The sequence below is a fragment of the Chrysemys picta genome, chromosome 6 (assembly GCF_011386835.1).
Source record: "Chrysemys picta bellii isolate R12L10 chromosome 6, ASM1138683v2, whole genome shotgun sequence".
NCBI lineage: Eukaryota > Metazoa > Chordata > Testudines > Emydidae > Chrysemys > Chrysemys picta.
Genome location: NC_088796.1, coordinates 248023 through 317510, shown reverse-complemented (window position 1 = coordinate 317510; position 69488 = coordinate 248023). Strand labels below are relative to the sequence as shown.

General features: G+C 56.3%; 2 protein-coding genes and 2 long non-coding RNA genes across 4 annotated transcripts; 2 read left to right on the top strand and 2 right to left on the bottom strand.

The window, feature by feature from the left end:
* Nucleotides 1-11352: 11352 nt before the first annotated feature.
* Nucleotides 11353-22607, top strand: LOC135984171 (uncharacterized). Its single transcript, XR_010602067.1, has 2 exons — nt 11353-12665; nt 21308-22607. It is a non-coding gene; the product is annotated as an uncharacterized LOC135984171 (long non-coding RNA).
* Nucleotides 22608-29572: 6965 nt separating this feature from the next.
* Nucleotides 29573-36318, top strand: LOC135984169 (uncharacterized). Its single transcript, XR_010602065.1, has 2 exons — nt 29573-32755; nt 33720-36318. It is a non-coding gene; the product is annotated as an uncharacterized LOC135984169 (long non-coding RNA).
* Nucleotides 36319-39456: 3138 nt separating this feature from the next.
* On the bottom strand, nt 39457-43927 carry LOC101953894 (uncharacterized HIT-like protein Synpcc7942_1390). Its single transcript, XM_024114390.2, has 5 exons — nt 43786-43927; nt 42391-42546; nt 40680-40784; nt 40206-40278; nt 39457-39620 (listed from the first exon to the last, which is right to left on the bottom strand). Exons 1-5 carry the CDS (start codon nt 43873-43875, stop codon nt 39529-39531), a joined length of 516 nt encoding a protein of 171 aa, XP_023970158.2. The 5' UTR covers nt 43876-43927; the 3' UTR covers nt 39457-39528.
* A 2723-nt stretch (nt 43928-46650) lies between these two features.
* TAF1C (TATA-box binding protein associated factor, RNA polymerase I subunit C) lies at nt 46651-56473 on the bottom strand. The gene is made up of 12 exons (XM_065598581.1): nt 56370-56473; nt 54728-54823; nt 53973-54043; nt 53110-53360; nt 52484-52609; nt 52134-52251; nt 51537-51608; nt 49967-50102; nt 49732-49860; nt 49186-49363; nt 48361-48498; nt 46651-48020 (listed from the first exon to the last, which is right to left on the bottom strand). Exons 2-12 carry the CDS (start codon nt 54776-54778, stop codon nt 46780-46782), a joined length of 2511 nt encoding a protein of 836 aa, XP_065454653.1. The 5' UTR covers nt 54779-54823; nt 56370-56473; the 3' UTR covers nt 46651-46779.
* Between the last annotated feature and the right edge of the window lie 13015 nt (nt 56474-69488).

The following is a 69488-nucleotide window of genomic DNA, read 5'->3' as shown; positions in this document are numbered from 1 at the left end:
GGGAGGGTTCGCTCGGTGAATGTTCCAATCAAGGGCTGTAACCTCGTTAGGAAGGATCGAGTGGGCAGAAGGGGGAGGGGAGAGGGTGCCACTCTAATCAAAGTTGGCGTTCCCTGTTTCCGAGTCGCTGAGTGCTGGGGAGCAAAGGGGCGTGCATGCTGACGGATCAATGGCGGAGAACAGCACCAGTTGCTGTCTGCTCCAGAGCCCAGCTCACACGAGGGACCAGGCTGAGAGGCTCCTTACGCACGTGTCTCCCACGGGGGACGTCAACCCAAGGGCCGTGCTGCTGGCAGAACTAAAACATCCTTGGAATTTCTCACCATCGCAGACGGCAACCTCCGGACGCCGCACGTGCTGCGCCAAAAGTGGGGAATTCTGGGCTGGACTCTGTCTACACTGGCCCTGTGTCGCGGCTGCCGCGCTGCTGTCAGGGCGCCCGGGTAGCCGCTCCCTGCCGATGGGAGACGCTCTCCTGCTGGCAATGAGCAGCGGTAGCTGTGGCCCCGGAGAGCGTCTCCCGCCAGCATAGCACTGTCCACACCGGCGCTTCTGGCGGTGAACGTTTCGTCGGTCAGGAGGGTGTGTTTTTCACACCCCTGACCGACAAAAGTGCTTGTGTAGACAAAGCCTCAGGGGTTCTCAAACTGGGGATCGGGACCCCTCAGGGGGTCGCGAGGTTATTACATGGGGGGTTGGAAGCTGTCAGCCTCCAGCCCAAACCCCACTTTACCTCCAGCATTTATAATGGTGTTAAATATATAAAAAGTGTTTTTAATTTATAAGGGGGGGTCGCACTCAGAGGCGTGCTGTGTGAACGGGGTCACCCGTACAAACGTTTGAGAGCCCCTGTGATAGACCTCGACCTACCAGATAAAGGGGAACTGATCACAGAACTGATAGTGAACAATGGCTTAAGAGCAAGTCATCGTGACTTGATCACAGTTATAATGTGTGAGCAGAATGACGTCCAGACCCATAACACGAATACTTGGTGCTTTAACAGGGACAGCGTCACAAAGCCGAAAACTATTCTGAGCCAGCTCAGCTGGGAGGAAGAATTTAATCAGAAAAGTGTGAATGACAATTGGGAATTGTTTAAGAACATCTTCCGAGGTGCCCCAAAAGCCGCAATGGAGGGAGAAGGCCAGGCTGGTTAGAACACGCACCTGGGTTAGAGGGCAAGTGAAGGCAACTATAAAAAATAGAAAAAGAATATGCAACAAATGGAAGAAAGAGAAGGTGACGGTAATTCATATAAATCAGAAGCTATGGATTGTAAAAAATTGGTAAGGGAAGCAAAAGGACACATGGAGACTGCTATGGCCAACAGCTCTAAGGAGGCTAAGGAGGAGGTTTTTAAGCATATTAAATCCTAGCAATGGTATTCGGCCATAACCCGGTGGCAATGGCAGAATGAGCGATAACAATGCGGAGGTAGACGGGTGACAGTTCTCCGAAAAGGGCCATGTGTTTGCAGTTTAATGTACCCACCCTACACACGCCCACATCACCGGTCATTTGAGAGCTTTCGTTAGGTGTGGTGAGGCTGTGTGCTGGAGCTGTCAAGTGGTGCCAGGCGCCTGTAGGCGAGGGGGAACAACCGTCTGCAGAATGAGAACGTGCCATTTTCTGCACAGTTCCAGAACCACTGCAACATGGCTGTGACTGCAGTCTGTACTGGGCACGTTCATTTCAACAGCTGAGTGCGGGGTTTACTGGCCAAAGCTACCGAACAGCCAGGTGTGAAAAGCTTTGTATTGGTTTGGCCGTGGGTTTTGTCCAGAAATGCAGAAGCTGTTTAGCATGTGACAAAAGGGGGAATATCAACATTTTGCAATGTGCTAACATGAAATGGTTTCATGGCTCATATGCTTCATTTTCAGAGTATCTCATAAGTGATGATTTTTTCTCTAGTTTCAATTGACATTTGCTGGCCAGCTCAGCGTCACGCTGCAGGTTGTGCACCAGTAGCACCAGATCGTGTGCCCGTAGCTTGCACTGCGCAGTGGGGAGATGTGAATTCCTAATGGAACACTTCTACATTTGTAAACTTTTGCACAATGTAGCCAGTGTGCTTGTTAGAAGGTTTTACTCTGTAATTACCTATGCATGCAGTACTAGTCTTTAAAACGGGGGGGGGGGGACTTTTTGGCCCGAGGGCCACATTGGCGTTGCAAAACTGTATGGAGGGCGGGGTAGGGAAGGCTGTGCCTCCCCAAACAGCCGGGCCCTTGCCCCCTATCCTCCCCCTCCCACTTCCCACCCCCTGACTGCCCCCCTCAGAACCCCCGACCCATCCAACCCCCCCGCTCCTTGTCCCCTGACTGCCCCGACCCCTATCCACACCCCCGCTCCCTGACAGGCCCCCTGGGACTCCCACACCTATCCAACCGCCCCCTGCTCCCTGTCTCCTGACTGCCCCCGGGACCCCCTGCCCCTTATCCCCCCCCATTCCCCACCCTCTTACTGGCTGGAGCCAGCCACGCCGCCGCGCTGCCTGGCAGGAGCTCGCAGCCCCACTGCCCAGAGCGCTGGTGACGCGGTGAGCTGAGGCTGCAAGGAAGGGGGGACAGTCTCCCTGGCCAGGAGCTCAGGGGCCGGACAGGACAGTCCTGCAGGCCAGATGTGGCCCACGAGCCGTAGTTTGCCCACCTCTGCTTTAAAATATTCTAGTGTAACCCCTCTGCAAAGTGGTATCATAAGAACATAAGAACATGAGACTGGTGCTACTGGGTCAGACCAAAGGTCCATCCAGCCCAGAATCCTGTCTTCTGACAGTGGCCAATGCCAGGCGCCCCAGAGGCAATGAACAGAACAGGGAATCATCCAGTGATCCATCCCCTGTCGCCCATTCCCAGCTTCCATACCCAGTTATGGTCTTGGCCTTCACAACATCCTCTGGCAAGGAGTCCCACAGGTTGACTGTGCGTTGTGTGAAGAAATACTTCCTTTTGTTTGTTTTAAACCTGCTGCCTATTAATTTCATTGGGTGACCCCAGTTCTTGTGTTATGATAAGGAGTAAGCAACACTTCCTTCTCTACTTTCTCTGCACCTGACATGATTTTCTCAGCAGCAGCAAGGGCCGGGTTCGATGTCTAGAGGTTCCTCTTAACAACACAGCACAGAACTAGCTTGAGCCCCCATCCAGTAATCTGGGAAAATTACACCCCACGCCTGGGCGCCTCTCAGAGGCAATGCTTCCCCTCTCCCAAGTCCTGAGTCTGAGTACAATAAAAGAAAACTTCTATTAGAAGGGAAGGGAACCCAGCATTAATCTGGGAAAACACCACCACAATCATTCAAAAACATGTGACCACAAGCAAACACCCACCCCCCCAGTGTGTTGGACAGTGTCCTTTGCCTCAGTTTCCTACCTCATGGTGTGAAAGTCTGACAAAGGAACGTCCCTTTAACGAGCCCCTCTCCCTCCGCCGTGTACTTGGGGAATTTTATCTCTACAGGGATGTTGCAGTGTATGAAGACATGGACGAGACAAGCCCTTTAAAGACTCGCCACAAACTTTGAAAAACTTGTTATTTGTCAAGAAAACCACCCTCTGCCCAGGCCCCAGTGCAGGACTGAACTCTGTGCTTCTGGCCACAGAAGCAGGAGAGATGAATTGTAGCTACTGGACGAGGTTTCTCATTTTGATGATGTGCTATCAATCCTCTAGCACAGGGGTTGTTTTCAGAAATACACAAGCAAGTCGATTTGGCACATGTCAGAGTTGTACTGGACCCAGGAAAGAAAACAGACTCTGAGTCTGATCAGAAAGCATCACGTTCACCAGTTCTGTAGCCACCAGAGCAAGCACGTCCTCCAGCAACTGGTCCTTTTGCGTTGGTTGCTTGAGAAAAACACACAGGACAGACAAGAAACTTCATAAAATAGAAACATCTGAGAGCACAACCAATCTAAGTGAGGGAGCACTTCAAAGAGAAGCTGCTGCTGCTGTGCAGAAGATCTGTGGAAGACTTGATTGCTAACGATGCAGTTTGTGACGGGATCCCCGGGGTGCAGCCTGGGACTGTGGGACCGCTGTGCCCCCTGAACTCTCTCCAGCCTGGGCTGTCTCTCTCAATGCCTTGCTAGTGACCAGCAGCAAACCCCTCCAGGTGCTGTGATCACTCAGCACAACCGCACGTGGAGCCCCACACCCCGCTGGATTGCATGAATGCTCCCAGAGCCACTCATGAATTGCACAGAGAAAGGCACCAGCCGAATCCCCCCGCAGCTCCCAGCACTGTACCCCAGGAATATACCGCCTTGCACTGCTCAAGATGAGCGGCGCAAATTATTAATTGGTTCAGCACTTGATCAATGGAAAGTGGATGTACACCAGCCTTTGCAACCCTGAGCAGATTTACCAACCACTTCAGGCAAACTCACTGGCAAAGATAAACAATTAAACAAATGTATTGACTACAAAAGATAGATTTTAAATAATATTAAGTGACAGGCAAAAAGTCAGCGTTAGTTACCAAAATAAAGTAAAATATAAGCACGCAGTCTAAACTCTCAACCCTATTAGACTGGGCAACATCTAGATTAAGCAGTTTTTCCCACCCCACTGGGTATTGCAGTTCATAGTACGCAGGTTTCCCCCTTGAAACCTGGGCCAGTCTCCTCTGTTGGAGTCTTCAGTCTTCTGATTGCCCTTGTTGCTTGCAGCATAGATGGGGGCAGGAGAAAGGCAAAGCATGGGGCCCCCGTGTCCTGTTTTATACCCTCAGTCCATGTGCTTGGAGAACACAAGTCCAGGCACGTCTGGGGCATTGCTGAGTCCCCAGATGAGGTTGAGCAAGTCCCCTGGTGTGGCCTCATGCAGGTGAGTCATTGCATTGTAGCTCCCTTGCTGGACAATGGCTGGTGATGATTATTTTGACACCCGCCCAGGTGTCGGTCACTTTCCTGGCTGTTGCCTCTGGGGAGCTAATGTCTGGCTGATTCCCCAACTTACAGCATGTTTTAGTGACAACCATACAACACAATTCTCACAACTTCATATGCACTAATGATGTACATATTTAGATTGAACAGTGGGTTTCAGCAGATCATAACTTTTCCCATGATATCGTACAAGGCCTGCTTTAGATGCAATAGCACAATTATATACAGATGAGGAATATGGGGGTTACAGGGCACTCCCCCGAGGTACAAAGTGTCACACAGTTATCACTCCACATGCCTTCCTTCTTTGCTGATGCAATCCAAGCTGCTGGTAATCAGAAGCAGGAACTTGAATCATCCACATGTTTTGTGGACGTTCTTCTGGCGAGTGAGGCTGACGAACAGCTTTCAAACGAGCAAGCGGGTTCGTATAACCCGGCTCCAATCCTAGCCAGAGTGAAAGCCTCCGAACATTAGCCAAGGTGACTGTAGCCTACAGAGCTCAGCGAGGCGTGAGCCCCAACAGAGACAGAGGTTGGCCTTTGGTTGATAGATAAAGAACGGATAATTCAGCAGCATTGAGTACCAGCCTTCAGAAGACACTCAAGATGGTGCCTCTCAACTGCAGAGCGCCTAGCATTCAACAGTTCCAGAGTGTTCACCCCACTGCACACAAGGCTGCCTGCACGGCTACCCCACGAGTTTGGGGCTCACACTTTCATTGGCAGACTGTATCCTCATGGATTCTGCATCCGGTACGCGGAGCCGAGGCCGTCCATCACTAGTGCGGCAAACACGGAAGTGGAAAGACTCCAGGGAAGCGTGTTCATTCTAAATGGAATCGTGCCATGTCATGCTGGTGGAATCTCATCCAGGAAGGAGGGAATCATATAGACATCAGCACAGAGCCGACTGATGGGAAGCACACCTTCCATCAATGGCTAGAGTGGGATTTCAAGAACAGCCTGCAGAGAGCCAGCACCGCAAGAGATAACACTGACGGGTGGGAAAGAAAAGGCACTTACTCTCCCCTGTCAATCAGAGTCTCATAAGAACAAAAGAACGGCCAGACTGGGTCACACCAAAGGTCCATCCAGCCCAGTATCCTGTCTGCCGACAGTGGCCAGTGCCAGGTGCCCCAGAGGGAATGAACAGAACAGGGAATCATCAAGTGATCCATCCCGTCGCCCATCCCCAGCTTCCTGGACCTTCCTCCATGAACGTTCCTAGTTCTTTTCTGAACCCTGTTATAGTCTCTTATGCAATGCGCAGCATTCGCAAAACCTAGCCCACGTCCAGAACCAATCTGCCATGGCAAAGTACTCGAGAATATCAACGGTGTCTGTAGTCAGAACAATCTGCCTTGCACTGAACTGTGTCCCTGCCAAGGCAACGGAGACTGTGGTAAGCCGCACACTCAGCAGAGATCAGAACGATGAACAAGACGAAGATAATGATGTCAACTAGAAATGTCACCCGCGCTATCACATTGCAGCGATGCCGGCACAGACTGATTATTGGTAAGGCCCTACTTCATTTGCGATATGGCGGATCCTGCAGTATTAGGCTTCCAGTGCAATTTTGTCAGTCAGACAGGCTGACGGCAGGAACCCCTCATGCACCCCAGGCAATTGCCTTGCTCACCCCTCCAGAGCTGGTCCTGGAGGGAAGGGGCGGTGTGGAGAGGCAACTCTTGATTTAGTCCTAAGTGGAGCACAGGATCTGGTCCAAGAGGTAGACAGAACTAAACCGCTCATTAATAGCGACTATAATGTAATTAAATTGAACGTCTTTGGGGGTGGGGCGCATAGAAGCCCACCACAGTAGCATTTAACTTCAGAAAGGGGAACTTCACAAGAATGAGGAAGATAGTTAAGCAGAAATTAAAAGGTACAGTCTCCAAAGTGAAATGCCTGCAAGCTGCATGGAAGCTTTCTAAAAACACCTTAATAGGGGTTCAAATTAAATGTATAACTCAAATTAAAAAACATAGTGAGAGGACCAAAAAAGTGCCACTGTGGCTAAACAAAAAAGTAAAAGCAGCTAGAGGGTAAAATAGGCATCCTTTAATAACTGGAAGTCAAAGCCTACTGAGGAAAAGAGAAACGAGGATAAACTCTGGCAAGTCAAGTGTAAAAATATAATTAGGAAGGCCAAGAAAGAAATTGAAGAGCAACTAGCAAAAGACTCAAAAACTAACAGCAAAAACGTCTTTAAATACATCAGAAGCAGGAAGGCTGCCTAGCAACCAGTGGGACCACTGGAAGATCAAGGTGCTAAAGGAGCACTCAGGGAAGACAAAGCCATTGTGGAAATGCTAAATGAATTATTTCCATTGGTCTTCACTGGAGAAGACAGGAGGGAGATTCCCACACCTGAACCATTCTTTTGAGGTGACAAATCTGATGAACGGTCCCAGATTGAGGTGTCATTAGAGGAGGTTTTGGAACAAATTGATAAATTAAACAGCAACAAGTCACCAGATGGTATGACCCAAGAGTTCTGAAGGAACTCAAATGTGAAATTGCAGAACTACTAACTGTCGTCTGTAACTTATCATTTAAATCAGCTTATGACGAGGATAGCTAATGTAATACCCATTTTTTTTAAAGGCTCCAGAGGGGATCTTGGCAATTACAGGCTGTAAGCCTGACTTCAGTACCAGGCAAATTGATTGAAACTGGTCTATGCTGGTTATGTGATATGTATGTATCTCGTGATCCTTGTAACCGATACCTGTAATCCCTCATAACTCAAGCCGGACCCCAGATGTACAGTACCTTCCCTCTTAACTTGTGTCTATTTAATTTTAAACATTAACTTTAATAAAAATTTTAAATCTGTTCTTAAAAAAAACCAAAACGGAATTGTCATACACGTAGATCAACATGATTTGTTGTGCAAGAGTCAACATGGCTTTGTAAAAGGAAATCATGCCTCACCAATCTACTAGAATTCTTTGAGGGTGTCAACAAACATGCAGAAAAGGGGGATCCAGGGGATATAGTGTACTTGGACTTTCAGAAAGCCTTTGACAAGGTCCCTCATCAAAGGCTCTTAAGCAAAGTAAACTGTCATGGGATAAAAGGGAAGGTCCTCTCATGGATTGGTAACTGGTTAAAAGACAGGAAACAAAGGATAGGAGTAAATGGTCAGTTTTCAGAATGGAGAGAGGCAAATAGTGATGTCCCCCAGGGGTCTGTATTGGGACCAGGGCTGTTTAATGTATTCACAAATGATCTGGAAAAAGGGGTAAACAGTGAGGTGGCAAAATTTGCAGACAATAAAAATTACTCAAGATAGTTACGTCCCAGGCAGACTGCGAAGAGCTACAAACGGATCTTACTAAACTGTGTGACTGGGAAACAAAAGGCAGATGAAATTCAGAGTTGATAAATACAAAGTAATGCACATCGGAAAACATAATCCCAACTATCCTTATAAAATGATAGGGTCTAGATTAGCTGTTAACACTCAAGAAAGATCTTGGAGTCCTTGTGGATAGTTCTCTGAAAACATCCACTCAATGTGCAGCGACAGTCAAAAAAGTGAACAGAATGCTGGGAATCATTAAGAAAGGGAGAGATAATAAGACGGAAAATATATTGCCTCTATATAAATCCATGGTACGCCCACATCTTGAATACTGCATGCAGTTCTCATCACCCCATCTCAGAAAAGATATATTAGAATTGGAAAAGGTTCAGAGAAAGGCAACAAAATTATTAGGGGTTTGGAATAGCTTCCATATGAGGAGAGATGAATAAATCTGGGAATGTTTAGCTTGGAAAAGAGACGACTAAGGGGGGATATGATAGAGGTCTAAAAAAGCATGACTGGTGTGGAGAAACTGAATAAATGTTATTTACCCCTTCATGTAACACAAGAACTGGGGTCACCCAATGAACTTAATAGGCAGCAGGTGTAAAACAAACATAAGGAAGTATTTCTTCACACAATGCACAGTCAACCTGTGGAACTCCTTGCCAGGGGATGTTGTGAAGGCCAAAAGTATAAGAGGGTTCAGAAAAGAATTAGATCAATTCATGGAGCACAGGTCCATCAATGGCTATTAGCCAAGATGGTCAGGGACACAACGCCATGGTCTGGGTGTCCCTAAACCTCTGACTGCCAGGAGCTGGGACTGGAGGACAGAGGATGGATCTCTTGATAAAGTGTCCTGTTCTGTTCATTCCCTCTGGGGCACCTGGCACCGGCCCCTATCAGCAGACAGGACACTGGGCTGGACGGACCATTGGTCTGACCCAGTCTGGCCGTGTCACAGGTTCACAGGCCCCGTGCTCTCTCGGCTTCGTGCAGACCCTGGGAGGACCCCGCTTCAGTGCGACAGCCCTTCTTGGGAGTCCCACTCTGTCTCTCCTGGGCTCCAGCACCTCCTGGAGCCGCACCTCTCTGAGCCTTTGCGGCCTGTCTCTGCCGTGGGCCCCCTCAGGGAGTCTCCTCGCTCTGGCCCCCTGGGGCCTCCACCCCCAGGCAGCGGGAGCAATGCCCCCCACTCTCTAGCCTGCAGTGACTCTCAGCAGGGTTTATTGGGCTCAGGCTGCTCTTTGACCCCAGTCCCGAAGCAACCTCCTCCCAGCGGCCCCCACTGAATCGCCTCCCAGCCCCTCCTCCGTCCTTTGTCTTCCTTCCAGCAAACACATCACCTGGGGTCTCTCTTCATCCTTGGTTCTCCTGCGGGTCACAAGCAGCGTTGGGGCATCAGTCGCTAAGTTACAGTGTCCAGGCTGTCTGTACCCAGGCCACTAGGTGAGGTCACACCTGGTACTCCGCAACCACAAACACCCTCTCCCACCACCTCGTTATACACACCGCACATAGGGGAAACTGAGGCATACACAGCATTCATACAAAATGTTAAGAAAATTTCCCACTTTGTCACAGGCCATTCTTGTGTTCTTATGAGAGCAAAGGCCGGGATGGAGGGTTGGAGTGGGGGGTGGTGTGGGGAGCACACGCCAGGAGGGAGATCGGGGGAGGGGACAGTGTGAGAGGCGCAGGCCAGGATGAGGGACTGGGGAGGTGGACAGTGTGGGAGGCAAGGGCCAGGTGGGAGGATGGGGGAGGGGACAGTGTGGGGAGCGCAGGCCAGGGGAGGGGATCAGGGGAAGGGGTGGTATGGGGAGCACAGGCAGAGGGAGATGGTCGAGGGGGGCGGTGTGAGGAGTGCAGGCCTAAGGAGGGGGTCAGGTGGTTGGTGTGAGGAGTGCAGGCCAGGAGAGGGGGGCAGGGGAGTGGGCGGTGTGGGGTGCGCAGGCCGGGGGAAGGGATCGGGGTGGTGGTGTGGGGACCGCAGGCCGGGGGAGGAGATCGGGGGAGGGGGCGGTGTGAGAGGCGCAGGCCAGGATGAGGGACTGGGGAGGTGGACAGTGTGGGAGACATGGGCCAGGCGGGAGGATCGGGGGAGGAGGCAGTGTGGGGAGCGCAGGCCAGGGGAGGGGATCAGGGGAAGGGGTGGTATGGGGAGCACAGGCCAAGGGAGACAGTCGAGGGGGGCGGTGTGGGGAGTGCAGGCCAAAGGAGGGGGTCAGGTGGTTGGTGTGAAGAGTGCAGGCCAGGGGAAGGGATCAGGAGAAGGGGCGGTGTGGGGAGCGCAGGCCGGGGGAGGAGATCGGGGGAAGGGGCAGTGTGGGGTGCGCAGGCTGGAGGAGGAGATCGGGGGAGGGGGCGGTGTGGGGAGCACAGGCCGGGGGAGGCGGTTGAGGGGGGCACTGTGGGGAGCGCAGGCCAAAGGAGGGGGGTCTGGTGGTCGGTGTGGGGTGCACAGGCCGGGGGAGGGGGTCGAGGTGGTGGTGTGGGGAGCGCAGGCCGGGGGAGGGGATTGGGGCAGGGGGCGGTGTGGGGAGCACAGGCTGGGAGAGGGAATCGGGGCAGGGGGCGGTGTGGGGAGCACAGGCCGGGGGAGGGGATCGGGGCAGGGGGCGGTGTGGGGAGCACAGGCTGGGAGAGGGAATCGGGGAGGGGGCACTCAGACCGTGGGGGCGGGGAGAGCCTGATGGACAGGGGCACTGTCTCCGGGCCCTCACCAGCCTCCCAGGGCAGAGCTGCGCCTCTGTGGGGAGAAGCCCTTAATGGGAGGTTGCCAACCCTCCAGGATTGTCCTGGAGTCTCCAGGAATCAATTCATCATTAATTAAAGATTGTGTCATGGGATGAAACCTCCGGGGATACGTCCAGCTCAAGTTGGCAGCCCTAGCTGAGGCCCCGCACGCCCCCTCCCAGGCACACTGCGGGGGCTGGGCTGCCACGCTGGATGAGCAGTGCCAGGCGGGTGCGTGGGAGCGGGGACCCCCCCCAGGGTTACCCCAACCCCCCCGCAGGAGGGGGCGGGCGCTGGGTGGCTGCATGGCCCCGGGGGGCCTGGAGCGGGGGGGTTGGATGCAATTCCCTCGGCGTCACTGCTGCAGGCCTGGGCTATTCTTAGCAGTGGGGCCGTGGGGCCGGGGAGGCAGGTGCTGAGCCGGCCGCAGCAGGGCCTGGAACCGGCCCCTCCCCACCGCCTGGCCACAGCTGCCAGACTAATTGCTGGGCCTCCTGCAGCAGAGCCCGTTAATTGGGCGCTAACTGGCCGCGGGGGCCCTGCTGCTGCACGTCTGAGCCGGAGCCGCGGGGCCTGGCGGGGGCAGGGCAGGCCCGGAGTGCTCGGCCGGGCACCGTGGGATTCTCCTCCGCACGGCCGGCTGCAGCTCCTCCCCCCTGTGCGGGGCTCTCAGCCCTGTGCCCCCAAGCTGCACCTGCCCCCCACCCCGGCCCTCTCACCCCACAGCCCTGCCTGGGGCCGGGCCCCTCCCACGCTCACCCACTTGGGCGGTTCTAGGCCTGCTGCGCAGCATTGTCATCACGGAGCGGGCAGTAAATACAAGACCCAGCGGCGTGAGCTTGCGGCCGACACGCAGCCTGGCGCAGACCGATGGAGACGGGCCTGGCACACAGAGCGAGCGGGATCACTTGGTAAGCTGGGCCCAGGCAAACAGCGGCAGAGCCCTCCCCTTGGGGAGCAGGACTGCAGCCGGCGGGCAAAGCGGGGACCGTAGCGGCTCGATAGAGGATGATCTAGGCGTGTCACGGAGCCACAGGGTCGGTGTTACACCCCCAGCTTTGCAACGGGCTCTAGGAGGAACCCGTCAGTGGGCCGGACCTCCTATGGGCTTCACTCTTCCTCCAGGGTCAGCCATGTGGCCTCTTCGTCTCCTCAGACTGGACCTCTGGGCCTGCAGCCCCCCTGCGTCACCCCGTGAGCTCTGCCCAGCGAGTCCCACTGAGACTGACCCTGATGGAGACCTGTCCACCTGGGGAGCAACGTCTGTATCTCTACAGCTGCATGGTCCATGCGGCAGGTGCAGCCCCTGCCCGTCTCTGTTCCCCGCTTGCCTCTGTGTTGACTGCGCGCCCCACGGCCGGTGGCAAAGGGGGAGCAATAGAGGGTCATTCACTTCAAGTGTCGGAGTTGGAGGACAGAAGGGCCCCCCCCCAGATCTCCCCGTCTGACTCCTGTGTAGCGCAGGCCACCAACACCCACTAGCCCCAGGGCACCGCAGGCCCCGGAGACCCATCGTCGTGTGCCCAGGCAGAGACTAGTCGGGCCCGCAGGGCACCAGTGCCGGAGGCACCTTCGCTCTAGACACGCCTGGCTCCCAGCCGGAACGGGTTTGCCAGGGGAGAGGCTGTTTGGCCACACACTCAGCTGGTGGGTCCGGGGTCTGCTGGGGAGCAGCATACTGGCAGAGTGTGAAGGGCAGGCACAGCTCGAGGTGAGGGGCACTAGCTGGGTGAACTGGGGGAGACCTGCCGCCCTGATCCCCACTCGCCCTAGGGGAGGGGAGATGAGATGCAGGCCGGGGCGGCGATGGGCACAGCCGGGAGGGAGGCGTTGGCCGGGGATGGGGATGGTGTAACGAAGCTGCCTTTAGTGGGACACTTCTGAGAGCATCAATTCAAGACAAATTGCTCAGAGCAGGGCATTTTTAAATGCAAAAATGATTCATGCATACAGCCAGCATAATCCTAACCGGCAAACCATAACCTTGTGATAGACACCTTACTTGACCTCCTTTGTACAAGATTGGGTGCCACTACAGGACCTTGGTTGTAACAATGGTCTATACGGTCCCAGTTTGTGTCAATAACGTCACACCCCCAACAGAAAAGTGATGCAGGAAGGGATGACACAAACATCACTGACTGCATCCTAAGGACTCCTCATTCTGGACAATGTGTCAGCCACAATATTTTCCTTCCCCCTTATGTGGACTATATCCATTTCATACTCTTGAAGGGCTAAACTCCAACGCAGCAACCTGGAGTTGGTGCCCTTGGCCTTGTGCAGCCAGACCAGAGGGACATGATCACTCAATACAGTGAATTTTTTGTTGTACAAATAGGGCTTAAGTTGCTTGGCAGCCCAGACAATGGCGTAACATTCCTTCTCAATGGGAGCGTCATTTTGCTCAGTGGGAGACAACTTTTTGCATAAGTACGCCACAGGATGTCTCTTACCCCCCGCCCCCTCTTGCATGAGCACGGCCCCCAGCCCAATATTGGAAGCGTCCGTACACAGCAAAAAAGGCTTTTCAAAATCAGGGCTGGCCAAAACAGGCTCTTTGGCCAAAGCGCTCTTTATGCTTTGAAATCCCTGCTCACAGGCCTCCGTCCACAGCACCCAGTCTGGTTTTTCCTTTTTCGTCAGGTCTGTGATGGGAGCAACAATGTCGCTGAATCCCTGTACAAATCTCCTGTAATAGTTGGCCAGCCCAATGAATGACTGGACCTGCTTTTTAGTTCTAGAGGTTGGCCAGTTTTTAATGGCCTCCACCTTTAAAGGCTCTGGGCGCAGTTGCCCATTGCCCACCCTGTGCCCCAGGTAGGTCACCTCAGCAGCTCCCATTCTGCATTTAGAAACCTTAACCGTTAGATTGGCCTCCCTGAGCCGGTGCAGCACAACCCCTATGTGGTTCAGGTGATCTTGCCACGAACTGCTGAATACGGCTAGGTCGTCTATATAGGCCCTCGCAAAAGATTCTAATCCCAGTAGGACCTCGTTTATAAGTCTCATGAACGCAGCCCCTGAATTTCGCATCCCAAAAGGCAGCACTTTGAACTCATATAGGCCCGATTCCACTATGAAAGTGGACATTTCTCAGGCATCAGCATCTAGGGGTACTTGCCAGTACCCCTTAGTCAGGTCCAGGGTGCTTATAAACCTTGCCCCTCCCAGTGTATCCAGTAGATCCTCTATTCTGGGGGTAGGGTAAGGGTCAGTCTGAGTGATAGCATTTAGCTTCCTGTAATCCACACAAAACCTCATGGTCTTATCCTTTTTGGGCCCCATCACAATGGGAGAGGCCCAGGGGCTCTGGGATCTGGTGATTATTCCCATTGTCAGTTGCTTTCCACCTCTTCCTGGATCTGTCTTTGCATCTCTCCCTTGGCCCTGTAAGCTCTGCTAGGGGCTGGGCGGGGACCCACCGTCTGAATGGAGTGTGTCATCCTATCTGTGCGCCCTGGCCTGTTGGAGAATGTTCGCTTGTGGTGTTTTAACAACATCAGCAGTTCCTTTCTTTGGGGTGGTGTAGCACAGCGCAGACTCACCCCTGCAGCGCCTCCTGCTGGTCGTCCTTGGGAATTAGCTCTTCAACACAGGAGCGCCTTCTGCAGGCCGGTGATCCACTTGCCATTGGCCCCCGTGTCCCTCCCAGGACCCCGGTGCCCTTGTCTCGGGTACTGCCCCCCTGGCAGTACTCCACTTTCTCTGGGTTTCCCCACCCACTATCCCACTTTGCCTCAGTTTTGGCTACTGCCCAGTCTCCATCTAGCCCCCGTTCACTGGGGCAGACTGCAGTATCAGCCACTCATCATAGGCAAAGGGGTTTGGACTGGCTGCTTTTACCCACCCTCAGGCTGCCCCTCTGCAAGCCCAATCCCTAGGTGGGCCTAGGACCAGGGCCTGCAGCCTGGGGAGTTGCTGGCCTAGGGCTTCCCAGCTCCTAAGGCCTTTCCCCAGCCCTGCCTCCCTCTAGGTCCCCTGGGTGAGTTCCCCGGCAGCCAGGCCTGTCTCCCTCTCCAGTCAGAGAGAGACTCCGAGCTCCTGGCTCCCAGCCTTTATACACAGGCCAGCTGTGGCCTGATTGGGGCGTGGTGTTCGCTTGTGGTGTTTTAACAACATCAGCAGTTCCTTCCTTTGAGGGGGGGGTCAAACCCTCCCCCATCTCAATGCTCTGGAGAGGCGTCTCCTCCTGGCTTTCCGCAACCATGTCAATCAAAGGGACGGACCCTGCCTCTTCCTCAGCACAACAGATCATGTTCACATTTACCTCCCTTGCATGGGTAGGCCTTCATTCTGTTCACATGCACTGTCTGCACACTTCCCTGGACCTGGGGCTTCCTCACATCATAGGTAACCTCATTAATCCTTTCCACTACCTCCATGGGTCCAGACCAAACATCTTTCATTTTGTTCTTCCTGACAGGATCTAGCACCAACACCAGGTCCCCTATTTCAAACGCTCTCTCTTTAGCATCTCTGTCATACCAGGCTTTCTGAGTATCCTGGCTCTCTTTCAGATTCTGCTCAACCAACTTCATCATCTCCTGCAAGCTCTCCTTGAATTGAGCCACATACTCGGCCACCGGCTGCTCTGCCTCCTCCACATTACCTTCCCACGAGTCACGAACCAAATCTAGGGGCCCCCGGACCTGCCTCCCATAGAGCAGTTCAAAGGGAGCAAACCCTGTAGACTCTTGGGGCACACTCCTGTACGCATACAATAGATACGGCAGCATAACATCCCAGTCATTCTGGCGTCTATCCACATACATCTTCAACATCGACTTCACGGTTCCATTGAACCTCTCCACCAGACCGTTAGTCTGGGGGTGGTAGGGAGCGGCTTTCAGGTGCTTCAGCCATTGCAACTGCTCTTTAGCCAACCAAACTCTCAATACCAAAATTCCAATGTGGATAGCGCGGGGTTCTGACCCAAAGCTTCATTGACCTGGTTCTGTGTATCCTGCCGACTACACCTCTGTAACCATGCTGCCTTCGGTGGGGCACTTCTAAGAGTGTCAATTCAGGACAAATTGCTCAGAGCAGGGCAGTTACAGCGCAAGGCTGGGGTTTCTCCACTTCTAAAGCACCAAACCAGCCAGACAGAGAAGACTTTGGTCTCACCCCACTGGCTAACCAGAAGTCACACAAGCAATTCCCTCAGACACTCCAGTTTCCCAGTATCATCACTAGTGCCACTCGTTATGGGGACAAATGATTATGAAAACTAATACCCCAATAAAATAAAAAAGGTTCTCCTGATCCCAAAGGACCAAGCCCCAGACCCAGGTCAATATACAACTCAGATCTTACCCACAAATCACGCTGTTGCCAATCCTTTAGAATCTAAAATCTAAAGATTTATTTATAAAAGGAAAAAGATAGAGATGAGAGCTAGAATTGGTTAAGGACCATCAGCTGATACAATTGTTGAGAGACGGCAGATACACCTTGTGACTCAGCAAGGCAGGGACAGGCCTATGGACAGAACTCTGAGGCTTCCAAGCCATGTGCTGGGCAGCTTGTGTTTGAAACAAAGGAAGCAGAGGCCACATGGCAAGAGACTATAAAAGGCTGCTGCATCTCCTCCATCTTGTCTTCAATCCTGCTTCTTACCTCTGGAGGGACTTTGCTACAAACAGAAGCTCTGAACAAAGGACTGAATGACCCATCCCAGCTGGGGATGTTCCAGAGACTTGGTTTGTGCCTGGTTATGATTATGCTGTCTGGATGCATGTATCATGTTTGTATTTAAAGTTATAAGTATTGGCTCTATACTGTCTGTATTTCCAAACTTGTGCTGTGCTTCTGGGTGACACCGCAGACAGTTTGGCATCAGCACTGTTTGAAATACAGTTTGAAATACAGACTGGAGAGAGCCAATACTTATAACTTTAAATACAAAAATGATACATGCACCCCAACAGCATAATCATAACCAGCAAATGATAACCTCCTCATAGACACCTTACTTGACTTTCTTTGTACACGATTTGGTGCTACTATGGGACCTTGGTTGCAACAATGATCTATACGGTCACAGTTCACGTCAATAACATCACAGATGGACACAGACAGGAGGGAGGCGTTGGCCAGGGGTGGGGATGGGCACAGCCGAGATGGAGGCATTGGCCGGGGGTGGGGATGGGCACAACCGGGAGGGAGGCATTGCCCGGGGTGGGGATGGGCACGGCCGTGATGCAGACGTTGGCCCGGGGTAGTGTTGGTTGGGGTGCCGATGGGCACAGCTACGCTGGGGTGTGTGGGAGTGGGTGAATTTGGGGGGATGGCAGTGCCAAGGTGAGGATGGGCACAGCTGGGGCTGAGTGGTGGAGACAGGCACAGCTGTAGAGTGGGGATGGGCACATTTGGGGTGAGAGTTTGGGGTGGGTGGATGGGCACAGCTGGGGGCAGGGGCGGCAGGTGACTCCAGTCCTGGTAGAAGTGGCCGATCACCTCCTAGTACGTTTTCATCACCACCGGGCACTTCAGCTTCACCGTGGGATATGCCGGGGAGGGAGGGCAAAGGGGCAGGGCTGGCAGGTGTGAGGGCAGAGGGGCAGGTGTGAGGGAAGAGAGGCAGGACTGGGCAGGTGGGAGGGAAGAGGGGCAGGGCTGGGCAGGCGGGAGGGCAGCATGTCAGCACGGGGCGGGCACTCCTAGCCTGCCTGGTCACTGCACAGGCCACAATTCTGGGCTTCGCAAGCTGCAGGAGCACGAAACAGAGGGGCCATGAGTGACTAATAACTGCTGGTGCCTTGTGGCCCCCAACAATTCAAAAAGCTCCTCCCCCCCCCCGGCCCCGATACCCCCAACCCAGGATCCCCTTCGGAAGAAAAGCCAGTAAGAAAACATTCACATCCCGGGAGACACTTTGTCTAAGGCCCCACAGTTCCACTCCCCCATATCAGAAATGAAAATGGCTAAATGAGATTATTGCCAACAGCCTGAGCAAGAATCTACCTTAATCTGAATATGGATAAAATGTCTTTCTCCCTCCACCCTGGCTAAAAGACTCCACGGGTACCAAGGATGGGTCACGCCCGGCTTTCCCCCGCACGCTGCCTCTCTGCGCGGGGATCAAGAGATAGGTGGCAAGCTACACATGAAGCAAACCAGAAATGTGACACCAAAGAGGGCGTAATGCCTGTTACCCCAAGAAATCTAAGAGCAAATGATAACCTATCCCTTGCGTTCCTCGTACATCACATATCCCAGGGATAATCGGTCTTTCACCCATGCCAGAATCTGAACATTTGTTTGCCTTATGAGTCAGATCTACGTCCTTCTGTAACTGGGAAGTGTCTCGCTATATTGTAAGTTGAAACACTTGCGTACAATCAGAGAATGTCCAGAGCGTGTTCTCCAAATGGAGATTAGAAGGATTTGGTTCGCTGTCACTGTAAATAATTGCTGCACTCTAGAAGTAATAGGAATTGTCTGGCACAAGGAAGCAGAAATGTTAAAAGATTAAAGCCAGGATGTAACTTTGAGATATCAAGAGAATTGCTTAAAATCATAAAAACAACAAGGAGTCTGGTGGCACCTTAAAGACTAACAGATTTATTTGGGCATAAACTTTCGTGGGTAAAAAACCCACTTCTTCAGATGCATGGAGTGAAAGTTACAGATGCAGGCGATCCCTCACTCTCACAGACCTTGAGAGGCAGGCCAGGCCTCGCTTACAGACAACCCCCCAACCTGAAGCAAATACTCACCAGCAACTACACACCACACCACAGAAACACCAACCCAGGAACCAATCCCCGTAACAAACCCCATTGCCAACTCTGTCCTCATATCTTCTCTAGTGACACCATCAGAGGACCCAACCACATCAGCCACACCATCAAGGGCTCATTCACCTGCATGTCTACTAGTGTTATATATGCCATCATGTGCCAGCAATGCCCCTCTGCCATGTACATTGGCCAAACCGGACAGTCTCTACGTAAAAGAATAAATGGACACAAATCAGACATCAGGAATGGTAACATACAAAAGCCAGTAGGAGAACACTGCAATCTCCCTGGACACTCAATAACAGATTTAAAAGTAACTATTCTTGAACAAAAAAACTTCAGAAACAGACTTCAAAGAGAAACAGCAGAACGAAAATTCATTTGCAAATTTAACACCATTAATTTGGGCTTGAATAGGGACTGGGAGTGGCTGACTCACTACAGAAGCAATTTTCCCTCTCTTGGTGTTGACACCTCCTCATCTATTATTGGGAGTGGACCACATCCACCCTGATCGAATTGACCCTGTCAACACTGGTTCTCCACTTGTGAGGTAACTCCCTGCTCTCCATGTGTCAGTATATAATGCCTGCATCTGTAATTTTCACTCTATGCATCCGAAGAAGTGAGGTTTTTACCCACAAAAGCTTGTGCCCAAATAAATCTGTTAGTCTTTAAGGTGCCACCAGACTCCTTGTTGTTTTTGTGGATACAGACTAATACGACTACCCCCGATACTTAAAATCATAGAATCATAGAATCTAAGGACTGGAAGGGATCTCAAGAGGTCATCTAGTCCAGTCCCCTGCACTCAGGGCAGGACTAAGTATTATCTAGACCAGGGGTGGGCAACTTATGGCACGTGTGCCAAAGGTGGCACACGAGCTGATTTTCAGTGGCACTCACACTGCCCGGGTCCTGGCTACCGGTCTGGGGCGCTCTGCATTTTAATTTAATTTTAAATGAAGTTTCTTAAACATTTTAAAAACCTTATTTACTTTACATACAACAATAGTTTAGTTATATATTATAGACATATAGAAAGAGATCTTCTAAAAACGTTAAAATGTCTGACTGGCACATGAAACCTTAAATCAGAGTGAATAAATGAAGACTCGGCACAGCACTTCTGAAAGGTTGCCAACGCCTGATCTAGACCATCCCTGACAGGTGCTTGTCCAACCTGCTCTTAAAAATCTCCAATGATGGAGATTCTACAACCTCCCTAGGCAATTTATTCCAGTGTTTAACCACCCTGACAGTTAGGAAGTTTTTCCTAATGTCCAACCTAAACTGCCCTTGCTGCAGTTTAAGCCCATTGCTTCTTGTCCTAGCCTCAGAGGTTAAGAAGAACAATTTTTCTCCCTCCTCCTTGTAACAACCTTTTATGTACTTGAAAACTGTTATCATGTCCTCTCTCAGTCTTCTCTTCTCCAGACTAAACAAACCCAATTTTTTCACTCTTCCCGCATAGGTCATGTTTTCTAGACCTTTAATCAGTTTTGTTGCTATTCTCTGGACTCTCTCCAATTTGTTCACATCCTTCCAGAAATGTGGCACCCAGAACTGGACACAATACTCCAGTTGAGGCTTAATCAGTGTGGAGTAGAGCAGAAGAATTACTTCTCACGTCTTGCTTACAACAATCCTGCGGATACATCCCAGAATGATGTTTGCTTTTTTTGCAACTCATATTTAGCTTGTGTTCCACTATGACCCTTTCCGCAGTACTCCTTCCTAGGCAGTCATTTCCCATTTTGTATGTGTGTAACTGATTGTTCCTTCCTAGAGTGGAGTACTTTGAATTTGTCCTTATTGAATTTCATCCTATTTACTTCAGACCATTTCTCCAGTTTGTCCAGATCACTTTGAATTTTAATCCTGTCCTCCAAAGCACTTGCAACCCCTCCCAGTTTGGAATCGTCCGTAAACTTTATAAGTGTACTCCCTATGCCATTATCTAAATCATTGATGAAGATATTGAACAGAACCGGACCCAGAACTGATCCCTGCGGGACTCCACTCATTATGCCTTTCCAGCATGACTGTGAACCACTGATAACTACTCTCTGGGAACCATTTTCCAACCAGTTTTGCGCCCACCTTATAGTAGCTCCATCTAGGTTGTATTTCTCTAGTTTGTTTATGAGAAGGTCACACGAGACAGTATCAAAAACCTTACTAAAGTCAAGATATACCATGTCTACTGCGTCCCACCTATCCACAAGGCTGGTTACCCTGTCACAGAAAGCTATCAGGTTGGTTTGACATGATTTGTTATTGACAAATCCATGCTGACTGTTACTTATCACCTTATTATCTTCTAGGTGTTTGCAAATTGACTGCTTAATTATTTGATCCATTACGTTTCTGGGTGCAGAATTGAAGCTGACTGGTCTGTAATTCCCCGGGTTGTCCTTATTTCCCTTTTTATAGATGGACACTAGATTTGCCCTTTTCCAGTCTTCTGGAATCTCTCCCGTCTCCCATGACTTTATCTCCTCAGTCAGCTCCTTGAGTGTTCTAGGATGCATTTCATCAGGCCCTGGTGACTTGAAGACATCTAACTTGTCTAAGTAATTTTTAACTTGTTCTTTCCCTATTTTAGACTCTGATCCTACCTCATTTTCACTGGCATTCACCGTGTTAGACGTCCAACCGCTACTAACCTTTGTGGTGAAAACCGAAACAAAAAAGTCATTTAACATCTCTGCCATCTCCCCATCTTCCGTTATTGTTTTCCCCCCTCACTGAGTAACGGGCCTGCCCTGTCCTTGGTCTTCCTCGTGGGGGATCCCAGCTGACAGTTAGGGGCTAATATTGAAATACAATCCTTGAAATGACAAAACTTAAAAAGCTTCCAGGAGGAGGATTGAAGGAATTGGTTACACACCATCGCCATCGTCTGGAGACTGACAGGAGCAGCAAAGAAACCGAGAGAGATAAAACCAGAGCAGTCACTTGGGTGACCCCCCCACCCCCCAAGGAGCCCAGAAACGAGGGTGTATAAACGGGTCTCCAGGGGCTACAGAGAGCTGACTGCACCCAAGAGCGGGAGCTGCAGAACTGTACGTGCGACCCAATGCCCGGCCCAGCCATGCGGCCAGCGCTCTCCCCCAGCCCAGGGATAACGGGAGAAGTGGTGAGATTTCATTCCAAAGTTTGTATTTCCCCTGCTGGTCTTTAACATCAATGGCTGTGGGTTCTCTTGGTGAGTCTGCGCTCTGTAGCGAGACCTCACGTAACCGTATTTTAGATTTTAACTGCTTTATAAGTCCAAGAAAATTGACCTAAGAGAGCTTGGAAAGAATTGTTTGAAGCAATTGCTTTTAATATTCTAAACACGTCCCTTTCAGACCAGTCTGGTGAAAGAGACGTAACCAGCCTTTTCCAAGTGCCTTCAAGTCAAGTGCACCGTGGGAAGTGGGACCCATGTGTGACGGACTAAGGAACTCAGAACTGATGAGCATAAGTAAACGCAAGAAGCAATCTTGGTGGTTTGCACTGTTCCTCAGTACAGCCTCAGCCCTAGCTGTGATAATTGCTTGCAGAACTGGATTGTGCACGTAGTGCACACAACCGGCCGTGTCTCCGTTTGAGTGGGGAACTGCTGATTGCATAGTAACGTGGGGCTGGGGGAATTTATAAATTGTAGGTTGGTTAAGAACACGCCATGTCCTGACATGAGAAATATTGGTCACGTTAAAAGCTGCCCTGAAAAGAATCCAGTGGAAAGGATGCAGATCAGGCCAAGTAAATCAGCGGGGCCGGATGCTATTCACCACCGGGTACTGACCGAATTAGCTGAAGAACTCTCGGAGCCACTGGCAACGATATTTACAAGCTCATGGCTGACAGGAGAGGTCCCGGAAGCCTGGAGAAGGCTAACGTAGGGCCCATCTTTAAAAGAAGGGGAACAGGAGGAGCCGGGAACAATCGATCAGTCAGCCTGACCTCGAGAAGCGACTAGAGCCATGCATAGAACATTCAATTTGCAAATACTGGGAGGACGGAGGGTGATCACTAGCAGCCAGCATGGATTTACCTACAACACATCATGCCAAACCAGCTTGATTTCTTTCTCTGACAGGGTAACTGCTTTGGTGGCTGGGGGAATGCAGTGGACATAGTATAACTGGACTTCAGCAAGTCTTTTGACACCGTCCCAGGTGACATTCTGATAGCTAAGCTGGAGAAATGCGGGCTCGACAGAACTACTACTAAGTAGATACATAATTGGTTAAACAACCACAAACAAAGATTAGCTATTAATGGAATGATGTCAGGAGGTCTCAAGTGGGATTCCACAGGGATCTGTTCCGGGTCCAGGGTTGTTTAACATAGAAACATAGGAGTAGAAGAGACCTCGAGGGGTCTCTCGTCCAGTCCCCCGCCTCAGGGCGGGACTAAGTATTATCTAGACCAGGCGTGTCAAATTCAAATGACCGCGAGGGCCACATGAGGAATAGTACATTGGCCCGAGGGCCGCATCACTGACACACACCCCCACGCTGCCCCCGGCCCCACTCCACCCCTTCCATGAGGCCCAGCCCCTGCCCCCGCCTCTTCACACCCCTGCCCCGCCCCCATTCCAACCCCTTCCCTGAAGTCCTCACCCCAACTCTGCCCCCTCCCCGCCCCCATTCCAACCCCTTCCCCAAATCCCCACCCCTGCCCCGCCTCTTCCCCGCCTCCTCCCCCTCCCTCCTGGAAACCGCTAAGCACCGCCAAACAGCGGGCAGCGCCTGGAGGTGGGCAGAGGAGTGGGGACGCGGCACGCTGGGGGGAGGGGGGGCGGCGGGGGAGGGTCGCGTGTTTGAGACCCCTGATCTAGACCATCCCTGACAGGCAGAGGCGCTGACTTTCTGGTTTCCCCGGGGTCCCTTTCTGACCCACGCTCCACCTCAGGCCCCGCCCCCACTCCATCCCTTCCCCCAAGGCCCCACCCCGCCCCACCTCTTACCACCCCGCCAGCCGGCCCCAGCATTTCACTGCCCCGGCATACAAATAGGAGGAATAGATTCAGTAGATCATAACCTTTACAGAGGTATGTTACATGGCACATGTAGCATAAAACATATTCCAGTTATGTCATAGATACCTTCATAAGCATATTCCCATAAAGCCTTATGGGGTGCAACGTCACACACACGTCTGCCACTTCCGCCCCCTCCACAGGGCTTGTTACCCTGTCAAAGAAAGCTATCAGGTATGGGCGGCGGGTGAACTACTGGCTCGGGGAGACTAGCCCCCCAGTCCCGCCCCTTCCACCCGAGGCCCCGCCCCTTCTTCCCCTCCCCTGCCTGAGCCCCCCCCCACTGTGGCTGCTGGTCCCCACCCCAGGCTAGTGCCTCCAGCCCCGGAGCGCCAGGAGACCAGGCAGTGCAGACCCAGCCCCAGAGTGTCTGGAGGGCAGGTGGCGCAGCCCCAGCCCACCCAGCCCCGGAGTGCAGGGAGACCAGGCAGTGCAGACCCAGCCCCGGAGTGCAGGGAGGCCGGGCAGTGCAGACGCAGACCCAGCCCCGGAGCGCCAGGAGGCCGGGCAGTGCAGATGCAGACCCAGCACCGGAGCGCCAGGAGGCCGGGCAGTGCAGACACAGACCCAGCCCCGGAGCGCCAGGAGGCCGGGCAGTGCAGACGCAGACCCAGCCCCAGCTGGGGCCATGGCACAGGGGAAGAGCCGCTCACAGAGCGGGAAGGAGGAGGAGGACTGGGGGTGAGGCTGCACCTGGCTGTTTGCGGAGGCTCAGCCTCTCCCAGCCTGTGATACCCGCTGCTCGTACTATTCGGTTGGTTTGACACAATTTGTTCTTGACAAATCCGTGCTGACTGTTACTTATCCTCTCATTATCGTCTAGGTGTTTGCAAATCGACTGCTTAATTATTTGATCCATTATCTTTCCGGGTGCAGAATTTAAGCTGACTGGTCTGTAATTCCCTGGATTGTCCTTATTTCCCTTTTTATAGATGGGCACTAGATTTGCCCTTTTCCAGTCTTCTGGAATCTCTCCCGTCTCCCATGACTTTTCAAAGATAATCGCTAATGACTCAGATATCTCCTCAGCTCCTTGAGTATTCTAGGATGCATTTCATCAGGCCCTGGTGACTTGTCTAAGTAATTTTTAACTTGTCCTTTCCCTATTTTAGCCTCTGATGCTACCTCCTTTTCACTGGCATTCACTGTGAGATGTCCAACTGCTACTAAACTTTTTGGTGAAAACCAAAACAAAGAAGTCATTTTGCACGTCTGCCATTTCCACATTTTCCGTTATTGTTTCCGCCTCATTGAGTAACGGGCCTGCCCTGTCCTTGTGTGACAATGCGGTTCTGGCGGAACCCAACTGAGAGCGCCAACTCAGGACAAATTGCTCAAACAGGGCAGTTACAGCCCAAGGCTGGGGTTTTTCCACATCTAAGGCAAACCAAACCAGCCAGACTAGGAGGACTTCGGTCTCACCCCCTGGCTAACCGCAAGTCTCACAAGCAATCTCCTTAGACACTCCAGTTTCCCAGTATTACCACCAGTGCCACACGTTATGGGGACAAATGGTTATGAAAACCAATACCCCAGTAAAAGAAAAAGGTTCTCCTGATCCCAAAGGACCAAGCCCCAGACCCAGGTCAACATACAAATCAGATCTTACCCACAAATCACGCTGTTGCCAATCCTTTAGAATCTAAAATCTAAAGGTTTATTCATAAAAGGAAAAAGATAGAGATGAGAGTTAGAATTGGTTAAATGGAATCAATTACATACAGTAATGGCAAAGTTCTTGGTTCAGGCTTGCACCAGCGATAGAATAAACTGCAGGTTCAAATCAAGTCTCTGGAATACATCCCCCGCTGGGATGGGTCCTCAGTCCTTTGTTCAGAGCTTCAGCTTGTAGCAAAGTTCCTCCAGAGGTATGAAGCAGGATTGAAGACAAGATGGAGATGAGGCATTAGCCTTATATAGTCTTTTCCAGGTGTAAGAACCCCTCTTTGTTCTTACTGTGGAAAATTACAGCAAAATGGAGTCTGGAGTCACATGGGCAAGTTCCTGCATACTTTGCTGAGTCTCAAGGCATATTTGCCTTCTCTCAATGGGTCCATTGTGTAGCTGATGGTCCTTAATGGGCCATCAAGCAGGCTAGGCAGAGATAATCTCAGCTTGTCTGGGATGTCACCCAGAAGCATAGCATAAGTTTGCCATACAGACAGTATAGAGCCAATATTCATAACTTCAACTACAAAAGTGACACACACATATAGACAGCATAATCATAACCAGTAAACCATAACCTTGTCTTAGACACCCCATTTAACCCCCTTTATACAAGATTTGCATGCCACTACAGGACCTTGGTTGCAACAATGATCTATATGGTCCCAGATTATATCAATAACATCACACCTTGGTCTTCCTCTTGCTTCTAATGTATTTGTACAACGTTTTCTTGTCTCACGCTAGTTTAGTTTTCTTTTGTGCCTTGGGACTGAAGGAGCTCTCACTCCCCAGTGTGTCCCCAGGGTCCTGGTGGGGACAGAGATTCTCCAGTCTTGGGGCCACAGTGGGGCAGGGGGAAAGGAGCAAATGAGTTGTAACGATGCTGCCTCTGGTGGGACTCTTCTGAGGCTACGTCTTCACTACGGAGGGGTCGGGGGGTCGATTTAAGATACGCAAATTCAGCTACGGGAATAGCGTAGCTGAATTTGACGTATCCGAGCCGACTTACCCCGCTGTGAGGACAGTAGCAAATCGACCTCCGCGGCTCCCCCGTCGACAGCGCTTACTCTTACCTGCGCTGGTGGAGTACAAGCGTCGATTTGGGGATCGATTGTCGCGTCCCGACGAGACGCGATAATTAGATCCCCGAGAGATCGATTTCTACCCGCCTACCAGGCGGGTAGTGAAGACATAGCCTGAGAGTATCAACTCAGGACAAATCACTCAGACCAGGGCAGTCATAGTCCAAGGCTGGGGTTTCTCCACCTCTAAGGCACCAAACCAGCCAGAGAGGACTTCGGTCTCACCCCACTGGCTAACCACACGTCACACAAGCAATTCCCTTAGACACTCCAGTTTCCCAGTATCACCACCAGGGCCACTTGTTACGTCACTCATGTCCTGCACTGGGCATTTAACAGGGACACGCACAGGCCAGTCCCAGCGCTGGAGCATCCATAGAAAAAAATTAGTGGGTGCCCAGAACCCACTGGCAGGCAGTTTCCCCCTCCTCCCTCCCAGGGCCTCCCACCCACCGTGACCAACTGTTTTGCAGCACGCAGGAAGCTCTGGGAGGGAGAGGGAGGAGTGGGGATGGGGTGACCACATCTGCACGCAGTATTCAAGTTGTGGGCATACCAGGGATTTACATAGAGGCAACATGATATTTTCTGTCCTATTATCAATCCCTTTACTAATGATTCCCAACATTCTGTTCGGTTTTTTGCCGGCCACTGCACATTGAGTGGATGTTTTCAGAGAACTATCCGCAAGGACTCCAAGATCCCTTTCTTGAGTGGTAACAGCTAATTTAGACCCCATCATTTTATACGTATAGTTGGGATTATGTTTTCCAATGTGCATTACTTTCCATTTATCAACATTGAATTTCATCTGCCATTTTGTTGCCCAGTCACCCAGTTTTGTGAGATCCTTTTGTAACTCCTCACAGTCTGCCTGGGACGTAACCATCTTGATTAATTTTGTTTGACACAACATGGCTCTGCATGGCCAGGCAGAGCTTGATTCAGCACGGCACAGGTCGGCACAGCATGGCACAGCACGGTGCAGCATGGCAGAGCACGGCTCGGCACAGTAGAGCATAGCACGGCACAGTTCGGCACAGCACAGCACAGCACAGCACAGCATGGCACGGCACAGCTTGGCGCAGAAGAGCACAGCACGGCACAGTTTGGCACAGCATGGCACGGCGCAGTAGAGCACAGCACGGCACAGTTTGGCACAGCACGGCATGGCACGGCACAGCTCGGCACAGCATGGCATAGCACGGCACGGCGCAGCAGAGCCAGCATGGCACAGCACGGCACAGCTCGGTGCAGTAGAGCACAGCACGGCTCGGCATGGCACGGCACGGTGCAGCATGGCAGAGCACGGCTCGGCACAGTAGAGCATAGCACGGCACAGTTCGGCACAGCATGGCACAGCACGGCACGGCTCGGCGCAGCACAGCTTGACACGGAGCAGCTCAACACCTGGCGGAGGCTCCCTGGGCAGCTGCCACACGGATTGGCTTGGACCTGCCCTTTCTCCAGGGTGATCCCCTCAGCTCCAATCAGCAGCACATGGCTCTGCCGCCCACCCCTGCCCCAGCCCTGCACTCTGACCCAGCCTGGCAGCTTTGAGGCCTTATTGAGAAACTGAGGCTCGGTGCCTCCTGCACCAAGAGCACGAGGCTGGTTCCCAAGGACACAGGATGCAGCCTCATTACTGCAGCCAACATACCACGCCTGGCCAACGGTGCTCAGGAGAGAAGAGCCCAGGGCTGGGGCCACCGGGGGCTGTGGGGCAGGACAGAGGGGCACTGGCAGGGCTGGGGTGGCTAGGGGCTGGGGGGCAGGACAGAGGGGCACTGGCAGGGCTGGGGCAGCTGGGGGCTGGGGGGCAGGACAGAGGAGCCCAGGGCTGGGGCAGCCGGGTGCGAAGAACAGGACACTGCAGGTCGGCCTGAGGCAATACCATGTTGCACTGAACTTACCTCTCGCTCGGAGTCCTCTGCTCGGGGCTCTGGGCCAGGGGCAGTTATAGGCCTCAGCTCACAGCTCGCACACATCACCGGTTTGGTTTTCCTGCCAGCGCCCTGCCGGCACAGGGCAGGGACCAAACGAGCCGGTGATGGCGTCACCCGTGGTAATAGCAGCCGCCACCTGGGCTGGGTATTACCCCCTCCCCTCCCCTCCCCTCCCGGGCATCGTGCGCTTCCCTCCCCAACCTGGCCTGGCGTCGCAGCCCCCACCGGCCCCGGCCCAGGGTGCGGGGGCAGCTGCAGCTGTTGAGGAGCGGATCTGGGTTCTTTGCAGTGGGTGGGAAGCTGCTCCCAGCCCTCTGTGCAGGGCCGGCTCTGGCTTTTTTGCCGCCCCAGGCAAAAAAGCCTCCCACCACCCCCCGCAGGGAGCGCGGCAGGGGAGGGTGGGAGCCCGGCCACAGCCCCGCTCTCCCCGGGTGAGCGCTGCCCCCCTCCAGGTGCCGCCCCAAGCACATGCTTGGAGGGCTGGTGCCTGAAGCCGGCCCTGCCTCTGTGCAGGTCTGTGGCCCGGCTCACCCCATGGTAGGGGAGGAAGGAGGCATTCACCCTGGCGGGCGTTCCCCTCCTGAGAGCCTGGGACTCCAGGCCTCAGCCTCTGCCCCTCACCCACAGCTCCCAGCCAGCAGACGCCCCCACCCTGGCACAGCAACTTGTCCCCATGGTGCCCCCCCAGATCATGGGAACAGCCAGAGGGGATCAGAGCCAGAGTCCACCCAGTGCCCCGCCCTGCCAGGGGGGGCGTCAGAACCCCCCGGGATGGGATCCGCGCCCTAGGGACCCCCTCGTACCCCTCGCAGTTAGAGGCCCCCGTGAGCCCTGCAGCGGTGGTGCAGTGTTCGTGGGGACCGTATCCTGGTAGCGGCTACTGCTGCCAGCCCTCAGCAGCAGGAAACGCAGACAAGGGCATTAACTGCACCCTGAAGCCTGGCCCATGAGAAGACATTCGGGGAGCTCTCGGCCCCGGCGCATGCAAGGTCACAGTTGCCTCTGGATATAGATGGAAAACCTCATAGGAAACCCAAGTTACAACATCAACTGGTCTTACCCGACCAATAGAAAAGACAGAGAGGGGTGTGAGTGTGTGGGGAGGGGGGGGGGGAAGATCAGGGGCCCAGCAGGGAATCAGTCGCACAAGAGGGTGGTTTTATTGGCCACAGATGAAAAGGGCCATCGGTCATTATATCAGTGGAGTCTGTACATGTGTCAAGCAAAAGAAACCTCGGCAGTTCCCAGAGCTCCACTCACAGAACAGACACAAGGGAGGGTCTGGGTACGTTAGTCAGGGTATCGCGTCACTAGGTTTCTCCAAGTCAGACAAGACGTGGCAGACAAGAGCTTCAGTGATGTTGGCTTCCCCCATACGCTCCATCATGACCAAGAGGCAGAGTTTGAATAGAATTTATGCAGAAGGTTGCGGCTCTATGATCACATTGAAACCTCCAGCACAGCCCCACGCCGCCCCCAGGCCCGCCGAGCTGAACTCTACTGAGAACCTGGCCAGAAGAAACTCGCCATAAGGTCTATGCCTATAACTGGACACAGAAGGAGGCTACGAGGTTCTCACCCTTCCTTGCCCACTGGTATCGCATTTGACCTGCCTATGAATTCTGACTCTGCAATGGAGACCTCAAAGGTTCCACTGAGAGATGGAAACAGCAGGTGAAACAAGCCGATGAGATGGAATCAAAATGTTCTCAAATCTGCTGCTCGTGGAATGAATCGTTATGGGCCGAAAGTCCCAGAGCTGCCCTCTTGCCCGGTGACCGAACACTTGCCTGGAACCTTTCAGCGGCCACGTCTACACGACATACTGTGGTCAATGCAAGATACGTCGGCGCACAGCTGCCTACATTTGTAGATGGCTCCGGCGTTCCCATGCCAGCACTGTGCGAACTCACCAGGAGTGTCTGTGTCAGTGTGACGTGCGGTGCACCATGGGCAGCCATTGCAGGGTGCCACTTGCCACCACCCAGTGCAATGGGACAGTAATGACTCACCTAAGGCTCTCTGGGAGCTACGCTCAAGTTCCCAGCATGCAACTTTCTCCATCCCATAATGCAATCTATTTCCCATTGTAGTAAGTGAAGGCAACATAGTAAAGGCCTAATGAAGGCCCAGTATGAGGCCTGAACCAAACTAAAGTAATGGTCAAGGCTTTGCTAGATAGAAAGCAAAGTTAAGCTGTGAGCAAAAGGCAGGCCCTGCTCACAGAAGTTGGCAAGGAAAGGGCTGATGTTGCAGAAATATATATTCATTTAGCATAGTTAAAGTATAAACATGGTACCAAGACATACCATACAGGAACATTCCACAGATAACATGGAACAGGCCGACCCATCCCAATGACAGGGGCAAAAGGGTAAAATGATGGATAGAGTTGTTTTGATCGAACCAACAGGTACAAGATGCGAGGCGGCACCTTACTGCATAGAGGGGTTGTACCTTGCTACGTAGAGGGGTTGCACCTCAATACGTCAGGAGTGATGTGTAACTTGTTTGTACCTGTGTATAAGAATGTGTCCCTGGGGTGGTGTCTTTGTCCGGCCACGGGGGCAGTGGAAAGTCCCGCCACTGAGCCGGGTCCTTGCCAAGAGGCATCTATTAGTAGTATGCCCGGTAGACTAAGTAATCTACGGGGAACTGCAATTGTGTCCGAGATCGCAATAAACCTGGCCGAGGTGCCTTTGTATCTTAGTAGACTCTGTGGTTATTGGGGATTCTCGTCGGGTCTGCTGTGTCAGCTATCTGCGCAGAGCTGGGGCAGCACACAGAGGGAACACAAGCACGCAGCCGAGTGATATCAACAGGAGAAAGCAGAAGCACCACACCGGTAGCCTCTCACAACACTGGTGACCCCGACCGCTGATCTGGTGAGTAAGCAAAACTGCCGTTGTAGGAATCGCTATCTAACATGGCAGTAAACCTCGAGCTAGGGAACCCCCTTATCCCCTCCCTTATAATCCCCACAGAGTTTGATAACTGTTGGACCCGCTGGATTGCCAGTAAGGGGGGTCCATATGAATTTAAAAAAGAGAGTGGGGAAACATGGACTGGCTTATGTAGAGCGATGGTAGAAACCGAGGCTCTGAGAAACAGTAATAAGAGTAAAAAAGCAAGAATTTTGCAACTCATGTCTCTGGTAGTGAGACGGCTCAGACAGCATGTTGGAATGCTGGCCAAACAAGTCACAGAAAAAACAGGAGGAGTAGAAGAGGTAACCCGGGCAGTTGAGCACTGGAAAGCCCAAGCTCTGTTAGCACAGCAACAGGCGGGCCAAACTCATGATATGCTCGAGCAAGTGAAGCAGAAAAATAAAAAATTGGAAACAGCTGTAGAAAACCTGCAAAAGCAAAAAGTGCCGTCCCCTGTAATAAATATTAGTCGTAAACAGCAGGCTTCAGGTAGCTACCCTGTGCCTGAAGAATGGGGACAGAAGTGGAAAAATGTGGTCCTAGTAAAATTAAAATATGAAACAGGGTCCACTGCATTGCAACCACTACCTTATGATAAAAGCCAGGTTCCAGTTAAACTTAAACTGAGACCTAGACTGGTGCCTGTCGGAACGGGACAAGTAAGTGCACAGAAGGAAAGAGCAGCACATAATACTTTCACAGAATTGGTAAATCAAATGACAGAAAATATGGAACAGTTCACAGAGCACATTAGGAGACAGGAGCTGCGACTCGATCGCAGGGGAGTGAATAAAAAAGCATTTCAAAGTAAAAAAACAAAATTAAATGGATTAACACCTAGAATTGATGCATTAACACATGGCATTGCCCAAAACCAGTTAACTGCAGCAAAAAAGGGCACTCCCGCCATCCATCTGCCATGCACACAAAAGCAACAGACATTGGGGGAACAAATTCAAGTTTTACAAGAGCAGGTAACTACCCCCATTCTCCTCTCAAAGCCAGGATAAAAAAACAGGGGCGCGGTTCCTAACTGTGCAGGTTCCCAACTGCTTTGACCCACGGAACCACACTCCACGCTCATTTCTGAAAATAGAACATTCTTTCTCAAATATTTTTACATACCGGTTAAGTTTGGTCCTTTATATGCTTTCTTCGTTTGCTAAACTTGCTGCTGCTGCCTGTACTTTCAAATATCTTGATAGAGTTAATCTCTCTTGGCTCAGGTCTCACTACCTTCCGAGGTTGCTCTTCAAACCCCCCCTCTCCCCCACCTTTCCTCAATTCTGCTCTCTCTCTTTGTTTTAAAAAGTTAAAAGTTATAGTTTTTACAGAAACCTCCAAAATATACAGCAATTGAAAACAGAATAAAACAAGAAACAAAAAGAAAACAAGGTAAAAACTTTACTTTAAATAAATCCAGTAAATTAAGTATTTTAACCATTCAGGAATGCAACAGCTTGAATTATTCCTAACTTTCTTTAAGATATGGTTGCCAAGCAACAGAAATGCACACTCTGCTTCTAATCCTAACCACTCACTAATATTCAAAACATGGGCGTTTTTTATTTCCATATAGCAGAGTTTTAAAATAATGTTAAATATAAAGTAATGCAAAATTCCTTGTTACCAAATTAATACAATACATTTAACAAATAGTAATATATTTTTTTTTACCAATTTATGTTCCAAGTTTTAAATAAAAAAATAATTTGGTTATTCAAATGTTTAACCCTTTTTATTTTTATTTTTATTTTTTTTTGCCTTATTTTGTATAGTTATAAATAGAATTCTGGCGCCATTTGTTGTTAATTGTAAGTTTGTCTGTATGTCATGTGTGTTGTTTTGTGTTGTATGTTGTGTGTGTCACGTGACTATTTTTTATTATTTTTATTTTGTTGCAACAAAAGTCAATTTTATACCCCTTTAAAAATGTATATATCTGTGGTACCACACTATTTTAAGATCATGGTTGGGGTATAATCATTATTAGCACCAATTTTTTGTGCAAAGTTCAAAAAGGTTTCAGTTACAAATATATGTACATATATTTCCATATATTTCTGCCTCAACAAATAATGCAATTGCAAACAAAAAATATTTTCTTATCAATCACAGTTTTGTTTTGTTTTTTAAGATTTTTTTTTATTTGTTATTCAAAGAAAAAATGTAAGGGGAAACCTCAACATTAAGGTAAAAGTAATATTAACAAAATGTTAATTTCTTTTTTGGGCTTTTTATAAACTTGTTTGCACTTTTAAATATAGTTATAAGAATGTCATAACCAAAATGTTTTAAAATAACAATTTATGCATAAAGCTAATCAAGCAATTTCAACAGGTTTCCATGTTTTCAACAGGTTTCCACCTTTGGCTCCCAAACATAACAAAGCATCATAAAAGTATACCCTCAAATACCCTCAAAGTATTGTAATTAAAATTTATTTTGGTTTAACTTTAACAACAGTGATTGTTAAAGTTGTGCTTCTAAACAGTTAACAAAAGTGAAATTGGTATCACAAGCAAATTAACTCTAAAAAGCTTGGTAAAAATTCTGTTAACTCCTTTGCTGAAACAAATTGTTCAGCAAGGGAAAGCAATACACCTTCTCATGGAAGATTGTGAGCATTTATTTTAGCCATTAAGCATTACATTTCGTATAAAAATATTAGTAATGCACTTCAAATGAAAATGAATGTCTATACAACAATTGCAAAAGTATAGCTTGTGTTATAAAAGGCTCGGTCCCTATTACCTTGTTTTTATTACATTGTAAACAAACTAAGTTAAACTATGTATTAAGTTTGAGTTACTGAAAACAAAAACAAAAAAGAAACAAGCAAAAATCCTTTATTATGTTAACTAACCAGCTGTTTAAGTTGCATCCCACAGACCAAAGACACCAAAAAAATCACACCCTGAAGACACCAGATGATATCAGCACACAGTGAAGAAACTGCCAAGCATCAAGAACAGAAAAATGAAGTGCTTTATAAATAAGAGACTGGTCAAATACATCTCGATCTACCATATATGGACAATTAAGTTAACAATCAGCTAAAAACCACTAGCTGGACCAGGATAAGCCATATTTAATTTCAACTTGGTTACTGTGTAAAAACAACTGTATTATTGCTGTACTGTTGTACTGTTGTCTTATTGCTGTACTGTATTATTGCTGTACAACATTTACAATATGCATAACCTTGCTAAACTGTTTAACCAACACACATGTAAAAATCAACAAATGAATGGCAGCAAACAACATGAAGGCAAGAAAAAAACAAAGTGGTAAACAAACAAAAAGTTACACAGTAACTACAAATTGGGTAAACAAATTGCCTGTTAGTACCTGTCGTAATTTGGGTCAGTGACACTGCATCTTAACTGAGGCACATGTTATTCAAAACAATCTTGTTCAGTGTCTGGGTACCAATACTACATCCTGACACAGCACTATTTGATAAATTGGTTACTGTCCATTCAGTAGGTTATCTGGAAGACAGCATCCATAAGAAACAACTGGATCTATGTCAACTACTGGTGTATCGCAGAGCCGTGCAACCAATGGAACAGAGAAGCTAGCCACTTCTATTTCCTGCCCAATGAAGCTAACCAGAGGGTGACAACTAGCAGTAAGGGTAACCTATAACATGAATGGACAATACTGAGTAGTAACTAATTACAATATATTTATATACAAAGGCCTCAGTGGTAGTGTCACTACTCCAAATTTCTGTTTTTCTTCTCATATACATAGCACTGTGGGACACACTATCACAATCCCTATCCAGTATTTTAAAACAATCAGCCTACTACTAATGATGAGAAAGGTGATAACTGGAATTGCCCTAATAGGAGTGTGTTTCTATCAGTGTTACCAAAGTAAAAAGACCAAAGTACAACACCAAACTGGAAAAACATAGTTATGCTTGGATATAAGGTGGTGTCATATGTACACATACATACTATACATATATGCACATACACACTCCAAATATATATGCCATATCCATATAATTCATATATATTAATTATTTGGGAGTGCCTCTAAAGCTCAATCATAATACTACATTCCTCAGTCATGGTCCCGGGCCTAACATTCCCAGGCCCACCATATGGGATTAAAAAAACTAATTGGATAATAAAATCTGTCTGCCAGTCGTACGAGGGAATGTGCAGACTAAACAGACAGATGGGGCATGAGTGTATGAATGGTAAAATAAGGTAACCACCTAACGGTGTTTAGCCCACTGGGTTATCTTCAGTCCATGCATTATGCTTTTCCGGGACGATGAGTAAACATCCTCCCCTTAAAAAGACAAAAAGTGGGGGAATGTAGTAAGTGAAGGCAACATAGTAAAGGCCTAATGAAGGCCCAGTATGAGGCCTGAACCAAACTAAAGTAATGGTCAAGGCTTTGCTAGCATAGAAAGCAAAGTTAAGCTGTGAGCAAAAGGCAGGCCCTGCTCACAGAAGTTGGCAAGGAAAGGGCTGATGTTGCAGAAATATATATTCATTTAGCATAGTTAAAGTATAAACATGGTACCAAGACATACCATACAGGAACATTCCACAGATAACATGGAACAGGCCGACCCATCCCAATGACAGGGGCAAAAGGGTAAAATGATGGATAGAGTTGTTTTGATCGAACCAACAGGTACAAGATGCGAGGCGGCACCTTACTGCATAGAGGGGTTGTACCTTGCTACGTAGAGGGGTTGCACCTCAATACGTCAGGAGTGATGTGTAACTTGTTTGTACCTGTGTATAAGAATGTGTCCCTGGGGTGGTGTCTTTGTCCGGCCACGGGGGCAGTGGAAAGTCCCGCCACTGAGCCGGGTCCTTGCCAAGAGGCATCTATTAGTAGTATGCCCGGTAGACTAAGTAATCTACGGGGAACTGCAATTGTGTCCGAGATCGCAATAAACCTGGCCGAGGTGCCTTTGTATCTTAGTAGACTCTGTGGTTATTGGGGATTCTCGTCGGGTCTGCTGTGTCAGCTATCTGCGCAGAGCTGGGGCAGCACACAGAGGGAACACAAGCACGCAGCCGAGTGATATCAACAGGAGAAAGCAGAAGCACCACACCGGTAGCCTCTCACAACACCCATCGTTTTTAAAAAATCCCACGGGGTGCTTTTCAGTCCCTGCCAGCTGCGACAGAAGCATGGAGCCTGCAGAGCTCTGCACTTTTCCCGGGAACGTTGCAAGCACAGGCCGCACGACTCTCCTGGATTTCTTCGAGGGCCGTTTGATGACAGAGACAGCAAAAACAATTGGAGCTTGGTGGTGTTCCCAGAGCAGCTGCAGAGGGTGTAGCCCAAGAAACAGGCACTGACTGTTGGGATCACATCGCAGTGCAGGCGTGGGATGAGGAGCGGTGGCTGTGAAAGGCCCCAGTCCCGGAGCTGTGTGCCGCGCTCACCCCAGCCCAGGGACAGCAGAACGAGCTGCATTGGCAATGCAGCGGGGATTGCCCCATGGGAGCCTGCGACCCCGGCTAGCTCCCAGCTCATCGGTGAGCTGGAAAATCCACTGCGGGGGCCGTTGTCATGTGAGCGTGCAGGGTCATTGTCTCCTGCCCCACCGCTGTGACCCCCAGCAACGCACAGAGCAAAGCGCAGAGATTGGCAGCACTGGGGGAACAGACGGCACACACAGCCCTGTTTTGTACCAGCCCGTCTCGCCCCAGAGCGCACCCCGCAAACGGCAATGGCACTACACACGGGCGCTATTGTCCACAGCCTGAGGGGCACAAAGGCACAGCTCCAGCTGGCGTCCCGAAGCTGCCTGGGCCCCGTATGCCCCCGGCTGTTGTGACGTTTGGGGCTCAATCCAGGCCAGGGAGGGGCTGTCACTGCCTGCCCTGCCGCTCTAGGGCCTTCAGTGCTACGCTGCTGTGCTCACAGCTGGCCCCCAACAGCCACACACAAGCCTGCAGGTCACCCCAACTTCCAGCACCCAGTTACTGTTTGCAGGGACACTACCACCTCCTAACCCCCAATCTCCCCACAACGCTCTCCCTGCGGTGGCCAGTAACCCTCCAAAACGTTGTCTTTGCTATGTAAAACCAGACAAAATCCCTCTCTCCTGCTGGGGCAGCTGCCGTGCTGTCTTCTCCCCTGCTTGGCTTACCTTACATGTAAATGTACCTCCCTTGTCTCTGCCGGACGGCCAGGCTGCTCAGACATTCCTTTGTCTCAGGCAGACCGGGCTGGTGCATGGCTTGCCAAAAACACGCCTATAACCCTTTGTACCCACCCCGCACACATCACATATACTGGGATCGGACATGCCTCTCAGAACCCCACTGTGTTAGGTGCAGTGAGTATGTTGGGCCCGATGAGCTGCTGACACAGAGCCGTGAACCCCCCGTCACGCCTGCTTGCCGCAATGGTGCCAGCTGAACTGACTGCAGAGCGGCGTGGGCACGTGTCCTGCCACAGAGGAAGAACGAGGCAGCCACCCCTAGACACCTGCGCTCCTTTGCTTCCACGCTGATCCCGCTCAGACCCCTTTGCCTGCAGCCCCCGTGCAACGTGCCCCTGGACGCCCACATCGCTATGACTGGTCAATGGCTGAGCTCGCTCAGCCTCTACTCCCCACAGGGCCTGGAGAGCAACACTTCCTGTCTGCTCCAGGCAGGCGCATCCGTGCATGGAGCCGGCGTGGTCAGGTGCACTCATGGGGGAGCTGCTGGGGGTGCTCTCAAGGCAGGCAACCAGGAAAAGACAGATGAAAAACACAGGTTTTAAATTTGGGGGGGAGGGGGGTTTCTGGTTTCTGACCCTTGGGTAGTGGAGTGCAAAACTGTACCCAGAGCGGTCACTGTCGCAGGGAATGGGGCATTATGGGATAGCTGCAGGAGGACTGTTAGTGTCGACAATGTAAGTCATTTAGGGTCTGGACTCGCCCTGTGAGGACAGGCAGTCGGGCAGCCTACGGAGGCTGGAAGAGGAGGGGTCACAGTTCTCCACCGCTATCCTGCACTCCCTGTGACAGCTCACCTTGCACAGACCACATGGGGAACAAGGGATGCAAATGAGGACAGGAATGGGGAGTCCGGTGCGCCGGGCAGCAGGAGTGAAGGGGAACAGCACGATGGGATGGTGCCAGACGCTGCCCGCACCAGAGACTGAATCCAGAGACAGCAACAGTTCACCCAGATGTGGGTACTGAAGGCTGATGAGCCATTCACACCAGGCACTGGCAGGCACAAGTGCCAAGAGGACAGCATGGCATCTGACAGCAGCCGGGCACAAGAGGACAGATCACTAGCACCGCCCACTGAAGTGTGAGGCTGCCTGACTAGAGAGAAGAGCCCCACAGAGACTGACATGTGCCCAGCTGGTCACACACCTCCTCAGCGTCTAAACCCAGGTCCTGGACTGGGGAATGCACTATGGGGCTAGCCCCGGTCTATGGCAGAGTGAGGCACTATTGGCTGATGCCGTGATACTCTGGCTAGGGTGTCGTATGCCGTAGCCGCATGCCCAGCGACTCGCTGTCACGTGTTCTAGCCCACATTGGCTGAGACCGGCAGGGCTGAGCCCCTGGGGTAACAGAGACACCGGGCCGAGGTGACGATTCCAGAGGGTGCCGCACTCAGGAGGGCCCGTCCGGGTTAGGGTTCCTGCGCCAGTCCCTGCAAGGACTGGGCGGGGCGGGGGAGGTCCCTTCCAACCCTGATATTCTATGATTCATGTGGCTTCCCGCCCTGGCGAGGCGCCCAGACACTGCAGGACCAGAGCCTGGACAGACTAGGATGGACAGGCAGCCGCAGCCCCACAGCCCATGCATCACACAGTCCCCCCCATTCCTCCCCGGCCTAGGTATCACATGCTCCCCCCTCACTCCCCGCCGGGCATCACACGCCCCATCCCCGGGCATCACATGATCCCCTCATTTCCCCCCAGCCTGGGCATCACACGCTACCTCCTCCCCTCCCCCCACTCCTCTGCCCTGGGCATCGTGTGCTCCCCTCCCCCAGCGCAGCCTCTTCCTGCGGGGCGGGAGGCCGACCCCCCTGCCCAGTGTGAGCCCCAGACAGCCGGGGGACGGGCACCGGGACAGACGGGCGAGCAGTCACACGGGCTCTCTCACAGCGCTTTAATTGAGGAGTTGGTTTGCCCAGCGGGGCTGGCGCTGCGTCCGTCGCTGCAGCTCAGCCTGGGGGCCAGCCCATCTGACGCCCGCCCAGCACGTGCAAGTGCAGGTGGTAGACGGACTGAGACCCCCGCTTCCCGTCGTTGATCACTGAAAGGCAGAGAAACGGGGTGAGTGTGCCAGGCGGGGCGAGGGGGCGGGGCTGGCCCCATGGGCAGGGCGAGTGGGGTGGCACGAGGGTGGGGCTGGACCCTGCAGGCAGGGTGGGGCAAGTGGTCTGGGGCGAGTGGGGCAGGGCCATCCCCCTACAGGTGTGGCATGGGGGCTGGTGGGTGGGGCGGTGTCCGGTCCCCTACAGGCGTGGCATGGTGAGAGGGCAGGACAGGGCTGGCCCCCTATGGGCCGGGTGAGTGGGGTGGGGCCAGCCCCCTGTGGGCAGGCCGGCCCCCTCCACCCAGAGCAGGGTGCTAGGGCAGTGGTGGGGGGTACAACACGCGCTGAGGCCATGGGGGGGGGGGAGGGCGCATGCAGGGCCCCAGCCCATGGGCGCGATGGGGAGATGACGCTCCAGGGCAGCAAAGCAGGGAAGTGCTGGGGGGCACCAGTGGCTCTCACACGTCTGGGGCAGGGTCACAGCTTGGCTGGCAGCGGGCGATGCTGGCGAGCGCCAGGGAAACCCCTAGGGCAGGGCAGGCAGCCGGGCGCTCCCCAGTGCAGGGGGTCCCAGCAACTCACCCACTCGGTAGCCATCCACCAGCCCCTCCACCTTCGCCGTCTGACTGGCCACCACCAGCAGGTGCCCCAGGAGCTGGGCGTGAGCAGAGGGGCAGGTTGAGGGGGGAAATGGGCACCCAGGGCAGCACCCTCAGAACCCCTCCCCGAGGACCTAGAGCGCCGCACCCCTGAACCTCCCCCAGAGCACCCACCTTCACACCCAGCCCGGGGCACCCCAGGGCCTCACCGACAGCCAGGCAGGGGGCACCCCAAGGTCAGAGCCAGTCCATACCAGGGCTGGAGCCAACGGCCCCCGCCCCGTGGTTCTGGTGCCAGCACCCTCTCCAGACAGCACATGGGGCTGTCCAGCCCCCTTCCTGTGCCCAGCACTCAGCTCCCCATGACCCTCGCTGTTCCCTGGGCTGCGCTCTCTGCCCCACCCCAGCCGGGACAGAGGCACCTCGGGGAAGGGTCCTGTCCAGTCGCTCTGCTCACCTCTGCGTCCCCCGCGGCCACGCGGCTCAGCCTGGTGATGGGGTGCTTGGGGATCACCAGGAAATGCACGGGGGCCTGTGGGGCCACGTCCCGGAAGGCGAGGCACTGCGGGGAGAGCACCGTGAGCACTGCTGCCAGGGCACCCACCGCCCACTGGGGGGCAAGCACCAGCTCGGCCAGGGCTGGGACTGCAGGGTCACTGCCCCTCCCCGCCCCCCACTGTCCCCTCCCCCTGCAGCTCATAGCCCTCCCCCTCCCCACAATGCCTCCAGGGGTCACATCACCCCCAGCCCTGCTCCACACCCCACTGGGTTGGGTCCATGCCAAGTGCCAGAGCGTTTGCCCTCTGCACTGTGAAACTAAACCCAGGGCTGCAGGGACGCAAGGGGGCTGGGCCAGGGAGCTCTGGGGGGGGAAGCACACGGGCGAGTTCGGGGGGCTCTGGGCACTCACCCCTCAGCCATCACCCAACCCAGCCAGGCTGACTTCCGCTACCCCTGGCAGCCTGTTCCCAGCAAAGGGGAGGGCCCAGCTGGAGTCCCCCTGCCCTAGCCAGGAGCCGAGCTGTGAAGGGGCTGGCAGGTGCTGCCCCAGGAGCAGGGCAGGGCTCAGAGCCCCCTGTGCATACAGAGGGACCGAGACAAATTAGAGGATTGGGCCAAAAGAAACCTGATGAGGTTCAACAAGGACAAGTGCAGAGTCCTGCACTTAGGACGGAAGAATCCCATGCACTGCTACAGACTAGGGACCGAGTGGCTAGGCAGCAGTTCTGCAGAAAAGGACCTAGGGGTTACAGTGGACGAGAAGCTGGATATGAGTCAGCAGTGTGCCCTTGTTGCCAAGAAGGCGAACGGCATTTTGGGCTGTATAAGTAGGGGCATTGCCAGCAGATGGAGGGATGTGATCATTCCCCTCTATTCAACATTGGTGAGGCCACACCTGGAATACTGTGTCCAGTTTTGGGCCCCACACTACAAGAAGGCTGTTGAAAAATTGGAAAGAGTCCAGTGGAGGGCAACAAAAATGATTAGGGGTCTGGAGCACATGACTTATGAGGAGAGGCTGAGGGAACTGGGATTGTTTAGTCTCCAGAAGAGAAGAATGAGGGGGGATTTGATAGCTGCTTTCAACTCCCTGAAAGGGGGTTCCAAAGAGGATGGATCTAGACTGTTCTCAGTGGTGGCAGATGACAGAACAAGGAGTAATGGTCTCAAGTTGCAGTGGGGGAGGTCCAGGTTGGATATTAGGAAACACTTTTTCACTAGGAGGGTGGTGAAACACTGGAATGCGTTACCTAGGGAGGTGGTGGAGTCTCCTTCCTTAGAGGTTTTTAAGGCCCGGCTTGACAAAGCCCTGGCTGGGATGATTTAGTTGGGGATTGGTCCTGCTTTGAGCAGGGGGTTGGACTAGATACCTCCTGGGGTCCCTGCCAACCTTGATATTCTATGATTCTATGGCAGAGACCTGGGCCTGCCCCTGCCTCACCCCAGGACCTGGCCTTCCCGGCCCAAGGGCTCCGAGGGAGCTGATCTCCCAGCCCCAGGTCACGGCATCCTCCCCTCAGCCCCACCTGCCATGCTGAGAGCCAAGCGGGCAAGGCCTCAGCAAGGTGTGCCCAGGGCAGGGAGCAGCGTGGCCCCCAGCTCAGCGGGGGGGCAGGCCCGGCTGCAGGGCAGCACAGGACCTTCCTGAATGAGGCGCAGGGGATCACCTTGTCGTCTTCGTAGAGGATGTCGGCCCGGATGGTGCGGTCGATGATCTTGCTGAAGATGGTCGGGGGCCGCTGGCCTGGCTCCTCACTGGCCTCGGCTGCCCGCTGAGCCTTCTGCACCTCCCCGTCCTGCCCCCCGGCAGCCACGTAGCATCTCTGGGGTGGAGGGGCATCAGCTCAGGGGCCGGGGCACTGCCAGGTGTACCCCTGCCCTGCGCACCCCCGCCCCAGGAACAGCGCAGCCCCACAGACACAGCTGTGGAGGGCCCAGCCCCCCCGCCTCCCACCCTGCTCGGCCACCCCACGGCTAGCGAGACGGAGCTGAGGCCAGCAGCACAAACCCCAGGATCCGGGCCGGGAGCTGCTCCGCACTGAGCTGGGAGCGGGGTGGGAGCACGGCGGGGCCCAGCTCGGCGAGTGGCACGGAGCCGAAGGCACGTCCTGCCCAGGCCAAACCTAACGGGCCGCGGGAGAGCAAAGGGCCGTGCCACACTGGCGCTCGCCAGCCGCCCCAGGCAGGCCCGGAGGGGCGCGGAGCTGCAGGCGCTGCTGTGCCGGAGCTGGGGGAGTGGCGAGCAGCAGCCCAGGGCCATCGCTGGGGGCTCAGCCCTGCCCTCGGGTACCCCATCCCCGCGCAGACGCAGCCCGGTGGGGAAAGAGCTCCTGCACCCAGCGACCTGCTGCCCCTCGCAGGGGGGTCGCGGCGCGGCCGGAGAACCCCCTTCCCTCGCTGCGGGGAGCGTCCACACAGCAGCGCTGGAGCTGAGCCCTGCCCCGGGAGCCGCGGGTTCGGAGCGGCGCCTTCGCCGGATCACTGCTCCCACGGTCACCAGGAGGTGCAGGCTGGGGGTGCGAGGCCATCGCCCCAGGTACTGGGCTCCCAGCCCCGCATCTATCCCGCAGCCGGGACAGGACCCAGGAGTCCGGCTCCCAGCCCCCATCTACCCCGCAGCCGGGACAGGACCCAGGAGTCCGGCTCCCAGCCCCCATCTACCCCGCAGCCGGGACAGGACCCAGGAGTCCGGCTCCCAGCCCCGCATCTACCCCACAGCCGGGACAGGACCCAGGAGTCCGGCTCCCAGCATCTCCCCCATCTACCCCGCAGCCGGGACAGGACCCAGGAGTCCGGCTCCCAGCCCCTCCCCCATCTACCCCGCAGCCGGGACAGGACCCAGGAGTCCGGCTCCCAGCCCTTCCCCCCCAGCTACCCCACAGCCGGGACGGGACCCAGGAGTCCGGCTCCCAGCCCCTCCCCCATCTACCCCGCAGCCGGGACGGGACCCAGGAGTCCGGCTCCCAGCCCCTCCCCCATCTACCCCGCAGCCGGGACGGGACCCAGGAGTCCGGCCCCACCCCCCCCGAATAGGACCCAGGAGTCCGGGTCCCGCGCGGTACCTGCCCCCAGCCCCGGGCCAAGCCCCGAGCCCCGCGCAGCGCCGCGGCCGCCATGCTGAGCCCGCCCCCCGGCCTGCCCCCGCCGCCCATTGGCCCGGCCGGCCCGCGGGGCGGGGCTCACTCCCCATTGGCCGCTGCCTCTGCCACTCCTTGGCCCTTAAAGGACCCGTGTCCCGCCTTCCGGACCAGATACGGTGGGGGGAGGGGTCGGGGCCGTGCCTCAGTTTCCCAGCTGGTGCCAGTGACGGTTCCGTCCCACCCATGAAGCCAGCGGGGACGTACGTGTGTGTGTGTGTGTACACACGGTGCACAGATGCACGTGCACATGTTGGTGCCTATGTGTTGTACGTGTGCACATGTTGGTGCCTGGGGGGTGTGTGTGTGTACATGGTGCACAGATGCACGCGCACACATTCTTGTGTGTGCACACGTTGGTGCCTGTGTGTGGTACGTGTGCACACGTTGGTGCCTGGGGTGTGTGTGTGTGTACATGGTGCACAGATGCACACGCACACGTTCCTGTGTGTGCACACGTTGGTGCAGGGCACACGTGCAGGCTCAGTCTGGTTGCCATTCCGTGTCAAACCGAAGGTTTCGGGGCCGTGTTCACACGTCTCCCTGAGGCTCGGGGGCAGCTTGCGCGGGGGGGGGGGGGGGCAGTGCCGTGTGCCGCAGCCCTTTGGGTCTGACCTGCTGGGCGTGTGCCCCAGGGAGTTTGTCGTGTCTCCACCCACGGTTGTGCATCCCCAGAGCCGGTGTCACCGTGCGGCCCTGGGTGCTGGGTGTCTCCAGCGAGGCACCCTGGAGCTCACTGGGCCAGTCCCAGGGAGGCAGCAATCACACTGGCAGGGTGGGGTGTGCAGGAGGCAGGGGCACCCTGGGGCCACAGCAGATGCTGCCGGGCCGTGTCTGGAAGCCCACGAGAGGCCTGCAGGGCTGTGGGAAGCCAGGTAGGACCCAGCCCCTCTGGGCTGCACACGGAGGGGGGCCAGTGGTACCTGCACTGCCAGTAACTCCCCCGCAATGAACATCACAGAATTTCCTGAGCCCACCACAGCCTCTCCATGTGGGGGGCACGTGGGCAGGGCAGCGTCTTCCTCGGTGCAGCCCCCAGGGACAGCTCCCCTCTCCGGGCGCCAAGGAACCCCAACAGCGAGCAAAGTGCAGATTGCGACAGCCCGGGGACAGGTGCAGCGCTGGCAGGACATAACCCCCCAAAACATCCAAGAATGAAAATAAGTGGAAAGATTTCCCCCCTTCAGCTCACTTCCGCCCCACTGATCGTGCGCTCCACCCGCCCCATGCCCCCGATCCCGTCTGCCAACAGGGGCCAAGTGCCCCAGAGGGAAGGAACAGACCAGGGCAATTTCGAGTATCCTCCCCTGTCATCCAGCCCCAGCTTCTGGTAGCCAGAGGCCTAGGGCCACCCGGAGCAGGGGGCTGCATCCCGGACATCCTGGCTAATAGCCAGTGGGGCACGTGGCCTGCAGGGACTTTCGGGGGTTTTGAACCTGGTTACGTTGGACTTCCACAGGCTGGCGGGCATTGGGGGAGGAAACACTCCCTGGTGTGTCTGAACCCACTGCCTGTTCCCTTGCTGGGGCGAGCCCTGGCCTTGTTAGAAGAAGGGGGAAATATCCCGTCCCTAGTCACTGTCTCTGTACCGCTCATGCTTTGACAGACCCTCGCATCGCCCCCCGCCTCTCTGTGCACAGCCCTGCTGCCTTCCCTTGCCGCTGGGCGGCGGCTGGGGGACCCCCAGCTTGGGGGGCTGTGATGGCCGTGAAGCACACCAAGCTCCATCCAGGACGCCTGGGCTCTCTGTTGTCAGGGAGGGGGGCAGGTCCTGCCCGGGGGAGCTGTCACTCAGCAGGGCTTGCCCGCTACAGAGGGGGCAGTGGAGATGAGTGGAGTGGGGGAGCTCAAGTATGTGTCCATTGCACTGGGGGCCCCACAGGGTGGGAGGGAGCTAGGAAGAACCCCACCTCCCATCCCCTCCCCATGGACGGGGGCCAGAGCCCCTCTCTCGCTCTCCAGCATCTGTCACAGAAAATCCTCAGCCCAGCGGCCCCTGTAGCTCGGGCTGACGGGGCCCACAACTCGCTGCTGCTCCTGCTGCAGAGAAAGGGGCAGGAAACCCCTTTGGTGGGCAACTCTGGAATATCCTGCCCCGAGGGGCCTTTCCCACAGCCACTGAGGCAGGGTGAATGTACGTGACGGGCTATCCAGTGGCAGTGAGTTCCGCAGGGCAAGTACATACTGCGCATTGCTCAGAAGCAGGCTCATGGCTGGTTTTCCTGGGTCCCCGGGTCAGTTCCCCAGCCCCCGTGGAAAGGGCTGGGAGCCCCCCCTACTCCCGTGACCCTAGAGGTCTAGGGGGAGCAGCGCTCAGGACACAGGCATTTCACCGCTCCCCTTGGTGAGATGTGTGCCAACGCCCTGCCCTAGCTACACCCACAGGCCTGGGCTCTCCGTGCCCCGTGTCCCTCTGCGCCCAGCACTGCCCCTGTGCCCAGCTCCCCGGGGATCGGTGCCAGGCCCTGCCCCAGCCGAGCCCTGCGGAGGCAGCGGGGGAGTCACGCACTAGCTCAGCTCTGGCTCTCTCTCCTTGCTCCCGGCTGCAGTGTGGGGCCGGCTGGATGGGGCAGCCGGAGCAGGGGCCATGGAGGGGAACGAGCCACAGGCCCAGCTTGGCTTCCCACCCACCCCTGCACATGGCAGCAGCGGCAATGCCGGCGCTCCGCCCACCCTGCCTGGTGCCCGAGAAACCACAGCGGCTGACACCCCCCAGGCCCCACGAACCTGCTGCCACGTGCTGGGGGTCAGGCCTGCTCCAGCCCCACGGCACAGACAATGCCCAGGTGCTCCCTTTCCCTGTTTATTGAGTTATCTGCAGCGGCCAACAGCCCCAGGGCCGAGGGGCCAGGCCGTGGCTGCGCGGACACCGTCCCCGGAGACCGCCGCCCATCCAGACACCGCCCCCCGCGGCGGGTCTCAGAAGCCCATGCGGGGCCGTTTGCGGCGGGGCTGTGACGCTGTGGAGCGCTGGCTCTGGGAGGAGGGGCCCCAGTGCTGGCTGCCCAGGCTGGAGGCCTGGCTCGCAGGCAGCTCGGCCGGCGGCTCGGGGCAGGGCTGGGTGAAGATGGCCAGGTAGTCCCGCAGGGTTTTCCTGCGCTCCTTGGGGATGCCCCGCGAGCTCAGGGTCTGGGACGAGAGCAGCTGGGAGGAGTCCTGTGTGTCCTGGCTGCCCCAGGCCTCCTGGGCGCTGAGCTGGGAGCTGCTGGCCAGCGGGGAGGCCGGCCAGAACTGCCCAGGGGCTGGGGGCGGGTCTCCCCATCCCGCCCTCGGTGAGGAAAGGTCCTGGCGGCACACAGGGGCCGGGGGTTGCTGCTCCTCGCGGGGCTGGCCGGGGGGCTGGCTGCAGGCGGAGAAGTCACTGAGGTCGGACTGGTAGGTGACGGAGGAGGTGAAGCTGCCCGACAGGCTGCGGCGGCTCCGCGCTTGCTTCAGGCGCCGTCTCCGGTCCCTCAGCGCGTGCAGCTTGTGGGCCCTGGTCACGCCCAGCTTCTCCTCCCACCACTCGCCCCAGCCGCCCGCCCACGACGCCGTCAGCCGCTTGCTCAGGTCGTCGGGCCAGGCCCCGGGCTCCACGGGGTGGGGCATGGCCGGAGGGGTGGGGGGCGGCCCCAGGGCCCAGGGCGCCAGGCAGCCCCGCTCCCGCATGGCACGGCGCAGCATCTGGCGGGCCTGGCGGTAGAGGCCGTCCCCGGCCGGCTGCCTCAGCTCTCCGCGGGTGAAGAGGCGCTGATGGCTGATGGTGCGGAGGGCCTGGGGCTGGCTCTGCTCCGGCAGCCGGCTCCAGTCCCTGATGAGAGCTTTCAGCCAGCAGCGGTAGCGGGCAGCGGCTGCCGGGCTGGGGGCGGCGGGGCCCACGCTGGACCTGGCTTCCTCTGGGGCTGCTGCCTGCCCGGCATTGGCGGTGCCCTCAGAGAGAGTCCCTGGCAGGCGGACGCTCTCCTCGCTGCCCGAGCCCAGGGAGGCGCCCCACGCGGGCGAGGGCTGGCTGGCCGCAGCAGGAGCTGGCAGGAACGGGGGCGAGGCGGGGGCGGCTGACGACTCGCTCTCCGCCGGCGGCTTGTGCAGCAGGGTTTGGTAGAACAGGTCCCCGGCCTCGGAGAGCTGGAAAACCAGCAAGGGCTCCAGCGGCCCCTGCCCGGCAGGGGCGGCCGTCACGCCTGGGGGGAAATGGAGGTGAGGGGGCTGAGTGCAGCAGCTGGGGACAGAGCCCCCCAGGCCCCACACAGAGCTAAGGGAGACCCTCCCAGGCCCACGCAGCCCCACACAGAGAGCTGGGGGAGACCCCCACTGGGCCCACACACACAGCCCCACCCTAGAGAGCGGGGGGAGATCCCTGTCCCACCCCTCCCAGCTGTCCGGAGCCCCCCCGTCAGAGGCACAGGAAGGTGAGAGCAATGGCCCCTCCCTTCGGCTGCACCCCAGCGATGGGGGCCTGGGACTGCTGGGACATGGGGGGTTCCACACCAGGCCACCCCCACCCTACCCCCAGCCACCTACCAGCCGCGGGCGCGGTCAGCCTCTGGTGCAGCAGGTCCTGCCAGGGAGTCACCTGCGGGGAGAGGTACTGCAGGCCCTGGGAGATGGGATGGAGCCGCTGGGGGGGCCCTGCGAGCTGGCAGGCTGAATGGCTGCCACCTGGGCGAGAGGGGAGCGTGAAAAGCCGTGCGGGAGTTCTGCCCCCCCCCCCAGATCCCCCCGCACTGCCCCCACAACAGCTGAGACCCCCCCCGCCCCCCCATAGCTCTGCCCTCCCAGCCCCCCCACAGCTCGGACCCCCTAGCTCTGAACCCACAGACCCAGCCCAGCTCCCCACCCCCACACTGCCCCATTCATGGCTGTTACTCAGCCCCTCCTTGACAGACCCCCATGTGGCTGGGGGAGGGGCACCCCGGCTCTGGGGACCCCCATGCTGACATGTGCACATGCTCCAGAGAGCCCTCTACACCAGAGGTCCCCAAACTTTTCAGGGTCGCACCCTCCCCCCTGCTGGAGCCAGGAATGGGGCTGGGTTCCTGGGGCTGCAGACAGGGGTAAGGGGGCCAAGGCTGGGGTTGCAGCTGGGGGTGGGGCTGGGTGGTGTTCCTTCCGCCCCCCCCCCCCCCCCCCCGCGGGGGCTGGCCTGGGCTTGCTGGGCCCCCCTGACCGTTCCTCTGCACCCCCTGGGGGGGCACACCCCAGTTTGGTGACTCTGCCCTATGCCATCCCCCAGCATGACCCCTCCCTGCAGGAAACAGCCCCCCCCCCAGCCAGGGACTGCAGCAGGAGCAGCTCCCAGCCCCCCCCCCCATGTAGTGCAGCACCTGCCCCCCCGCCCCTGCTCACCCGAGTACTGCAGCAGCAGCAGCTCCTGCGTGCGGTGGGCGCCCAGCAGCACCTTGTGGCTCGTCTCCTGGGACCGGCCCGGGGTGAGATGGGCAAAGATGGGCGGAGCCTCCAACATGTGCTCCCAGCGCAGCACCGGCACCAGGGGGAAGCGCTCGTCCAGCACGTACACCGAGAACTGGGGGCAGGGCACCAGGGGGAGGGGGTCAGTGAGAACGTCTCAGAGAGCCCCCGGGCTGCTCCCCTCCCCTGCCTGTAACCCGGGGGGGGGGGAGAGGGAGGGGAGAGACAGTGCCCGCTTCCCCAAGACACTCCCCGAGCTGTAACCGGCACGGCCCCACAGCAGCTTTTCACCATCATGCCGGCCAAGCTGCCCAGCCAGGCAGGCCCCTGGAGCCGCCCTTGGTAACCGAGTTGGCACCGCAGGGAGCGGACGGGCACCGAGCTGCAGGTCAGGCCGGGCTCTGCAGAGTGGGCCCGGCCGCCTCGCCTCCCTCCAGCGCTGAGGGGCTGGAGCGTCGCCCGCCCAGCTGCCCGGGCACTCACCTGCGTGGTGACGAGGTGCTGGCAGGGGTGGGCCCTGCCCAGGTACATGGGTAGCATCACTCGCTCTCCTCTCTGGCACTCGGCTTCTCCTCCCACCTTGAACAGATCAAACTGGCGACTGGTGGGAGCCTGGAGCGGAAGAGACCAGGGCGCGTGAGCACCAAGGGAGGGAGGCCCTCTGCCCCCCGTGAGCCCCAGTCCCCTCCCCCCGCTCCATGCACCCAGGCAGCCTCACCCGCACGTCGAGGCACTGCAGGCCAGTGCGGTCGGCGCAGCTCAGCACCCGCGGGTGGGCGGTGAACTCGCTCCAGCGCCATGGGGACGCCTCTCGGAAGAACGCCGTCTCGGGGTCCTGGCGCAGTCGCTGCAGCCTGGGGACACAAATTACTGCTGGGCTGGCACGGGGGTGAGGGGGTGGGATGCACAGGACGCAGGGGTCACTGCCTGGGCCGGCGTGGGGGGAAGGGGAAGGGAGGACCCTGGTGTGATGTTATGAGTGTAATATAACATCTCATTGAAAGAGGACAGGGCCAGAAAGAGTTAATTAACTCACAGACTGACCTGACCTATGGCCAAACCTTAAGGACTGGTTAGGAAGATAGGTAAATGAATAGAGCTTTGAAATGCAAGTCTGTATTGTTGGACGTAAAAGGGTAGATGTTTGTTTATATTACAAGACCTGAGCAAACAAGTCTTGTCTATTGCTATAACTTTCATTCAAAGAGCAAAAAAGGAATATTAACATTTAGGAAGACACTTGAGTGAAATAGTATTATTGTCTCTATGTCTCTTTGAAGGTTGTGGTAACCTGTATCTAAATTACCCTGTGCTAATTGCCAGGATGTTTGAGAGAAGGAGAGTTAGGCCTATTGTTTTCTCAGGCCGAAAGGCTGCTGGAAATGTATAAGAACCCTGGGACACGATCCTGCTTCATCTCAGATCTGCTTTGGGTTTCAAGAGGGGGAAACCTTAAGCCACAAGGATTGAGATCCCCAGTCACTGACTGGAGTCACCCTGAATATGGACATTGGACTATAACCTCTGGACTATTTCTAAAAGGACTTTTGGCAACTACAAGCTCATCTCTGCTATGCATCTGAACCTCAGGAATTGAATTCAAGTCTGTCTGTATATTGATCTTTTAACCAACACTCTCTCGCTTTTCTTTTTAAATAAATTTTAGTTTAGTTAATAAGAATTGGCTATAGGGTGTATTTTCGGTAAGATCTAAGTTATAATTGAACCTGGGTATGTGGCTGATCCTTTGAGATTAGAAGAACCTTTTCTTTTATATGATGAGAGAAGATTTTCAGTAATCATCATCATATCTGACAGGTGTGTCTGGACGGAGGCCTGCGGCTGGGCACTTTAAGGGAACTGCGTTGTTTGGACTCTGAGTAACCAGTGAGGTGATACAGAAGCTGTTTTGGGCTGGTTGGTAAATCTAAGTATTGGAATATCCACCAGCGTTTGGGGTTTGTCTGCCCCGTTTTGTTTGCAGTTCACTCTAATTGAGTGACGTCAGTGGGCTCCCACGGGCAGCACCGTCACACCTGGGCAGAGCGATCAGCACCTCACGTGGGCGGGGGACAGCGCAGGGCATGGTGCGCCCTGCTGGGCCGGTCCCTGCCTGTTTGCGGGGGGAGGGGGATATGCAGCTCCCAGCACCAGGCTTCATAGTGGTTAGGAAGAGCCACAGCCACCCCCCACCCGGGAGCACCCACCCTCACCCATGCACACTCTCAGGCTCCCAGGTGCCTGCGCTGCCCCCCCTTCCCAGAGCCCCATCCCTTGGCCCCCCTTACCCAGTCTCGACGTTCCAGAGGTACACGGCCCCACTGAGGGTGCAGACGGACAGCTCCCCGGGGAGGTGGGGGCTGCGGGGAAGGGCAGAGCGTTAGCACAGGGTGGACCCTCCCTTGGGCACAGGACGGACGGGCCAAGCAAACGCGGTTTAAAGGCCTCCACTGGCAAAGGGCTCATTGCTGTGTCAGACCAGACAAACTCACTCCACCTCCCACGCTGTGTCCGTGGTGGGAGGGCCGGACCGGCAGCGCAGCACATCCGCGGTACCACAGCCGTGAGTCGTGCACACTGGTGGTCCCCGAGCCCAGCCTGGACAAGGGAGGGGCTGCAGGGGAAAGCCCTGGGAAGGGAGCTCCGGGCAGCGGGGGGACATGACCCCAGTGGAGGGGAACCGAGCACCAGCCTCGGGCGCGGAGTGGCTGACCTGGCGTGGCCGAGGAAGGCAGATGGGCCCCTTTCTTTCCCTGCACCGCAGAAGCAAACGGACAGCGCCTTCTGCATTCCCGGGGCCAGCTCCCACCCAGGGCAGGGGGTGGCGAGGTGCCCCCCAGGCCGGGGCCCGCGGCTCCTCCAGCCGGGCCAGCCAAGGCACGTACCTGACGGTGAGGCAGGAGGCGGGCGCGTCGGTGCGAATGACCTGGAGCGGGACAGGGGCGGCGCCGGCCCGAAGTCGCCAGGCACCACAGTGATGATCCGAGCGAACGCCGACGAGGGCTGCACGTGGGGAGGAGATGCCGTGGTAAGCCCTGGGGGCAACGGCTGCCGACGGGGCCGGGCCCACAGGGGACAGTGCCCCGGGCCCAGCGCCTTGGCCGCCCCCAGCAGGAGGCTGTTCCCTACCCCATGCACCCAGGGGCTCAGCCCTCCTCCAGGGAGCAGGCAGCCGCTCTCCAGGGCCACACGTAGCCAGCAGCAGAGCCTGGCACCTCCCCAAGGCCTCACTCACCTTCCCCGGCCACCTGCGCGGCAGCCACCTGGCGGATCCGGCCCCTGAGCTCGAACTGCGCTGGGCGGCCGCGGGCGCGGGGCTGCAGGGCACCGGCCACCTGCTCCAGAGCCACCTCCTGGAAACCTGGCACCCTGTCAAGGGCCACGCACCGCCTGCAGGGGCCACGGCCGGCCCCACGCCAGAGGGTCAGCCCCAGCCTGGGGACAACAGCCGGCCCCCGGCCCAGCCAACCTCGCAGCCCGGCAAACCTCCCAGCCCGGCCCCCAGCCTGCGGACAACTCTCAGCACCCGGCCCGGCCAACCTCCCAGCCCAGCCCCCGGCCCGGCAAACCTCCCAGCATGGGGACAACACTCAGTCCCCAGCCCAGCGACAACAGTCAGCCCCCCCAGCCTAGCGAGCCCCCCAGTCAAGCCCCCCGCCTCCCCAGCAATGGAGCCGCGCCGTGCCCATCCCATCACCAGTGACAGATCAGCTGGGTCCTGGCATCAAACCCCCCATCCCCAGGGGTGCAACAGGGACTTGATGCCCCCAGCAATGAGCTCTGCCTCCCCCAGCCGCCCCCCAGGCTGGGGCCACACTCAGCAGCCCCCTGCACCAGCCCCGCCTGTCTGCAGAAGGATACAGAGGAGGTTCATGGCCTCCCCTCCTGGGTGGACCAGGCAGCCTCTGGGGGCAGGAGCCACGTCCTCAGTGGGGAGCCAGGCCAGCGCCCCCCCAGTCGGGGCGTCGTCGAACAGCAGCTTCGCCCACTGCAGCGCCAGCTCCTCGTGGACGCACTCGGCCAGCAGGCCCGGGGGCACCTCGAACAGCCAGTCCCGGGACAGGCAGGACAACCAGCGCAGCCGCGGGCTGGGCTGGACCTGGGGGCAGTGACTGTGGGGCAGCCGGGCATCAGGGACAGCTCAGCCCTGCCCCCCGTCAGCCCCCAGCCAGCCTGGCATCAGGGACAGCTCAGCCCTGCCCCCCGTCAGCCCCCGGCCAGCCTGGCATCAGGGACAGCTCAGCCCTGCCCCCCGTCAGCCCCCAGCCAGCCTGGCAGCAGGGAGGGCGCTGCACAGGACAGACGTGCAGGGAGGGGCCCCCAAACAGCTCCTCCCCAGCCCCCTGACTGCTGGGCCCAGCCCACAGCCCCCCCGCCCAGACTGTGTAACAGACAAACCGTCCCCACTGGGGCTGGGCACCAGAGGCAGGGGAAGTCTAGGCCCTGGGAACAGCCCCCGGCCTCTCCCCTGCTACCCTGCAGGCCAGACATTCTGGGGGGTCTCCCAGCCACCCTGGGGAGCAGCACTCAGACCTGCGCTGGCCGGGGGCGCTGGCACGCAGGGTCTGTGCTGTCCATGCCCGACACATGGTGTCTGGAGACTGAGCTCTGCGCTGCACCCGGCTCTGCACCCCTTGCCCCCGGCTGTGCCCACGGCACCCGGAGCGGAGGGGAGATTGCAGTCCCTGGGGCTCCAGGGCCTGCCCAGGCCGGGCACCACTCACCGCCTGCCCTCCCTCCGGCCAAGCTCCTGCACCAGGGTCTTCACCGAGATGGCGTTTTCCCGCGCCTTGCTCTGCAGGGAGGGAGGGGACAGGCCGAGGTCAGGGAACACGTGCTGGGGGAGGGGTACCAGGGCACGGGGGGGGGGGGGGCGAGGGCACACGCGCTGGGGCAGGGGTACCAGGGCACTGGGGGGGGGGAGGGCACACGCACTGGGGGAGGGGTACCGGGGCACGGGGGAGGGAGGGCACACGCACTGGGGGAGGGGTACCAGGGCACGGGGGAGGGAGGGCACACGCGCTGGGGGAAAAGGAATGAAAGCACGGGATGAGTGGAGGGCAAACAAGGTGAGGGAGGGGAACAATGGTGCTGGGGCAGGCAGAGGGCACACGAGGTGGGGGCAGGGAAGGCGGGCCTGCTGGGGTGGGCGGAGGGCACACATGCCAGCAGGAGCCCTGCCCGCCATGCTGCCCCACTGTCTCCTCGGCGCCCCCGGCTCATCTTTGAGTGAGAGCCCTGGGAGGAGTGGGGGGGCAGTGCCTTTGTTCTGCGTCCGCGCAGCACCCAGTGCGGTGGGGCCCCTCGGTGTGGGGGGAAAGGGGGGCTATTCCCACAGCTGGGATCAGGGGCTGGGAGTCGTGGTGGCTCCCCATGGAGCAGACACAGCGCAGTGGGTGCTGCCCCATCCTAGCTCTGGGTCAGGCACAGCAGGGACCAGAGGAGTCGGGGGGGCCGTGCCCCGGCGAGGGACGCTCACCCGCAGCCGCGCCTCCCCCAGGTAGAAGTTCTCCTGAAGAAGCCGCCCCATGGCGCCGAAGGCCTCCTCGGGGTGATCCAGGAAGAAGCGAGCCAGCTGCCAGGGATAGAGGCAGGGTCAGTGCGACAGGCTTGGCCTGGGGGGACCACGTTCTGTGCCCGGCTCGGCCAGTTCCCCGTGGGACCTTGGCCCCGTCCCTGGGCTCTGCCCCCGGCGCTGCAGCATGGGTACGGAGCTGGGCAGAGGACGGCTGACCCGACCCGGGGGCTGGGAGCTGGAGCCAGACAAACTCAGCCCAGCGATGGGGCGTCAGCATTGAATGGTGAGAGATTAACCACAGAGCAATTGGCCGGGGCTGGGGGATTCTCCATCTGCACATCCAGATGGGCTGGTCTCCTAGCAGCTCCCTCGCGCTCAGCTGGGGATTCCTGGGGGGCAGGGCTCAGACTAGCTGGCCCCAGTGACCCCTCAGCCTTGGCATCTACGACAGCCCTGTCCTGCCCTGCCGCACCAGCGGGGGCGCTACGGGAATGGCCGGGAGGCTTGGACACCGGAGTAGGACACTGTCAATGGGGACGGGGAACCTCCCAACCTAGCCCCATTAGGGATGTGCTGCGCAGAGACGACAGCGCCCAGCATGCAATGGGGCCAGTCTGTGGAGCAGGGCATGCTGGGCCCACGTGATACTTGTCTGAACTCTGCCCTGCCAGGGGGCTGCTCCCCGTGGGCACAGAGGGGTAAAGCAGCTCCCAGACAGAGCAGGGGCCGTCTGGGCGGCTCACTGGAGGGTCAGACAGGGGAGCGCCAGGGGCCGGGACCATCACACCTGAAACCAACCACCCAGAAGAGGGCGGTTTTCCCCAAAGCCCGGGCAGGAGAGCAAAGGGGGAAGGTGCCAAGGCCTGTGGAGAGACATACGGGACAGACGGACGGGGATCCTACAGCAGTTGGCGGGGTGGGGCCCTGACCGGGGCCAGACTGAGCTGTCTTCACCTTTGCCTCCCTGGGCTGCCCTACAGGCGTCCGGGGCCAGGCTCCAGACAAACCCTGCTCCGGCTGGAAGGGCTGGGCACCAGCGGGGGGCGCCGGTCCCTGCGGCGGGGACCCTGGCTCAGGGGGACTCATGGGCGGGAGCCCAGGGGTCAGTTTCGGGGCTGCGTGGCTGACCCTGCAGGAAGAGTGGCCCCCGTGGGGGCCTGGCCCACAGAAGGGATCCTCCTAGAGCCTGTTTACAAGCTGGGGCTTAGCACAGGCCCTGCGGAGCCATCACCGACAGAGGCAGCTCCCCGGAGCGCCCGGCTGGGCAGAGCTGGGGCCTGGGCTCTGCCCTGGATTCCTCGGGGTGCAGCCGCGGGGCTGTGGTGGGGAAGGGCCCGAGGAGCCAGCACGTCTCACTGAGATCGGCCAGCACCTCTCGCTCTGCCCCACGCCCCTGGGGAGCTCCCAGATGCCCTCTCTGTGGTGAGAGGTGCCTTGCATCACCCTCCCCGGGGCTGCTCCCTGCCTGAGCCCCGCGCCCCTGGAGCCCAGCCGTCAGGCAGGGCCTGTCAGGAGCTGCTGGGCGGGCCCACGGGGACCCCGCCTGCCAGGGAGCGGGGACGGCAGGGAGACCCCCGTGCCACACCGCCACCTGTGGGATTACCTGCCCTGTGAAGTCCAGTGCAGCCCCCCCAGTCTTGCCGGCCTGGTGCTTCCTTTGAATCTGCCCCACGTAGAGGATGTCGTGGGGTGTCAGCGTGGGGACACGGCAGCCTGCGTGAGAGAAGGGCAGGGCGAGGTGGTTACCGCAGCCCTGGACAGTGGGGGGAGAGCCAGGCATACGCCCCCCATGAGGTGGGCTGGGGCACTGCTGGGAAGCCCCCTGCCCTCCCATTGCTACCCCGCCCCCAGGGACTTACGGGGAGGAAGAGATCAGGGGCCCCAGGGTAAACTCATGACACAGGCCCCGTCCCACCCCACACAGACACTAATTAACAAATGGGTCCCGTGATGCCTGGCTCAGGGCCAGCTGGGCCCCTCCCTGGTAGGGCCCCCAACCCCCCCTCCGCTCGGGGCCTGGCCGGGTGGGCTCTCACTCGCGTTGGGGGGCAGGAACGGCACCGCACACGCCTCGGCAGGGGCCCAGCTCTCGCCCTTCTTGCTGTGAAGCGGAATAAATCTCTCCTGGGGCTGAGGGGCACAACGCAGAGAGGTTAATACAACCCCCCACCCGGCCCGCACGACGCACCCTGAGCTCCCGCCACACAGCCCGGCCAACGCCACTTCACCCCGACCCACAGCTGGGATCCCCCCACAGCTCTGCCAGTGCCCCTCACTTCTGACCCGCAGCCCCCGCTCACCCGGCCCTGCCCCCTCCCTGCTCTGCCAGTGCCCCTCACTCCCGACCCGCAGCCCCTGCTAGCCCAGCCCTGCCCCCCCAGCTCTGCCAGTGCCCCTCACTCCCGATCTGCAGCCCCTGCTAGCCCAGCCCTGCCCCGCCCAGTTCTGCCAGTGCCCCTCACTCCCGATCTGCAGCCCCTGCTACCCCAGCCCCCTGCCCCCCCAGCTCTGCCAGTGCCCCTCACTCCCAATCTGCAGCCCCCGCTCACCCGGCCCTGCCCCCTCCCCTGCTCTGCAGGTGCCCCTCACTCCCGACCCGCAGCCCCCGCTCACCCGGCCCTGCCCCCTCCCCGCTCTGCCAGTGCCCCTCACTCCCGACCCGCAGCCCCTGCTAGCCCAGCCCTTCCCCCTCCCCCGCTCTGCCGGTGCCCCTCACTCCCGATCTGCAGCCCCCGCTCACCCGGCCCTGCCCCCTCCCCGCTCTGCCGGTGCCCCTCACTCCCGACCCGCAGCCCCTGCTAGCCCAGCCCTTCCCCCTCCCCCGCTCTGCCGGTGCCCCTCACTCCCGACCCGCAGCCCCGGGCGGCTCCAGACGCAGCTCAGCGGCCCCCCCCGGGCCGGGCTCCGGGGCTGCTGGGGGGGCGGGGGGACGCACCTGGCTCGGCCGGGCCCCTGCACGTGCCCGTAGCCCCCCCAGCCCGCGAGCGGGGCGGGGCCGGGGCCGGGGGGGTCGCGGGGGGGCCCGGCGCTGCAGAAGGCGGGGAACAGGGACCCCGGGAACTCCATGCGCCGCACCGCGCCACGGGACCGCAGAGCCCCGCCCCCCCGCCTCCACCAATCAGCGCCCGGCGGGGACCATAGAGCGGCGGGGCGGCTAGAGCGGCGCCGCCGGGGCCGGCAGGGACCAGCCATCGCGCCCCCCTGGCGGCCGGAGGGGAGACCCCGCCCCCTGCCCGGGGCACGAGCTGGGCGGGGCCTCGGGCGCAGGCCCCGCCCCCGGGGAGCCAGGCAGCCCCGCCCCCGGGTCACAGGCAGGGCGGGGGAGTCAGGGGGCCCCGGGCGTGGCTCTGCTGGGGAGCCCGCCCGCCCGGTGCCCCCCATCCCTGCCCCACCAGCCCCGGCGGCAGGAGCAGCCTGGGGCCGGGTGACGAAGCCGGGGGGGGGGTTCTTCTTGTTTTCCCTGGTTTGCAGGCAGTGGGGTGCGACTCAGTTTCCCTCGGTGTTACTGGTTTAACGAGGTGATGGGAGAGGGAGTTGTTACCGAGGGTCAGCGACCGGCCTGGAGAATGGGAGGGGAAAGCAGCCGGAGCTGGACAGACCTAGATGTGCTGGGCTGGGGGAGGCCAGGCCTGAGGCCTGGAGAGTTTCCTGTACTGGGGTCAGACGCTCAGTAAACCCTCCTGTGTTACGCTGGCTGAGAGTTGCTCCGGGCTAGAGAACGGGGGGGAGGGGGCATTATTCCCTCGGGGTGGAGGCCCCGGGGGGTCCAGAGTGAGGGGACTCCCTGAGGGGGCCCACGGCAGAGACAGACGTGCTAAGGCTCAGAGAGGTGCGGCTCCAGGAGGCGGAGGCGCCTAACCCCCAAGAGCGAGCGGACCCCTGGGAAAAGGGCTGTCACACTGAAGGGGGTTCCCCCGAGGGACCATATGGAGCCAGGAGAGAGTACGAGTGCTGGGGGTCCATGACACCCTGCACCTCACTGCTCCTGGCCGCCAGCCAGCCACTCCCCCAGGTATCCCCTGGCCGGCTGGCAGAGAGGGACTGGGAGCCGGCTACCCCATCTCATGCCTCAGCCCAGGCGCCCCCTGTGCCAGGGACCCCTGCACCCCCTCGCTCCACAGCCCCCAGCTGCCCCATGGGAGGAACCCTGGCCCTCAGCGGGACAGCCAGAGACACCTGCTTGGAGGTGGGGGTGTGACGGTGCTGCCTGTAGGAGCCAACTGAGGTCATTCAATAAGGGCGAACTGCAAATAAAACAGGGCAGACAAACCCCAAACGCTGGTGGATATTCCAATACTTAGATTTACCAACCAGCACAGAACAGCCTCTTTATTACCTCAGTGGTTACTCAGAAGTCCAAACAACGCAGTTCCCTTAAAGTGCCCAGCCTCAGGCCTCCGTCCAGACACACCTGTCAGATATGATGATGATTACTGAAAATCTTCTCTCATCATATAAAAGAAAAGGTTCTTCCAACGCCAAAGGGTCAGCCACACACCCAGGTTCAATTATAACTTAGATCTTACCCAAAATACACACTATGGCCAATTCTTATTAACTAAACTAAAATGTATTAAAAAAGAAAAGAGAGAGAGTGTTGGTTAAAAGATCAATATACAGACAGACTTGAATTCAATTCTTGAGGTTCAGGTACATAGCAGAGATGAGCTTGTAGTTGCCAAAAGTCCTTTTAGAAATAGTCCAGAGGTTATAGTCCAATGTCCATATTCAGGGTGACTCCAGTCAGTGACTGGGAATCTCAATCCTTATGGCTTAAGGTTTCCCCCTCTTGAAACCCAAAGCAGATCTGAGATGAAGCAGGATCGTGTCCCAGGGTTCTTATACATTTCCAGCAGCCTTTCGGCCTGAGAAAACAATAGACTTAATGCGCCTTCCAAACATCTTGGCAATTAGCACAGGGTAATTTATCCATTCAACAGTTCAGATACAGGTACCACAACCTTCAAAGAGACATAGAGACAATAATACTATTTCACTCAAGTGTCTTCCTAAATATTAATATTCCTTTTTTGATCTTTGAATTAAAGTTATAGCAATAGACAAGACTTGTTTGCTGACATCACAAGCCCTGAGCCTGAGCAAACATCTACCCTTGAGATCTCTAACAATGCAGACTTACATTTCAAAGCTCTATTCATTTACAGATCTTCCTAACCAGTCCTTAAGGTTCACCCATGGGTCAGGTCAGTCTGAGTTAATTAACTCTTTCTGGCCCTGTCACCTTCCAATGAAATATTATATTACACTCATAACGTCACAGGGGGGCAGACCCCTTGGTCCCTGGCCCAGCAAATCCTGCGCTCAGTGGCCTCTCAGTGGTACAGCTCGGGCTGCCCCCTCCCACTCCCCGTGGGGCCCTCGGCTCCAGCATCGGCAGGGTTGCCAGGAGTCCGGTTTTTGACTGGAACGCCCAGTGGAAAAGGGACCCTGGCAGCTCCGGTTGGTACTGCTGACCAGGCCGGTAAAAGTCCGGTCTGCAGCGCCACAGGGACCCGGGGCTCAGGCTGGCTCCCTGCCTGCCCTAGCTCCACGCCGGTCCCCGAAGCGGCTGCCAGGTCCTTGCGGCCCCTAGGCGCATGGGCGGCCAGGGAGGCTCCATATGCTGCCCCCGCCCCTAGTGCCAGCTCCACAGCTGCCATTGGCTGGGAACCGCAACCAATGGGAGCTGCAGGGGCGGTGCCTGCAGGGCACCAGGGCAGCATGCGGCGTCTCCCTGGCCACACATGCACCACCGCTTGGTGTTGCAGGGACCTGGTGGCCGCATCCTGGGAGCCACGGTCAGGGCTGGCTCCAGGCACCAGCGCAGCAAGCAGGTGCCTGGAGCGGCCAACGGAAAGGGGCGGCATGTCCTGCTTTTCGGCAGCAATTCGGCGGCAGGTCCCTCAGTCCCTCTCTGAGCTGGGATGAGGTGTAATGGGGAGTGGTCACATTCTGGGGTGCAGCCCAGACCAGTGAGGGGCTGTGGCACCTATTACCCTGTGACCCCGAGCGCCTCTCAGTGCTGTGCCACTGTGGCTCTGCCTGGGATGCCCACAGCCTACACCAGGCGTCACTCTGCCTACCGGGCAGCCCTGGTCCTAGGCTTTGGATCCCAGAGCCTGCTGCAATACCAGATTCCCACTGGCTTCCACCAGCCGGGGTTAACAACTGAGGTGACTCCACGCCCTTGCCAGCCCGAGTTTTCCCCAAAACGTGTGTTCTAAAATGTCCAGCCCTCTCCTGGAACAATCAGAGGGATATTAAGGTTCATTGGCCCTGTAAGGAGTCAATATTCAACAGTTTATTACTGTCAGGGTTCCCTCCCCACTTTGAACTCTGGCGTACAGATGTGGGGACCCGCATGAAAGACCCCCTAAGCTTATTTCTAGCAGCTTAGGTTAAAACTTCCCCAAGGCACAAATCTTTCCTTGTCCTTGGACGGTATTGCTGCCACCACCAAGTGAGTTAGACAAAAATTCAGGAAAAGGGTCACTTGGAGTTCCTATTTCCCCAAAATATTCCCCCAAGCCCTTTCACCTCCTTTCCTGGGGAGGCTTGAGAATAATATACCAACCAATTGCCTTTAATGTAAGTACAAACCAGACCCTTTATCCTTAGGACACTAAAATCAATCAGGTTTTTAAAAGAAGAACTTTATTATAAAGAAAAAGTAAAATAATCACACCTGAAAAATCAGGATCGAAGGTAACTTTACAGTGTAATAAAAAGATGTAAAACACAGAGGATTCCCCTCTAGGCTCAGCTTCAAAGTTACAAAAAACAGGAATAAACCTCCCTCTTAGCCTAGGGAAAATTCACAAGCTAAAACAAAAGATAATCTAACGCATTTCCTTGCCCTTACTTACAATTTCTGTAATTTTAGATGGATCATTTCAAGTATGTTTTCAGGAGATGTTTTACCTGCCTGGTCTCTCTCTCCATCCAGAGAGGGAACAAACGAACAGAGCACAAACAAAACCTCTCCCCATCCACAGATTTGAAAGTGTCGCGGAGTGTGTGGGACTCAGGGCCCTGTACCCCTCTTCCTGAATTCACCGTGACTCTTAGCCAGCCAGTAAAGCGGAAGGTTTATTGGACAACAGGAACACAGTCTACAGCAGAGCTTGTAGATACAACCAGGACACCTCAATCAAGTCCTTTTGGGGAGTGCAGGGAGCTTAGACCCCAGCTTGGGGTTCCCTGTGTTGCACCTCCCAGCCCAAAACTGAAAAACTCCCAAATCCCTCCAGCAGCTCTCTCCCCCTCCCCTCTGCTCCTCCTCTCCTTTGTCCCTCTCCCGGGCAGAAGGTGTCACTTCCCCCAACCCCCTCCTGGCTCAGGTTACAGCTCAGGTAACTCAATGTAACTCCCAGGCTCCATTCCCAGGTCAAATCCGCCCTGCTCCCTGCTCCGTCACATCTCTCCCCCTTGGAGACTGAACTGAGCAGGGTCACTCTGCCCAGTGACCTGGGGAAGTTCAGGGCCCCCTCTCCGGGACAACGCGTCCGCTATCAGGTTGTCACTTCCCTTCACATGGACCACGTCCATGTCATAATCCTGCAGGATCCGGCTCCACCTCAGGAGCTTGGCGTTGGCTCCTTTCATCTGGTGCAGCCAGGTCAGGGGAGAGTGGTCGGTGTGCACGGTGAAGTGTCGCCCAAAGAGATATGGCTCTAGTTTCTTGAGGGCCCACACCATGGCCAGGCATTCCTTCTCGATGGCTGCGTAGTTCTGCTCTCGGGGAAGCAACTTTTTGCTCAGGTACATGATGGGGTGTCTCTCCCCCTTTTCATCCTCCTGCATTAACACCGCCCCCAGTCCTGTGTCTGAGGCGTCGGTGAACACCAAAAAGGGCTTGTCAAAGTCTGGGTTTGCCAGAACTGGGCCACTAACCAGAGCCTCCTTGAGCGCCCGGAGCACTTTCTGGCACTCCTCAGTCCAGACCACCTTGTCTGGCTTCCCCTTCTTGCACAGCTCAGTGATGGGGGCGGCTATGGAGCTAAAGCGGGGCACGAACCTTCGATAGTACCCTGCCATCCCAATAAAGGCTTGGACCTGCTTTTTGGTTTGAGGAGCGGGCCAGTCTCTGATCACCTCCACTTTGGCTGGTTCCGGTTTTAGGCAGGTGCTCCCCACCCGGTGACCTAGGTAGGATACTTCAGCCATCCCCACCTTGCACTTCTCCGGTTTTACGGTCAGCCCAGCCTCCTGGAGTCGGTCCAGCACTTGTCTAACCTGGGACACGTGGCCCTCCCAGGTCTGGCTAAAGATGCAGATGTCGTCAATATATGCCACGGCAAAACTCTCCATCCCCCTCAGTAGCTGATCCACCAGGCACTGGAAGGTGGCCGGTGCTCCCTTGAGGCCGAAAGGCAGGGTCAGGAACTCATAGAGCCCCAGAGGGGTGGTAAAGGCCAATTTCAGCCTGGCATCCGCATCCAGCGGCACTTGCCAGTAGCCCTTTGTAAGATCCATGGTGGTAAGGTACCGAGCGCCTCCCAGTTTGTCTAGGAGCTCGTCAGGCCTGGGCATGGGGTAGGCATCGGCTACAGTGATGGCATTGAGCTTCCGATAGTCCACACAGAACCGGATCGACCCGTCCTTTTTGGGGACCAGCACCACCGGCGAGGCCCAAGGGCTGGAAGACGGCTGGATCACCCCCAAAGCCAGCATGTCCCTGACCTCTCTTTCCAGGTCCTGAGCAGTTTTCCCTGTGACTCGGAAGGGGGAGCATTTTATAGGCGGGTGCGATCCTGTCTGCACCCGGTGGACAGTCAGATTAGTGCGTCCAGGCTGGTTGGAAAACAGCTGTTGGTACAGATACAGCACCCCTCCGATCTCAGCTCGCTGGGCAGGGGTTAGCCGGTCAGAGAGGGGAATTGCTTCCAGGGGGGAACCAGCTCTTGTCCCAGGGAATAGATCTACTAAAGGGTCATCTCCCTGCTCCTCCCAATGTCCACACACGGCCAACACCACATTCCCCCTGTCATAATATGGCTTCATCATATTCACATGGTACACCCGGTGGTGGTGTGCCCGGTTCGACAGCTCCACCACATAGTTTACCTCATTTAGTTGCTTGAGAACCTTGAAGGGCCTTTCCCAGGCAGCCTGGAGTTTGTTCTTCCTCACAGGGATAAGAACCATCACCTGATCCCCGGTGGCGAAGGCGCGGGCCCGCGCTGTGCGGTCATACCAGACCTTCTGCTTCCTCTGGGCTCGGGCCAGATTCTCCCTGGCCAGGTCCATGAGCTCGGCAAGTCGTTCCTGGAAGGTCAGGACATACTCCACCACCGACTCTCCCCTGGGAGTGGCCTTCCCCTCCCATTCGTCTCTCATCAGGTCTAGGGGCCCCCTTACCCGCCTTCCATATAACAGTTCGAAAGGCGAAAACCCGGTAGACTCCTGGGGTACCTCCCTGTAAGCGAACAGTAGGTGAGGTAAGTACTTGTCCCAGTCCTACGGGTGCCGATTCATAAATGTTTTCAGCATCATCTTTAGTGTCCCGTTGAACCTCTCCACCAGCCCGTTGGCTTGGGGGTGATATGCTGAGGCCCAGTTGTGCCGGACCCCACATCTCTCCCACAAGCACCGGAGTAGGGCCGACATGAAGTTGGACCCTTGGTCCGTCAAGACTTCCTTGGGGAACCCCACTCGGCTGAAAATGGTCAGCAGCGCATCCGCCACAGTGTCTGCTTCGATGGACGATAAGGGCACTGCCTCGGGGTAGCGGGTGGCGAAATCTACCAGCACCAGAATGTATTTCTTCCCAGACCGGGTTGTCTTGCTGAGAGGTCCCACTATGTCCATGGCCACCTTCTGGAAAGGCTCCTCTATGATGGGCAAAGGCCTTAACACTGCTTTTCCCTTGTCCCGGGCCTTCCCCACCCTCTGGCAGGGGTCACAGGATCGGCAGTACTGCCGGACGTTGGTGAAGACCCCGGGACAGTAAAAGTTCTGTAGCAGCCTCTGCCTGGTGCGCCAGATTCCCTGGTGCCCTGCGAGAGGGATGTCATGGGCCAGGTACAGTAGCTTGTGGCGAAACTTCTGGGGAACCACCAGCTGCCTCCTGATCCCCCACGACTCCACTTCCCCTGGGGGAGCCCACTCTCGGTACAGGAACCCCTTCTCCCACAGGAACCTCTCCTGGCAGCCTCTCCCCATGGTCTGTACCGCCCTGAGGTCGGCCAGGTCCCTTATCTTCCGCAAGGAGGGGTCCTTCTGCACCTCGGCCTGGAACTCAGCAGCTGGGACAGGGCTGGGCACCTGCTCTATCTCGCTGGCTGAGTCTGAGGCTGCAGCCTCCCTGAGCCGTGTCCCTGGGTAATCCCTCTCTACCAGGTTAGGGTCCTACGCCTCGGGCAAGGTCAGGGCACAGTGTCCCTCGCTGGCTCTGACTACGAGTCACGACAGGGCACCCTGGGGGTGGCTTGGCCAGTCCTCCAGGTCCCCCCCGCCCCATCAACACCTCAGTGGGCAAATGGTGGTGCACCCCCACATCCTTGGGGCCCTCCTTGGCCCCCCACTTCAGGTGTACTCTCGCCACAGGCACTTTGAATGGGGTCCCGCCCACCCCCGTCAGGGTCAGGTAGGTGTCAGGCACCACCCGATCTGGGGCCACCACCTCGGGCCGGGCCAGCGTCACCTCTGCACCCGTATCCCAGTATCCATTGACCTTCCTCCCATCCACCTCCAGGGGAACAAGGCACTCTCTCCGGAGGGACAGCCCCGCGCCCACCGTATAAACCAAAAACCCTGAGTCTGGAGCATCCAGCCACCCAGAGGAGCTGGCCTGGAGCTCTCCTCCCTCCTTAGCAGGTGGTACTCTGCCAGCCCCCCTTCCCTGGGAATGCTGCCCCTCGTCCGGCTGGGTCTCTACCCAGTCAACCCTCTGTGGTTTGGGTCCGCTCAGTCTGTCCCTGAGCCTGGGGCACTGGGCCCATATATGATCTCTCTGGCCACAGTGATAGCAGCCCATGTCCCGGGGGTCCCCTTGAGTGGGTCGGATGGACCTGACGCTGGATGTTCCCGTTTGGTGGGGGTTCTCCGTATTTCCTCGCTGGGTGGTCCCATGGTGACTCTCTCTCTGCGTTGTGGCGGGCCTGTTCCTTTGGGACTCCTCCCTGTTATCCCCGCCCGACTGTTCACAAACTCATCGGCCAGCTGGCCTGCGTGCTGCGGGTTCTCTGGCTTTTGGTCCATCAACCATCGCCTCAGGTCGGATGGGCACTGCTCATACACATGCTCCAGTACGAATAGGTCAAGCTGGTCCTCCTTAGTTTGGGCCCCAGCTGTCCACTTGCGGGCATACCCCTGTGCCCGATTGGCTAGTTGTAGGTATGTGACCTCACGGGTTTTACGCTGACTCCGGAACCTTTTCCGGTACATCTCAGGAGTTAGCCCAAACTCGCGGAGCAGGGCCTTTTTGAACAGTTCGTAGTCCCCTGTCTCCGCCCCTTTCAGTCGGCTGTACACCTGCCTGGCTGTGGAGTCCAGTGAGGGGATGAGAAACTGGAGCCTGTCTGCAGGGTCAACCTGGAGCAGCTCGCAGGTATTCTCAAAGGCCGTCAGGAAGGTATCCATGTCGTCCCCCTCCTGACGCTGGGCCAGGAAGCACTTATCAAAGCTCTTTGCAGTCTTGGGTCCCCCCTCGCTCAGCGCAGCCGGGACCCCACTGCTCCTCAGCCTGGCCAGTTCCAGCTCATGCTGACGTTGTTTCTCCTCTTCCTGCTCCTGCTGACGTTATTTCTCCTCATGCTGACGTTGTTTCTCCTTCTCTTCCCGCTCCTGCTTCAGTTCTTGCTGCCTTAACTCGAGTTCTTTCAGTCTCAGCTCTCTGTCATATTCCAATCGCATCCGCTCCCGGGACGGGGAGCTCCGCCGGGACGATCCCCTGCTGGCTGCCGGGGTCAGGGCGCCCTTGGTATTCACTGGGCTTCCCCCAACCCCTCCCCTAGGCACAGGTAGGCAGGGTCTCGGGATGTCCTCGGCAGCAGTCTGACCCCTCCCAGCCATGTCAGGCCCCGGGGCCCACGCTGCATCCGCCGGGCGGCTTCCCTCAGGGACAGGGCTCAGTTCATCCAAGCGATCCCTCTCCTCCAGCTGGGCAATGAGCTGTTCTTTGGTGGACCTCCCAATGCGCAGCCCCCTCTGCCTGCACAGCTCCACCAGGTCGCTCTTAAGGCGTTTAGCATCCATCCTCCTGCTGGCCACTCGCCGGCCTGTGCTCTCCGCTTTCCACCGTTCCCGGGGGACCCCTAGTGTGTCAGCCCTTCTTCAGGTCACCCCCTCTCTGCCAGGGTCGAGCTGCAGACTCCTCCGCCCCGGGACCGCTCGCTGCAACCCCCCGGGGGACCCTGTTACTGCAAGAGTCCTTCTCTCTGGTCACACACTCCCAGGGGTTAATCGCCCCCTGAAACTGTCTCTCTCCGACTCTTCAGCCGACCTGGTCCCCGTCGATTCCCCTTCGTTTTACTGCTCCCCAGTCACTTACTGCAGGAAGCATCGTCCACGGGGTGCAGTAGATCCCACCTCTGCCACCAGGTGTCACGGAGTGTGGGGGACTCAGGGCCCTGCACCCCCGGCTTCCTACGATTCACCGTGACTCTCAGCCAGCCAGTAAAGCAGAAGGTTTATTGGGTAACAGGAACACAGTCTACAGCAGAGCTTGTAGATACAACCAGGACCCCTCAATCAAGTCCTCTTGGGGAGCGCAGGGAGCTTAGACCCCAGCTTGGGGTTCCCTGCGTTGCACCTCCCAGCCCCAAACTGAAAACTCCCAAATCCCTCCAGCAGCTCTCCCCCCTCCCCTCTGCTCCTCCTCTCCTTTGTTCCGTCTCCCGGGCAGAAGGTGTCACCTCTCCCACCCCCCCTCCTGGCTCAGGTTACAGCTCAGGTAGCTCAATGTAACTCCCAGGCTCCATTCCCAGGTCAAATCCTCCCCGCTCCGTGCTCCGTCACAGAAAGTATCTTCTTTCCTTATTGGTCCTTTTGGTCAGGTGCCAACCAGGTTATTTGAGCTTCTTATCCCCTTACAGGTAAAGATTCAGTACAGCTACCCAGGAGGGATTTTAGGGTACCCTTATCTGTATGTATATGACAATTACTTTAACTGGAACTACCAAACAGTTCAGTTCAAACACAGCACCGGGCTGGTTTGGATTCAAAACAAAACAAAAGAAGACAGGATCTGAAGTGAATTCAAGTCTAAGAGCTAAAGTTAGAGATGGTTACCAGCAAATAAAAGTGAAAACATGCATCTGATAGTCTGAAACGTAACCTAGCAAGTTTTGGCTCCAGGCTTTGTTTAAGCTGGTCCCCCCCCCCCCCCCCAGTCTTCCAGCAAGATGGTGATGGACCTGCTCCTCACTCCAGGTCTCTCCCAGGAAACCAAAAGTGCTGGGGCCTTTTTCTTCTTAGGTGAAAGAGAGAGAACTGGGGGTTCTCTGCCTCCTGCTTTTATAATTCAGTGAACCTATGAAGTGATTCTTCTGCAGGTTACCCTCAAAGTAAAGTTCATTCAAGCTGTGAGGAAGGCAACATGGAGTCTGGTGGGGAAGGGAGCTCTGTACTATTTCTTCCCTTACTTGAGTTTGCTGAAATGCAGATTGTTCCGTTCCCAGCCCTCTCCTACCCCTGCTGTCTGGAAGACCCTGTTCACTACATATGTCAATGGCGGTAAACACACATTCCTTCGTCGGGGATAGGCCAGTTTGACAACCTTTGCCTTGGCAGGGCGGCCTGGTTTGAACATGTGCTAATAACATCGTACAGGGGGAATTCATATACTGGTGCTACAGACATTTCTCCATGATATTATTGACCAGCAGGTTATTAGTTTTCAAATGCTACCCCCAAGGTATATGTCATACGCAGATGTTCACAGTGGTGTGCAGGGTGTGAATACAAGGGTGTTTTGGTCGCAGGAGTGAAATAGGATGCTAAACTGCATTATAGTGTTCAGCCAGCAGGTGGTGCTGTGTATATAATGCCTTATTTAAATGATGCTCAGCCCTACCTGGCCGGGCATTAAAGGATCTCATGAGGAACACAGCTGGTCTGTAAGCAAGCCCTGTCGCCAGCCGGTATCTGGGACAGAGGAACATGGCGTGGTGTCAGGAGTAAACTAAGAACAGGAACAAAGGTTGCAGGATCTCATCAACAGGCCACTTTTCAGTGCTCCAGAACTTCAGCTTTGACAAACCTTCCCAGTGGACAGACTGGATGCCATATATTGCAAGATTCTGAACTGCAAACAAACTCCACCAAAACACTGAAGATAGACAGGTTTCAGAGTAGCAGCCGTGTTAGTCTGTATCCGTAAAAAGAACAGGAGTACTTGTGGCACCTTAGAGACTAACAAATTTATTAGAGCATAAGCTTTCGTGGACTACAGCCCACTTGGTTTGCATCCGAAGAAGTGGGCTGTAGTCCACGAAAGCTTATGCTCTAATAAATGTGTTAGTCTCTAAGGTGCCACAAGTACTCCTGTTCTTTTGAAGATATACAGGTATCTTTTAAAATTTATGCTATGGGGAAGCCTGCAAAGGACGTCTTTAAATCCTTTGACTTTACTGAAGACAGTTACAAAGATGACTATGAAAAGATTCCTGCTATGTTTGATTCATACTTTATACTGCAGAGAAATGTGGTCTATGAAAAAGTATGTGTGACAGTGTACCCCATAAGGCTTTATGGGGGGGGTGTTTATAAATGTATGTAG

Excerpts from the sequence above, each read along its gene's own strand:
- TAF1C (XM_065598581.1), bottom strand. The coding sequence starts at position 54,778 with ATGGGGCGGCTTCTTCAGGAGAACTTCTACCTGGGGGAGGCGCGGCTG. Across the intron at positions 50,103-51,536 it reads CTCTGGAACGTCGAGACTGG|GCTGCAGCGACTGCGCCAGG; the intron begins GTAAGGGGGGCC and ends TTGTGTCCCCAG. Across the intron at positions 49,364-49,731 it reads AGCACCTCGTCACCACGCAG|TTCTCGGTGTACGTGCTGGA; the intron begins GTGAGTGCCCGG and ends CCCTGCCCCCAG.
- LOC101953894 (XM_024114390.2), bottom strand. The coding sequence starts at position 43,875 with ATGGGCGGCGGGGGCAGGCCGGGGGGCGGGCTCAGCATGGCGGCCGCG. Across the intron at positions 40,279-40,679 it reads TGGCCGCGGGGGACGCAGAG|CTCCTGGGGCACCTGCTGGT; the intron begins GTGAGCAGAGCG and ends GCTCACGCCCAG. Across the intron at positions 39,621-40,205 it reads GGTGGATGGCTACCGAGTGG|TGATCAACGACGGGAAGCGG; the intron begins GTGAGTTGCTGG and ends TCTGCCTTTCAG.